The sequence below is a fragment of the Uloborus diversus genome, chromosome 8 (assembly GCF_026930045.1).
Source record: "Uloborus diversus isolate 005 chromosome 8, Udiv.v.3.1, whole genome shotgun sequence".
Lineage (NCBI taxonomy): Eukaryota > Metazoa > Arthropoda > Arachnida > Araneae > Uloboridae > Uloborus > Uloborus diversus.
In genome coordinates, this window is record NC_072738.1 from 106,514,579 (window position 1) to 106,586,667 (window position 72,089).

Consider the following 72,089-nt stretch of genomic DNA (forward strand, 5'->3'; position numbering starts at 1 on the left):
GCTTACGGGCAACAATGAATATTTTTTAAAGTTGGTTCTTTAAGAAAGATATAGAAAGAGTTTTAAAAGCTATTTTCAAGGAAAAAATTAACGGGAAAATCTTTTTAAACAAGTGAAAAAATGGCATATTTTGGAAATTCTTCAAATTTGAATGCTTAAGTCTCGTGATTTCGTTTCTATTATTATATTTTCGTGAATATTATTTTGTTCTTTGTACTTATTGCTATTTTTGTTTTATGGGTTAGGATATAGTTAAATTTTTAATCGCTTCATAAGGATAGACTTCATCATTTAATTATGCATAAGATATGCCGCGTTAATGAGCACTCGAGCAACGCCGGGTAATAAGCTAATATATATATATATATATATTGCACACAAACATCGTCCAGCAGCGAAAATAAAATTTCGTCCGTGTACAGTAATAGCATTGACAGTTGTTGGAAAGTAGCTGTCAATGTAAATACAATCCTCTGCCCGGTAAAGCGACTCAACGGTGAAAGGTGTAATCGAATTCCCCACAACCTATACTAGAGTAATAGCATTTGACATCAGAACGGTTTTTGCACTCAAGAAGTAAATAAGAGGGTGAATCCGTATTCGCTAATTGCTATATGTAGGACATAAACTATATTTAGTAATGTAACTTTTTTTTTCTTTCTCAACGTTATCAGAGTATTTTTGCGAGAAAAAATGATTAAAAAAAACAATGAGAAATTTAGTAACATTTTCAGTGTACATTATTTTTACGTGAATTAAAATAGTATTTAAAACGGTGTGCGTATTTTTATTTTACTTTTTAAAAACTTTTAACATTATTTTTAATATTTTCTACAAATGCGGAAATTTATTTTAAAAATCTTTTTGCCTGCTAGACCTAAGATAAGTAGAATAGATTATAATTTTTTTTTTTTTCAATTTTCCTTCTTTTCAAAGTTATTAAGTGCAAGAAATACCAAAATGATTGAAATTAAAAATTCCATTTCAAATTGGCAACAAAAACACTGCATAACATTCATCAACAATAGAATTGATAAAACCACACGTCTCTTACCCTATTAACCAAATAAATATCCATATGATTTTAAAATCAGACAAAACATGCATTAAAATTCAACATGATCTACTCATTTGACTCAAAAAATATTTCTTGATAGCTAGATCAGGCGACATAATGACTTGGAATGCTGCAATTAATTAAGAATCTATATCGCCTTTTATTTCTCCTGAGGTTAAAAAAGGAATAAAAATAAAAAATAAACTAATGCCAGGTTGCCTTCCGATCTTTAGAGCAGAAACAATTTACCTCCCGAAAATGATGGAGAAGCCCAAGCAGTAATAATAAAATAAAAATCGCAACTCTATTCTTTCTCTTTTAGCTTTAATGTTAAAAAATGCGTTGCCCTTTAAGGTACACGGGTGGTTCTTTTTTTATATGACTCGATGTGCTCTTTGAGAAGAAATTATTACAGCGATTATTATTACAACGCATGTTCTACTTTAATTTGATTATTCTATTCCGAGGATAATAAAATTAAATTAAGAGTGAATGATATCTGGGTACATTAAGAGACAAAACATGGCAGCGGGCCAAAAAAAATGGCCATAAGACAGATAAGTAAATTTTATGAGATAATCGAGGTGCGTTTGTTTTGTTTTAACTTTTGATGAATTAAAAATAAAATGTATTTTGCACCACGAACATGTCGCTGATGATGTTAATAACTCAGTAATGTTTCTTGTGCAGTTTTATCTAAATAATATACTTGTCATTCAGATGATAAATAAAAATTCTTTAATTTCATGAAAAGGAAAAAAAAATGGCTTTGTGCTCAGAAGGAAAGATGTTTTAAATTGTACTCAAATGAGAGAAAATCATAACTGAAAACTTTTCAATAGATAAAAATTCCAAACATATTAACAAGTAAAAAAGACAAAATTATCGAAGTTATAATACTTTAAGCAGTTAGATACAAAATTGTCGTAAGTAAAATGTATGTGGTTTTGAAGTGCATCTGCATTATGATACATTTAGGTTAGCTTTTTATTCTAACTCTAATAAAATTCATGCGGTTCCTAAATTTCATGCGATGTCAATAAAAGTATAGAAAAAGGGGGCAATAAAAGTAGAAAGAAAATTCACATCATTTCGCAACAAAAAATTGGTCTTCTGTTTCAAATAAAAGTGACGTTGGAATGATACATGTTCACGCTAAAGCTCTGGTTTCCTGGGAGCAAAATCGCCGATCTCCGGCGTCGCTCCTCGCCGAGGTGAAAACTTGATTCTTAAGCGCATGCGCGCCCGAGCTAAATCGACGTCGTGAATGGCCACGCCGGAATCACTTAACTTTGATTTCAGCGCCACGGCTAGGAGCAACGTCGAAGATCGGTGATTTCGCTCCTAGGAAACCAGAGCTTTACGCTATATCATTAATACGTCAAAAATAAAAGCAACAGTCAAGTGTTCTTGCGTTCTTGCTAATATAATTTAAAATTATCTACGCGAACATAATTTATTTAAAAGGATACAAATTTGATCTGAATTATCCAGAGTGCCGGATAAACAATAGTTTTACTGTACTTTGTTTATCCGGCCCTCCGGATAATCCAGATCAAATTTGTATCCTTTTAAATAAAAAATATAAATAATTTCTATCCTTTTAAAATTGTATCCTTTTAAATAAAAATATTAAATAAAAATAATATAAAGCAGCGTTTTTTTCTCAACCTTCTTTGACCCACGGACCGCCAACCGCTTTTGAAAATAAATCGCGGACCGTTAATGTTTTTCTTTCTTTTTTCCCCTTTTTTCAAAGATTAAAAAATAACCTTGTATTTTGGGACCGTTAAAAACGTTGGAATTTTTTTACGGACAAGTGAAGTTTTCCCAACATTTTCCTCAAAAAAAAAAAAAAAAAAAAATCGACTCGAGCACCTTTAAATATTTCTTTAAAACATTTCAAATGGATAAGGGCGTCTTTTTTTTACACAACACTACTACTAATAATAAAAAATGAATTTATAAAATATATTAATAAAACTTGACTAACTGTTAAAGAACAGTTTCAAAAAATATCCTAACATATATAATAGCCGATGATTGAGTAACACGCGTGTTTCAACAATGAAACTAGCGCCACGGCATGGTAATTTGATAATGTGTTTTGATAATGTTTAACATACAGGGAAAGGCTTTATCGTGACAAGGCTTAACTCGATCCAGTAACTTAACTGTTTTACTGGTAAGACTGTGTCATTTCAGGGGAATGAAGAAACGAAAAAGGGGTCAACAATGAACGCTACCTACTGGAGTTTGGGGTTAATCCACTGGAGTTAGGGATAAAATTTCAACTATCAAAATATCACCAAACAGGCAATTGCTTCGCTCAAATGTAGAAGCAATTTTCATCCGTCATACCTTGACGGGCGATTTTTTGGTATTAATAATAATAACAATAAATGAATTTATAAAATATATGAATAAAACTTTACTTGTTGCTAAAGAACAGTTACAAAAATGTTTAAACAATTAGAATGTTAATTATGCACAAGTGATATACGTTGCTGAAAACGCATAAGATAAGTACGAAAATCGAATAAAAAATGCACGCAAAAGATACCATTTAGGATAATACTATTATTGTTATAGTGCTTTTTTTTTTTTTTTTTTTGTCTTTTTTGAGTATGTAAATGTTTTTACTGTCCATGAGCAAAAATATCTGAGGACTGGTCAATTTTCTCTGCGGACCGGTGCCGGTCCGCTAGACCACCGGTTGAGAATCGCTGCTATAAAGCTAAATGTATCATGAAGATTTCATTAATGAAGTATAAAACGATGTCCTATAAAAATACTCTAATATTTTGAAAATATTTTGTAAAAAAAAAGGAGGGGGGTTTTCGTTCAATCTATACATATATATATGTGTGTAGAGATTGAACGAAATATATTCCTATCACTTCAGAGCAAGAGAAAAAGAGGTCAACATTATTTCTACTATTCGAACATTCCAAAAGCGCATTTTGTTTCAATTTTTGATACCTGTGACTCACATGATGGAAAGAAGAGGAAAAAGCAAATAGAAAGTTCCGAAAAAGTAGAAAATGGATTAAATAGTTGAGGAGAGCTCCATCTAGATTGCCTTTGACTTTTCGGCTCAGCAAAAAAATAAAACTTGTCTATGTTATCATTCTAGAGATGTTGGAAAAAAGAATTAAAAATAGTTTTCTCGAGAAATAGAAGGGTGCCGCTGCATTTCGAGTGCCTGGAATTGTAAGATAGAATCTTTAAGGATAGGGGAATGATGCGGTTGATTTTGATTTGAAGTTGTCGGCAAGAAAGAGATTTTGTCTAAACTTTTTCTCTTTAACAAACAGCAAAGCGTTGAAAATTATATACAGGGTTAGCGTAAAAAAATACCCGGTTTTAAAAATTTGTATTTCATAAACTATTTTACTAAGCACTTTAAATGATACATAAAAATAAAGATAAATTGTGAATTTTTTTTTTCACTCACTATGTTCGATTTGGGCACCTTTCGTAACACGACACACATCTATAACATACATTTTGGAGTGTTTCACTGTCAATTTTTCCTAATGCTACGGATATGCGATCTTTTAGTTCTTGCAATGTTGTAGGTGATGGTGGTGTATAAACACTGTGTTTAACGAAACTTCATAAAAATATTTTTAAAAAACACACACACATGGGGTTAGATTTGGAGATCTGATCGGTCAACGCATAAAGGGTAAATCATCGTCACCCGCACTGCCAACCCACTTTTGCGGAACGCCAGTGGCGCAGCGAAGTAGTGGGGGCAACCCCCCCCCCCCCCAGGGATCTTGGTTTTAACATTGCTGCCAATCCTAACTCAGGGGATAAGTGATTCAGTGATTCAGTCACGTGTAAGTACTGTGGTGACCAAAAAACCCCTTCCGGAAAGAATTTCGGGCTGTACTAGTGCGGAACGTGCACGTTTTATAGTAGATACGCACATTCAAAAACCTTTGACAGTTTATCTGTATTTTTATGCATCATTTATATTGGTAAGTGTAATAGTTTACAGTTTGTGAAATATAAATTTTTAAAACTAGGATATTCTTTTATCCTAACCCTGTATACTATATACATATAATATTTAATTATAAAATGTTCCATTACTTAAAGCTCACAGAGATAAGAGAAGGAAAATGACATTTCTGAAATTTTCCGGATTCTCTAGCTAAAACAGATTTGATACAAAAACTACATTCATTTCAACTTTATCTTTCACATAAAAGTGCAGCGTGCGCATGTTTTCGGCCGCAAAACTCGAAAAGTAGTAGATGAATTGACTTAAAATATTTACGCAATGTTCCTTTAGTGTGGAAGAGTTTTCATGTGTACGTTTTGTCAATGAAATTCTAAGCATTTGGCGAGGATCAAGAAAAAAAGTTATGTCTCCCATATTACTAATATGTATTTTAGCCTATTGTTAAGCTAAATAGTTTAATTATAAAAAATAATTTAACCTATGTGAAAAGTAAAAGGTTGAATGGAAAATTAACATTTTTTTTATTTATTTTATCCTATTTTGATTTAAGCTTAAAGATAGTTATTATCAACTATCATCCTTTAAAAATAATATAAATAACTAATGGTTAAAAGTTTCCGTTATAAATTGGTTTTCATTCAATAATGTGATTATTGACACTTCGATGATGTGAAGGTAGTCAAAAGTTTGTGGTCATAGAATCAAATGTAGGATAGATCTCACCAAATACGGGGAAACCCAAATGATGTATCTTTACGTACGCCATACTTTGCACATAATTAATTTAACATTCGTGTCCTAACAGAGCAAGAGCCCGTGAGCGCCTGACCTACGTCATAGTATAAAAGCTCAAATTTTTTTCTGCGTAACCACATCACAGCGGGTGAGAAAGGTTCGCTATTATTTAAGCTGAGTCGCGAAGGCTTTTGCAGGAAACAGGTAGCAAAAGCTGTGTCAAAAACTGAGTCATTCATTCTATGTCAAGTGATCTCGTCGTCTTCACCCAACCATCTCTGATTTGAACGAAATTTTATAGAGGTGCAGACATGCTTTTGAAACTCACCTATACAAATTTTCAGCTTCCAAGACCCAAATCCTGAGGATCTAGGATTGATTAAAAAAAGGGGGGGGGAGGGGTCCAAAATGGCAGATCAGCTTTGTGAAACGAATTGCCATGTTCACCACAGTTCTCCCATTACAGGCCATTTTGGAGTTTTTCTATTTATGTACCCTAGATCCTTATGATTTGTGTCTTGTAAGCTGAACATTTGCATATTTTAGTTTCAAAGGCATGTCTATACGTCAATAGATTGTCCTCCAAATCGGAGATGGTTGGATGAGGACCACCAGGTCACGTGACATTAAATGAATCTATGATGTTTAGCTTTTGTAACAATTTTACGCATCTTTGCTAACTGTTTCCTGCCAAAGCCAGCGCAGCTCAGCTAATTAATAGCGAATCTTTCTTACCTGATGCGATGTCCTTACGTAGAAAAATTTTGAGCCTTTATACTATGACGTAGGACTAGCACTCATGGGCTCTTGGACAGACACTAACACAATTTTCATTTTTAAATACATGAACTCTATTTGCTTGAACTCGAAAAAATACATAAGTTGCACGTGTTTATTATTAGAGCCGAACAAATAATAATTTTTAGTTGCATTTTTTTACGAAAAGAATGGTGCAATTTGTTTACCGTAGCACTGTAAAAAAAATCGTAACTGCAAAACAAGCAAGCACCTATGACCTCCGCAGTTGCTGCTCACACCAATGTTTCTAATCACAACACAAGCGTCAACTCTTAGGCAACTACTAGGGGTGTCCCAAAAGTTCGTAAAACCTTGCAAAAATTGAAATTTTACTTGCCAAGAAATAACAAAAACAACAAAAAAATTCCAAAATGCTAAAATTTCCATTTTCGGCAAGTGTTTACGAACTTTTGAGACAACCTAGTAGTTCCGATATTTTCCGTAGATGTCAGATGCAGGTACAGAATATAGATACCCAATATTAAGAGGTAGTGTCATTATGTCCGCGCATCTATTTGTGCATTTGTCTTTATGCTCGAACAACTCGCCTAGATTTTCTGGTTATTGGGGTTGAGACAAAAATAATCAAGTGTGATATATTTCGAGGAAACCTTTTCGCCCAAAACCCCACTATAAGGTATTAAACTAAGGAAGATGTAATAAGAAGAACGGATTTTAAAATATGTGATAAAAGTCTGTTCGCGTATGAATGTCCATTAAGGTGGCCCTTAGCTATAGGGTATTTTTCGAAAGTTAAAATTTTATTGCTCCCAACCTCTTATCTTGTTCCAATGAATAATAAAGCAGGCTGTGTAAAATTTCTCTTCATTTGGACAATTTCTAGGGGTGCCGCAAACGACTTGAAGTTCAGCAAATCCTAGAAATCTCGTGCTTTTTTAACAATATTTAATTTTTCTTTACTAACACAACAGCTTTTAGAGGATAAATACATTTTATTATGACAAACAATTTCTACAGAACCAAAACACAGCGGGAACAAGCGAATGTTCAACATTATTTTTTCCTAAGTGAGGATTTAGTAGCAGTAGGGTATCTTTTGCGATCTTCAGCAACAATTTGTAAAACTGTTTTTCATTTTCATCTTTTGTAAGAATATTGTTGTATTCCTGAATTAGTTTGACCCCTCTTTCTGCAGCATCATTCACAACAATTATTTTATCAAGTTTTTCCTTTCCACTTGTGTAACCAGGGTCATCTTTCCAAGTTGAAGGGTCTTTGTTGAGAAAATCAGAACTTACAGAAAATCGGGTGAGGAAATGTTTTGTAACAGGTGTCACACAAGATGAAAATTCGTTGTTAATAAACTTAGAAAAATTGTTTTGATGTAAAATGTATATCTTTTGTTGGTTTTCTGCTTCTTGCGATTCTTCATCTTTATCTGCTTCCAACATAATTTGTGCCATGTTTCTCTTAACCGAGGTTGGAACATTATCATCAAATAAGGATAGAGCCATAGTTTCAGGAGCTAAGTACCAGAGATGTGTTGAAAATTTTTTGAGAGCAACAATACTGATTTCTGTATCAATATCCTGGTAATCGATCAGTTGACGCATAAATAGGAAATCGTGATATGGAGCTTTAACTGCTTCCGGGGAGAGAAACCAAGATCGAACGTAGACTCGAGCAAGAAAAATACATATTCTTCTTAAAGAGTTCTTCTCCCTTTCAGATAAGGGAAACTGATCCTGAAATAAGTAAATCTTGAGTGCATAAATGGACTTTGACATCCACCTAGCATGACTTACAGCTCCTGGCTTACGAAATGATATTCCACACTTTGGAATCCCCACCAAGAAATATCATACTTAATTCCAACAGTTCTCGGTAATCATCGCGCTGTTGTTTCCGAGCTGAAAGGTGTTGATCAAGAAATTCGAGCATGGTTGCACGAATATCATGAGGTACTTCATTGCTACCAGTGGTATAATTTTTTTGTCGAGTTTTGTCCAAGTTTCTTTAAATCTTTTGAAAAGTGGCATGTCTGGACCAGAAGTTGCACTCATTAGAGAGTCAAAACATCCCTTTAAAACTAACTCAAAAATGTGATGACGACAAGGAAGGTACAGCAGATCACGATCAAACAATTTTTCTAGATTAATACAGGCACCATTTATTCGGCCTGTGTTGCTGGCTGTTGTATCACAGCAAAGTGCTTGAATTTTATGGTTTAATCCCCACTTTTCAACTGCTTCATAAATAGCCATGGCTTGTTCTTCTCCTGATGAGGATGGGATTTCAGGAACTCCCAACATTTGCTCCTTGCCTTGGAAAGTTACTATTATTGCCAGTCTGTCAGTTTTTTCGACTCCTGCAAGTGTTGGGAGCAATTTTCCATCCCAGTGTAAGACAAGCTCTTGGCAATCATTTAAATTAAATTTTTTCTGAATTTCCGCATGTCTTTCTTCTCTAAATTTCTTTCGGAGGCGTTGAAGAGAAGTTCGATTAATGATCAGGTCTTTAGTATCAAGTCCAAATGCTTCTGCAGCAGCTACCAGTATGTAAATTCCATTTCTATCTGTGATTTTACATCTATCAAAAACTTCAGATAGACGAGGAGTAAAAAAATGCAATGTACCTCTAGTTTCTGCGTAAGTCGTACTGTCCGTACTCTCAAGTGTGTCTATATCAGTTTCTGGTAATTGTTTATCAATGACAGAAGAAGGGCTGCTACTGTCGTCAAAACCGTCACTGCTTGGGTTGCTTGAAACTATATCATAAGATGTGTCGACTAATTGTCGTTCCATTTCTTCATAAGTTCGTTTCTTTCGGGCAACTTCTGCTCTGTTTTTCTTTGATTTCCTTTCTTCTTTTTGTGTTAATTTTAGGTCAACACCAACCATGGAGCCCGGTCTTCCTTTTTGGCGCTGAAGAATTAGAAATTTCCTATCTTCTTCAATTTTGATGTCTTCTAAAGCATTTGCATGAGCAATATCGAAGAGATCGTCCATAATTTCTTCAAAAGAATCTCTTCTCATTTTTCCTTTCCCTGAAGTTCTCGAAAAACTTTTCTGCAAATGTTTCCATTCATCATGGAGTTTGACTAACTTGTCAACGCAGTGATCCGTTCTTTTAGTGGGAATTCTTGCCTTTTGCCAAAAAACAGATACTTCTTGAATCACTAATGTTGCACTTTCTTTTTTTGTCATATTTACAACTTTTATATTGTAAAAAAAGACGCTCAAGACTTGTCTATTCGATGGTAGCTTTGCTCCAACAATTTGATTAGAAATGTTGCCAACAAGATCAATGTAGAAATCTTTTCTCAACTTGTTTAATGAGCTACCGGAAGACGTTGATGCCATTTTGCAAGTCGGAGTTGATAATGACACGAAAGTCAGGCGCAAGTTACCAGCAGCACTCTTGGGGGCTAAGGCCCCTAGGGGCTCTATTGTGGGCAGCTGCTCCCACGCTCACCCAAGGTCGTCTCTCACCCCCGCTTGACTTTTGACCTCTGACCAAATGTGGGGTCTTCTTCGGAAGGGGATGGTGGGAAACGGTTAAGGGGGATGGGAGATATACTGGACAGAGAGAGGACTGATGTTCGCCTAAAAGATGTTTCAATTGGAACTCTTATTTTGTACAATTCATCAAATTTTCTTCTAAATAGATGTAGATCATATGTATTGTGACTCTATTTAAAACTTGGGATTAAAAAGCAGCAGTCTTTATCATATCAAAGCAGCAAACTACCGTAAAAATGAAACATGTTCTCGGCTCGACAATTGATTTGTTTCATGTATTGGAATAATAAACGATGGAATGGTAATGATGGTAATGAACAAAGACAAGGTTATACTTAGTTAGAAAATAATCAAACGAAGCACATAATAAAAATAGAGTTAATTTAAGTTTATCCAATCATTTGGGAAAAAAAATAGGATTTGATTAATAATACAAACATTATATTTACTATCATGGTCCTAATCCTGATATATATGATAATACTCAAATTATATTTTTAATTAGTTTAAAAATTACTCATAAAATTAAGTGTGACTACAAAAATAACTCAATTAAAAAGTTGACAGGGAAATTTTCATAAGATTGATGTAGAAACAATTGCAGTAGCAAGAACGCGTCATGAGTAGTGAATGGTGTCTTGGTCAAAAAGCTTTGATACCACAAAAGACGTCAGAGGAAAAAGGGGGAAAGACATAGAAAGTCTCTGAAAAACCAGTTAGAGCAAAATAAATCTGTAAGAAGATATAGGTACGTCAAAAATGTAAATATGCGAGATGCTTTTTTTTTTTAACTTGAAAAGATTTGAAAAATTCCTTTTTTGGAGAAAATTTGATAATTTCATGCTTGTTGCGGCACCCCTTAAACTTTTCCGATTGAGCTAATATTTTGAACACATCATTTTTTTGTCCATTTTAACAAAATAGGGGGTTGGGAGCTAACTTTTTCGAAAGTTGAAAAATAAGGGCCACCCTAATGTCCATCTGTCTGTCCGGGATACTCCAAGTCTGTTGTGAAATGCAACGCAACTGGCTGAACGAGAGCAACAAGCAGAAGGCGGCTCTATTACTCAACTAGTAACGTGTTTAAGTAAAAATTAAATAAAAAACATATTTAATGCGCAGTAGTAGTGAACATTTCTAAAAATTACAATTTCCCACGATGACTATTTCAACTAGATGATCCGCTACTAAGAGCTCATAAAAGAAATAATTTACCCTCCCTGTAAGAGCGAATAAAAACATAACCTAAATAAATTGTAAACAGAAACCCAAACATGAAAAACAACCAAGTGAGGAAAACCAAAACACTATCTATCAATATTTCAATAACATCAATACACATAAACTTCCTCCCGATTAGAAATAAGTTAATGTTCCGACTAGGAAAAGGGAGCTGAGATGTACGGCCATTGTGTCTAGAAGTAAAGAGCTTTTTATTCCCTTTCCCAATCTCGTCGTATAAATATCAGGAACAAAATATTTACACTCTCTGCCATTTGCACCGATACCTTCCGTAATCCTGGCTGTTCCGTTCTGCTACAAAATTTATGCACACGCGAGGCTCCTATTTTTCCTTTACTCGAGGCTGTTCTTTAAATTTATATTTTTCGATTTAAGATTGCGTTTAATGTCCGCCCTCAAAAGGTACCCAGGGAAAACGAAAATCGTTTAACATTCCCCCTCCCTTATTCGGCAGAGGCAGCTCATTTGTCACTTTTCTAGAGAGAAAATAAGAACATTTATTTCTTTTTAAACACTGGACGACTTTCATTTGCACACTTACACGCACAGATATATATTTACCAGTAGGATCACTACAGTGTGGGGGGTGGGGGAGAGAGTTCAGCCTCGGTGGTGCCCAAAGTGAATTTAAAAGATTTTAAAAAACATAAATTTTTTAATTTTGAATTTTTACACCAGTAGGATATCGTAAATTGTACTTAGTCTGTTATATTTCAACGAAAATGAAAAACAATATTGTGGGATTGGCACGGTTACGTATCCGTCTAAGGTAAATTTTGCTTCATATGCATTAACAGTTTCAATAATTTATACTTGTCCTAACTTTAATTTTCGTCATATAACAAAAATAAAAGTATGTTTGTTTATGAAAATTGCATAAATTTCATGCTTACGTAAAAGACTGTTTTTTTTTGGGGGGGGGGGGAGGGCATGACATCCGTACTAGGACCGCCATTGTATATAGATACATTCATATACCAAGTGTGTTTGTGATCCAAAATTTCAGAAAATTCTGAAAATTTTGAAATAACGTATTCAAAAACTGAAAATGTTTTTTAAAAAATTAAGTGTGTGTCCCCCATGATTTCAATGATTTTTGTATGCATATTTGAAGAGTTTTTACGGGGGAGGAAGGGTTCGTTATAAAATAATTTGTAGCGTGACGGTATCCACCAAGAACTACCAAATTACGAAAACGAAACTACTTTTAAAAACTCTTGAGTTTAGCTGGTTTTGACGCTAAATGCCTTACATACTATCGAGTGCCCGACTTCTTTGAATACTATATCAACATTAGCATTCCCAAGTCGTTACATTCTAAATGCATTTTTAGTCCTCCAATATGATTTTATATTGTATCTATCTCTTCTCAGTGTGTGGGCACATTTTTACTTAAATTCAGTTTGTTAAAGAAACAGGTAACGAAATACCTGGTGTTATTCCAAATAATTTTGTAATTACATTGAATTCAAAATATCTTAATTCTATATTTAATGTTGTTGATTGAGAGGTGGAGCTAGTCAGGCTATTGCTATAACCTTTACTTCCACTTACTCAATCAGGGGTTTTCAAATACACAGGGTGAAGTATACTTTTATTTGTGATTTCTTTTCTTTTATTTTATCTGTGAAATGCATTTTTGTAAAAAAGATTACCGTGATTGAAATAAAATGAATTGAATTGAATTGATTGACAATGAGTAAAAAAGGTTTTCCATTATTACGCAATTGCAAAACATGTTCCCCAATATAAGCGTTACAAAAGGGTTTTATTGTGTGGGTAAATATAAACCTATATATATATATATATATATATATATATATATATATATATATATATATATATATATATATATATATATATATATATATATATATACAGGGTGTTCCGTTTTAACCTGCAAGACCTTTATTTTCGCAACCGTTAGTCCAAGATGTATACTTGCAGTTGCAAAAATGTTAAAAATCAGATGCAAAGTTAAGCTATTGACAGTTTGAAGTAAAAATAAAAATAAGTCAAAAAAATACAAAATTTTAACTTTTTATACGGGCCCCATGTTCACTAACTTATATTTAGAGAAATCATCTTCATTGAAATAAAATTCCAACACAAAAAGTTTGAAATTAGTACGACCAATATTCAGAGAGATAAAGCAACGTTTTGTGACTTACACCACATTTCACTCGCCGTCAATAACGTCTTTTATGGGAAAATACAGCAGTTAACATGTGTTTAAAACTATACGTGTGCATAGAGTGTGGTTTTTCAAATTGTTGGAGGTTTTGTTGTGTGTTTTTGCGTATCACGGCATACATTCGCATTTATTTTTGAATAGCAATGAAAAATATTAATACCTTGTTTTCCTCAGTTTGACGACTTGTTAGTCTTCTGAAAAGGCGGTAAGTTCCAATCTCATCTTTCGTATGGTCCCTTGAAACTTTAAACTGGAATGTCTCCCTGAGTTTTGGTTGCACAAATGTCAAGTTTTTTGTGTTAGTAATATCTCTCAATGGAGATTATTTCCCTAAACATAAGTTCGGGGCCTAGGGTCCGTGTAAGAAGTTAAATTTTGTATTTTTTAACTCACTTTTTTTTTTGCTTCAAACTTTCAATATCTTAACTCTGCATCTGATTTTGAACATTTTTGCAATTAGAAGTATTCATCTAGGAATAACGGTTGTGAAAATAAAGTTCTTGCAGGTTAAAATCGAACACCCTGTATATATATATATATATATATATATATATATATATATATATATATATATATATATATATATATATATATATATATATATATATATATATATATATATATATATATATATATATATATATAGAGAGAGAGAGAGAGAGAGAGAGAGAGAGAGAGAGAGAGAGAGAGAGGGGGGGGGGGCTAGAAATGGCATTTAATGAAAGAAAAAACAAGGCATGTTGAAATATGTATAAAAAGGAAAAAATGCTGCTAAGTGAAAGAATACAAGTAACAGAATCGGACTTATCTGGTCGGAGATAAAAGCATCCCATTTTTCTTTTGCACGTGGAAGAAAGAAAACGTCCATGTGTATTCCGCTAAAAGGTTTGAATTTGTGGAAAAGAATACGTGCTTAAATAAACTAATGAGAAATTACTACAGTTTTAGTACAACAATTGTATTGCATAATAAGAAACAGTTTTAAAAGGAATAGATATTAAATGAAGAAAAATACATTGACAAAATTATTTAGCTTCAGAAGCTGGATCTTAAAAAAAAATATCACTCTCTTTCTCTCTCTCTTTTAGCTTTATTTTAGTGCTGCAACAAAGTTTTTTGCTTAACGTTTTGGAAAATACAAAAATGAAAATTTTAATTGCCTAATTTTAAGCTAGTACATGTTAGCCTTAGCCAATTTTGCTTACTGTTAAACATCACTGACCGGAAATCTTACAATGTCAGTGTACTGATTTTGTATTACTTACGCAGCCCATTATCGAGTTCTCGATGGGCTGTGAGTAGAAATTTATGCTTTAATTTTTACTTACTTTTTTAAATATTTGATGTAATTAATTTTGAACATAAATTTTGTAATTTGAAATTAGAGCATCGGACTAGGGGTGCGATATCGATATCAATATTTTGTAAACATCGATGTTTTTAACATCGATATTAAACTTTCGATGCTTTTGGAACATTGATGTTTTGAGTTCGATGTTGATGTTTTTGTATTTTAGTTGAAAATTATAATACAATTTCTCGCAGAGAAGTGACATCGATGTTTCAAAGCATCGATCTTCAAAAAAAAAAAAAAAACATGGCACTATCTATAAATTAACCCAAAAACATTGAACTCGAAAACATCAACATCAATGTCATAGAACTTATACTATATACAAAATGAATTAATGTCTTACAAAAGAAGTACTGAAGCCCTTTAGTTAGTTCTCAAACGCAGATCTCATTTTCACGCGTTTAATGCGAAATTATTCCTATTAAAATGTATTCATGATTTGAGGTTCTGTATTTTCAATAGATTCGTCGGGTACGTATCCTTTTGTATTGCTTAAATAAATATATATAGATATAGATATAATGTACTATTGGCTTTGCTTAAAAATTTCTAAAATATCAGCTATAATTAAACGAACTGACACAATGCCAAAAGAATTCACTGATCCTTTAAGAAATATTTGCTAGGGATTATTATGTATATAAGTCATTGGTTCATATTCAAAAATGTATGTTATGTATTGATAAAAGGATTGATGTTTTTAAACATTGATGTTTGAAAACATCGATGCTTTTTGATCGATGTATTAATACCATCGATGTTTTAATTTCTTACATCGATGTTTCGCTATCGATGTCGCACCTTTACATCGGACTCTTTCTTGGCACATAACAAAACTATCTTTACTGAACTCATTTTTTCAGGTACTGGGTCTAGTTCGTAATGTTTAGTGGGCGAAGTTTAGCGTTTAGCTTTTATGCAGATGTGAGGGGTTTTCCTGGTTATTATTCATGTTTTGGTTTCTACAAGTATTGCATTTAATTTCAAATAAGATGACTTGAAATTTTCTGTTACGTATTGCATTTCAACTGAAAAAATGACTATTATTCTAGGTAGTGATAAAATAGAACTATCACATTTTGAAAAAAATGAAACAAGAGTGTAGTTATTTGATTTTATTTTGATATTTAAAAAATTCTGTATGGGTTTTCCAAGTAAATCAAAATTAGTTTTAATCTGTCAATGTTCTTTTGTATTCATTGTGTATAAAATGAATTTTAAAATTTGGGGTATATTAATAAAGCGCCACGTATGCGGTGTAAATAAATTTATTTTCTTCTCTGAAAAATACATTTTTCAACTCAGCTGCTTCTTTGGAGAAATAGTTAAAGTTAAAAGGAATATGCAATCAAATACTACAAAATTTAATTTAATTTCTTCTAGCAATCCATTTCACGCACTACTAATATATTGTTTAATAAATATACAAACAATGCCTACATTCAGAGACATAGCTATGATTTTTTTCAAGGCTTGAAAAAAACTTTTTAATATTTTTTTGGTAAAGTGAAATTTATTTCGAAAAGGGAAATTTGCGAAAATACTGAAGACCATAGTAATGATAAATGATACTTATTGAACCAAAATTAAAAAAAAACTTTCTAAAAAAGAAATAGAATGTGTCGACAATGTAGAAAAATTCCTAAACGTCACTGATTATTTCCGGGGAACGTTCACGGATTTCGTGGGTTTTCAACCGTTTCTTGTGAAAAGCAAGTACGTTTACAAAAATTTTCTCTGATTCGCTACGCATTTCATGAACACCGACTTCTCACTATTATGAAAAACAATTTTAGCTACCAGGGTGAAAATATATTCAGGATCTCAATCCTTATATATTATTTCGGTAGCCTGTTTTTTGTTTCTACGCCAGATTTTCCACAATTCTTGATGGATTTCTTTGATTTACGCCTTATTTTAAAGCTTATGGTGCTGGCTACTGACGAAAAATAGACCCACGGTCTAAAAATTGTTTTTTTCAGCCGAAAAACCTGTTTTAAAGAACCAGAATGAGGTTTTCGGTTAAACTTATAACTTTAATTTGCGCTATGACCGACAGAGCTGAATAGCTTGATCGGCCGAGCGTTCTCTTCGTAACCAGGAGAATGCGTGTTCGGGCCCACGTCCGGACAATCTGCAACAAAAATTAGAGAAATATCGCGCATTACATGAACACTTAATTAAGGGAATAACAACTATGAAGGAATAGGATAAATGAGAAGGAATCGCTCCTTGCTGATATGAAAACTTGAAGTGACTTTGTGCTAAATTGCTTCGGAATTGTACGTTTTTTTTTTTTTTTTTTTTTTTCTTCTTTCTTCTTAAGCTTTGGCTCTGGTAAGAAAATTAAAGCATAATGTAAGCGAAAGTATAAGTAACAGGTTTAAGATTTTAGACTACAATAGAATTGTTTTTTCTTCTGAAAAAATAATAAATTGTATAGTGAAATATATATTCTTCTAATGAGTTTTTGACTCTTTGTACAATTAAAAAAAGTTTTCGAAAACGCACCTTGCTGTTTCAAAACCTAGATGCTGCCTGTAGTTCTTATGCATTTTTTAAAAGCAAAGTTCTAATGCAGTTTTCCATTTTTTACGTCGCTTTTGGCAAAAAAAAAAAAAGCCTGTGTGTGTGTTCATATTTTAATAAAGCTTAAAAGCACTGGACTTAGTTGTTCGGTTAAATTGATAAGATTTTTTCGGTAGAGCGTTCGGCTATAAACTATCTGAACTTCGGGCAAGTTTGGGCTGTCCGATATATATAATATCAAATTTATATTAGTATTATGCATTACATGTACTCATAACATACAAACGTAATAAAATAAATGCAGTGGGAATGCTACTTGGTGTTTCGACTCCTTTATGCAGGTTACAGTTATCATTCGGATAAGTTGACTGTTAATCGAAGAGTGTTCTTCCTTTTTTTTAAGCTTTGACTACATCCAGACCATTCAGCATAATGTAAGCATAAAAAAGTATTAGATTTACCCAAAGGAAATTCTTTTTGTGCAGAAAAACATTTTCATTGTATGCTGTTTCTAATAGCAGTGTTCGACCTTTTGTACAAATGAAAAAATACTACTCCAAATTAAAACTACGAGTTTCACCCAGTAAACCTTTAATTTTTTATTCGCGCGAATCCTTATATATTATTTCTGTAGCCTGTTTTTGGTTTCTATGCCAGATTTTCCTCAATTCTTGATCGATTTCTTTGATTTACGCCTTATTTTAAAGCTTATGGTGTTGGCTATTGACGAAAAATAGACCCACGGTCTAAAAATTGTTTTTTTTTTTCAGCCGAAAAACCTGTTTTAAAGAACCAGAATGAGGTTTTCGGTTAAACTTATAACTTTAATTTGCGCTATGACCGACAGAGCTGAATAGCTTGATCGGCAGAGCGTTCTCTACGTAACCAGGAGAATGCGTGTTCGGACCCACGTCCGGACAATCTGCAGCAAAAAGTTAGAGAAATATCGCGCATTACATGCACACTTAAGGAAGTGAATTACAACAATGAAGAAACAGAATAAATGAGAAGGAAACGCTCCTTGCGGATACGAAAAATTGAAGTGACATTGTGCTAAATTACTTCTAATTGTACGTTTTTTCTTTTTAAGCTTTGGCTCTGGTAAGAAAATTAAAGCATAATGTAAGCGAAAATATAAGTAACGGGTTTAAGATTTCAGACTACAATAGAATTGTTTTTAGGTCAGAAAAAAAAATAAATCGTATATTGAAATATATATTCTTCTAATGAGTTTTTGACTCCTTGTACAAATAAAAAAATTACTACCTCAATTTAAAGGGTAAAAAATATATGATTTCTTCTTTTTGTAAAAAAGCAAATAGCTTATCACATTTTTACTACATTCGAAAAGCTACGCATAAAAAAGAGCATAGTTCAATTTATTTTGTATTTTAAACGTGCTGCCATCTACGTTATAACAGTTCAAGCAGCCTGCGGTAACAAATTGTAAAAATTTTCAAGAATAAAAAAATGTTTCTTCAATATCTTATCTTATATATTATTCCCTTCTCATTTTAAAACTTATCAGGCTGGCTAATGAAGAAAAATAGACTTACGGTCGAAAAATCAAGTTTTCGAAAACGCCCCTTGCTGTTTCAAAACCTTGATGCTGCCTGTAAAACTTATGCATTTTTTAAAAGCAAAGTTCTAATGCAGTTTTCCATTTTTTACGTCGCTTTCGGCAAAAAAAAAAAGCCTGTGTGTGTGTTCATATTTTAATAAAGCATAAAAGCACTGGACTTAGTTGTTCGGTTAAATTGATAAGTTTTTTTCGGAAGAGCGTTCGGCTATAAAATATCTGAACTTCGGGCAAGTTTGGACTGTCCGATATAACATCAAATTTATATTAGTATTACGCATTACATGTACTCATAACATACAAACGTAATAAAATAAATGCAGTGGGAATGCTGCTTGGTGTTTCGACTCCTTTATGCAGGCTACAGTTATCATTCGGATAAGTTGACTGTTAATCGAAGGGTGTTCTTCCCTTTTTTTTAAGCTTTGACTACATCCAGACCACTCAGCGTAATGTAAGCATAAAAACGTATTAGATTTACCTAAAGGAAATCATTTTTGTGCAGAAAAACATTTTCATTGTATGCTGAAATGTAGATGTTTCTAATAGCAGTGTTCGATCTTTTGTACAAATGAAAAAATACTACGCCAAATTAAAACTACGAGTTTCAATCAGTAAACCTTTAATTTTTTATTCGCGCGAATACGATATAAAGCATTAAAATTATTATCAACTTCATTAGCAAGAAATCATTTTCTACTTCTCTGCTTTCTGCTAAAAAAAAAAAAATACATTTTGTCTACGTTCGAAAAATTACACTTAAAAAACGGACTCAGTTCAACTGGTTTTGGTTTTGAATTTTAAGTGTTCGATCAAAAGAGAAACATGTACGGGCATTTAAGCCGTAACCGTTAAAGCAACCTTCTATGTGAAATAGTTCAATATTCAAAGGTAAAAACACTTATTTTTAATCTAATTTATTACTTCTCTAGAATGTTTGTTTCAATCGCTACGTGAGATCTCCGTCATTCTTTAATCAAATTCCATGCTTTGCGAATAATTTTAAATCGTATCTTGCTGGTTAATGACAAAACATAGAAGCATGATCTTATTATTATTATTATTATTTTTTTTTTTTTGGGGCAAAAAGCTTTTTTGCTGTTTTTAACTACGCATTCCTTCAATGAATAGCTTTCGAAAAGAAAGGGGCAATTGCTAGGTTTGTTGGGGTGTCGGACTGTTAATCAGATTGGCGCCAATTCGAATTTGTGCCAATAAATATCTCTTAAATGTTTCTTTTTTTCCCGTCAGATGCTCACATGGGCAGGACTAGAGCCCCTTGAAAAAGACAGGCTGACTTATCCGACATTTTGGTTCCAAGACAGAATTGGATCCAACCTCGTTTCTAGTATTTATAAATACGTCATAATATTCGCTGGTTGCTAAGTCGTAAAATAATTGATGATAAGTTGAGTAAAATGTCACTTTAGGTAAATTTTGAAAGATAACTTCGTTTACAAATTCAGCTAAAATGTATCGGGAAATGTTTACTGTACTAAACCTCATTTTCATACCTTATTTGTTTTTAATTTGTATTAATTAAATTGTATTCATCCACAGAATAAAATAATCAAACATCAATCGGGCAACACACCTAAAGTTTGGACACCAGTTTTCTGCAATGAGGCTTTTGTACAAATGTTTATTTTTTTCGCCCGATAATTTTGGAACCAAAATGTCGGATAAGTCAGCTCCCCTTATATAGGAGCCTTAGGCAGGACTGTATTTGCCACAACCTGTTTTTTTTACATGCACAATTATTGCTTTTTCATGTGTCATTACTCAGCCACACTTTTAATGATATTTATGTTTGAATTGAAAATATGTACGACCAAAAGGTGAGCGATGATCAAATTATCACAACGTTGTATTTAACGAGATTTTGTTACTGATGTCTTTAAATTACATGCCTTCTCTTCTGCGCTTACTTTATTTTCGGTTCTTCTTCATAATGTTCTTCCTTTGAAATTCTTAAAGAGAGAAAACCCTTATGAAACGATTCGAAGCACAGTGCGGAGTTCCGCACGGGTCGACTAGCTAGGTATATTGCCTTCAGCTCAGTAGCGGCTGTCTAGAGTGCCGTTGCCCAAACAAGTGTAAAAAGCAGGTTCTAGACATTGTAGTTTTTGTAGGCAACTAAACTGCTCGGTTTATGCGTGCAATTTTATCTTAAGCATGATTAAGACCACTATATAAGGGCAGCTGACTTATCTGACATTTTGGTTCCGAAATTGTCGTGGAAACAAATTAGTATTTGTACAAAAGCCTCGTTGCAAAAAATTGGTGCCCAAGCTGTAGATGGGTTGCCTGATTGAAGTTTGATTATTTTATTCTGTAAATGAAGAACATTTAATTAATACAAACTAAAATCAAATGAGGGTGAGAATGAGGTTCATTACAATAAACATTTCTCGATACATTTTTTGTAGAATTTATGAACAAAGGATTTTTTTTTAACTAGATTTAGTTAAAGGTGACATTTTATTTAACTCATCATCAGTTGTTTAACGACATAGTAACCAATGAATATTATAATGTATTTATAAATACTAGAAACACGGTTGTATCCAAAGCTGTCTTGGAACCAAAATATTGGATAAGTCGGCCTGTCTTTTTCAAGGGGTTCTAAGCTTGGCAATATTTAATTTAAATGCTTTCCTGGTAAATCATAAAGATGCCAAGTTGTACTGTAAACATATCTAAGCTTTTTCTAAACTAAAGGTACATGATAATTTTAAAAAACGTGACTGGCTTTTATTCAAAAGGTTTCTTAATTATTCAGAAAGATTTCATACTAATATCAGGAAATTTACTCATTTTTAGGAGGAAACTTTCTTGCTTTTTGCAAGATTTCCTACTGGCAGAAATTAGGCACGCTAGCTGTCCATTAATTTCCATAAATGTTTGTTTGTTTGTTTTTTTTTTTTTCAATTTTTAAGTTTTATAACTTTTGACATTTTGTATTCAAAAAGATAACAGAACATTAAAATGTATTATTTTCAAAATTAAAACCGCATTCATTTTTCAGTTTTTAATATTTGTTTCTTAAATTTTATGTACCAAGCTCGAAAATACGCTTTATTAAGCATTCGAGACTTATTTGAGATTCTTAATGCATGAAATGCATTAAACGAGACGTTAAAACTAACCCTGCCTAGAATATACATTATTCTACAGGTTATGTACAAAATGTAATTTTACATGTAAGTGTGCAACTTTTGACAGCCATTTTGCACTTTTTAAATTGCAGGCACTTTTTTAATTTAAGAATAAACTCTACATATTTCGTGACATGTTATCAATACAAGATTACGAAACTGCAATCAGTGACATGGACAATCATTCCCGATTCAGTGCCATTCTATTGAAGTCTTCCAAGAACAACCACACCTATATCCATTCCAAAAGAGACGCATTCAAAACCAAAACCACATCATAAAACGTGAAAAACAACATAAATCATATTTCAAAACTATTGCTTTATTATAAAGAAAATGGAGCAAAAATTCCCCCAAAGTCTCATTTGATTTTCTTTTGAGACTTAAAATGCCTTCTTAAATCTGATGTATGTAGATCCATTCAACCTCAAGGCATTTTGCAGACATCTAGCATCCTTATACGTCCCAGGAGGTTGTAAAGGGTAAAAATAAACCAAATAACGTTACGCCGAAAAAAGATGCAATATAGGCCAGAGGGTCATATTAGGTCCTAGAATTTTCGGAATATATATACTTGGAACAGAATTCTCAGTGGATTTTGCCTATTTGGTCTCTCAAAAAGAATTTTGTGTGGTGCAACGTTGAAAAACTTTCGATATGAGAAATATTGCGTGCATCAGGTGCATGTGTTGTCACTCAAGTACTGTTTTCTGAACATTATTTTTTTAAAAATATCAACACTTAATTGTTTTTTTGCTATGTGTGTGAGAGAGAGAGAGAGAGAGAAAAAGATATTATTTATTTATTTATTTATTTGATTAACTTATTTTATTATGAAAAAACTCTGATAAGCTCGACAAAATTTAGACACATGTTCGTAAATTAAAAAGCAACATTTTCACCTTTTTTTTTTCGGAGCAGAAACTATAGATGTATATAACTTTATGTACAATTATTAATATATATTTATAGAATATTATAGGTAGATAGATATTGGTTGATAGTATTATAAGAATATCTGAAAACAAGGTCCGAAACTTCTATAATTTGTTTAAAAATGTTATTGGTTATTTCGTAATCACGCATCTGTAAAAATGCTATTATTGTTAGGTTCAATTTAAACGTTGTCAAACAAGAACATTATACTTGTTAGGAATGATCGCCGGTATGAATATTTTACGTTCAAAATTAATCCGTTGGTTTCAAAAACTTCTTACAACATGTTTATGAAACCTCCTTTTCCCCCCTATGCATTCCTAGATCTTCTGCGTCGCCAATCGACGATATGTTGTCTTTTCTGCTTTAGATGTATCCCAGATGCGAAACCTGTTTTAGAGAATTTCTTTTGATTATGATGGGAATTTGCATACGGGGGTTTTGGTAACAAATGAATCACCGAAAAAGTGACTTCGCGACATTTTGTGACAAACTGAACTGTAAAGCATGAATTTTAGTAGACTATTTTCTCCCAGAAAAAAGACGCTCAAGGGCCATTCCACGGAAAATGGTGATTTTGTCCTGCACGTGACGCTTCATATATTTCATTTTAAAAAATTATTTAAAAGGGTTACGATAAAAATTTTATTGCTTAACAAATTACAAACGAATGCGTGCTTACTTAAGCAAAAGATTTTCTCATTTTCTTTTCAAATAAATAGTTTTTAATGAAATGTATGAACCGTTATGTGCGGGACAAAGTAACTACTTTTACGTAGAATGGCCAAATAACATATTTTTTTTCAATGGTTTAAACTACTGTTTTTCAACAAATGAGATATGTTTTCTTCACATTAAAATCTTTGCTCTCAAAATCTACAATTTGTTTTAATGTTAATATATATTAATTGAGAAAAAATATTAACTAATTTGTAATCAAGTTACAGGTGGTTATCTTTGGATGTCCCGCATTTGACGCATGCAAATATATTAAATTGTAACTAACAAAATTGTTCAATAAAAATATAGCTGTGTCAGGAGTATTTTTGTATCAAATGCAAAGATTAAAAATACTGTTTACCCCTGTTTGCTTAAAATATTAAGAGTTATGACAAAATGTTAATGAAGAATAAGCGTCTTTCTGTTCCGCAAGTGACGGTGGAAAGGCCTTCAAAAACTTCTGGATTTCAACAAAGGTAGCAGAGAAAAAGGTGTCAGAAACTTACAGATAGATTGGATTGTATCTGATACAAGGAAACAATACTATATTCTAAAATATAATTTTTAAAAATCCTACCATTGGTCTTTAAAGTAATAAATGTTTTTTTTTTCCATCCTAAAAAGTACGTTCCAACTGCAAGAATTTTAAGTTACTAAAGATTGAAGCAGAATTCTTAAAAATGATTTCTGTACAGTTGATGGAACAACAGAACTGAACAGGCTTCCGATATTTATTTTACAAAAACATACATCGGTTCAACGGAATAAATCAATGCTTATCAATAAATTGAATTCAGCTGAAAGTTGTTTTCTTAAAACTTTTACATGATTATGTAAAGGTGCTCTTAGCGTTGACGAAATTTTTCTTCCATTCAGTTAGAAAAAACCAAAATTGCTAAACAATTAAATTGCTTAGTTTAAGAGCATTAACGTGAAATAATACTTATGGCGTACTCATTTTTAGTTAGTCAAGTCAAATCTGTTTAGTTTGTTTTTTTTTCTTTTCTTTTTTCTTTTAATGGAATTCAATGTATGCATGCACACATTATGTAGGTAGGGAAAATGCTCAAATTGTCTACAACGTAGACAACTTTCAGCTGAATTCAATTTATTGATAAGCATTGATTTATTCCGTTGAACCGATGTATGTTTTTTTTTAAAATAAATATCGGAAGCCTGTTCAGTACTGTTGTTCCATCAACTGTACAGAAATCACGTTTACGCATTGGGAACGTTTACGCAGTGCCCTTTTTTGTGTCTTACTTCTAAACGTGCCCTGGCGCTTTCTTCGCTCCGAACTGTCTCAAAACATTTTAGTATTATGAGGCTATTTAGTTTTGAAAATCACCATCTAATTTTAAATTGAGTTGCAAATTCGTATCTTAGAGCTTACAGTCATGTAGTGATGTCTTCATGCCCGTTCAGCTTTTACTTTACGAACTATTCAGTCTGTAATAAATTTGCTTTATTTTAACGATGGGGAGACATTATGTTCAATACACTAACAGAACCACGTTAGGTGTCAAAATAAAGAAACGTGCCCCGTATCCGAGGCAAGTTTACGCAACCGACTTGGACTCCAAAATATTTTTTTAACGGTTAAAAACACAAACTGAGCAACAACTGAATATACCAATTTTGACTCCACTAACTGCTTCATAAAACCGCAATGTCTAAAACTTCCTAAGTTAAAACATAAAATTTAGAAAATTCATTGAAAAAGATCCTCGTAAACGTGCCCCGGTCTATCCTATATTATGTTTTTACATCCCTACACCTATTGACAGATTTAAATGCATTTCCCTTAAAGATAAACAAACTCTCAAGTCACTCATCTTATACTTTTATTTTTTGAGCAATCATGATTGCTTATTGCTTTCATTTGACTGTTTTGAATTACTATGATTTTATTTTCCACCACACTGTAAAAATGATTCAGAAACGTTCCTGGAAAATAATAGGCAGCTGATGTGCCCAATTTCCTCCAGTAACATATCTTGCAAAAACCGGGAACGTTTTCCGCTAAAAGTCAGTAACCTTTCTGAAATTAACCTTGAAACTTTCTGAAGAAGTGCGAAATCTCCCCTGTTATAGCCAGACATGTCTCTAAACCTTTTTAAAAAAAATAAGTAGGTTTAGTGTTATTGATTAGAACCTTTCTGATTGACCACGAATGCTCCATAAAAATCAGAGCGCGCTCGGCCAAAGCTATGCAAAAGGGAACCAAGCAAATCTCTTGCCTACAATTCCTGCCTTGCAAAGCTGTAGCTATCCATTGACTTTTTCGCTCTCATTGGGAGCTTAGTCAATCTGGATAGGCCGTAAACAATCTTAGGCCGATACACTTAATAAACACGTTCATTCAATCTTTAAACTGGTTGCTAAAAATATTTTCCACAACAGTGAAAAGTCTGCACGCGTGCAACTTGTAGCGATTCAGGAAACTTTTTTTTTTTTTTTTTGAAGATACTTGTTTTTACGGGGAAATAGGTGAAAACGTGTGAAATCCCGAGACGTTCCACGGAAATAACCAGTAAGGTTTCGGAATTTTTTTACAGTGCAGCACCCTCTGCAGCATCATCGTCGAACGGCCGTCTCACGATGCTGCACCTCTAGCGAAAACCGTCTCCAGGTTGCGTCAATATCCTACACTTACACGCATACATACACGCACGTACACATACACAAACACATACACACACATACATACGCCTACACACAAACACATACACACACTCAAATACATTCACATACACAAACACATACATACTCATGCATACATACAGACACTTACACATAAACACACAACTACCAACACACTCATGCCTGCACACAGACACAAACACATATGCCTACACACACATACACATCCTCCCCCCACACACAAACAGTCATACACACAACTACCCACGCACTCATACCTGCACACACACAAACACACATGCCTGCACACACATACACATACCCCCTACACACAAACACACATACGCCCCCACACACACGCCTACATACACACACACGCGTGATTGAGAAAAACATAATTTGAATTCAAGAGGTCAAAATTCAAATTAATTTTTTTTCTTATTTTCGAGCAATTATACAAAAACCGTAACACTCATTACCTTACTCCATCTCTTACCGATATTTCCTACTAAAGAAGAGCCACTGGGTAAATGAAAAAAATGAACCCCATAATCGCCTTAGAGCCCAATAGAAACTGATCCCACCATTACTCATTGCCCTAACCCTAATGTAGCCCCTTTGGCGGAGGAAAAAAAGTCAGTTTTTCTTCATTATTCAAGGCATTGCGGTATAAGAAAATGGTTCCTCCTTCCTTTCGTATCGAAGCAAAAGTGTTACCACTCTGAAGCTTATCAGGAAGAGCCTTTGATGGACTCTTTGCTCTTGCGCATTTACATGAGTTCGGAGCAGTGAATGGAGGCTAAGCGGAGGACTGAAAAGGAATTCTAAGTATCTATATTTTCAAAAAGAATATTCTGGTGGTCTTTTGCAAAAAGAGTTTTTTTTCTTCTTTATGTGTTCCTTTTTTCTTTTTTCTTTTTTTTTTTCTTAATTTTTTTTTTATTTTAAACAATTTTTTATCACGTCGTTGAAAATGCTATACCGTTTAAGGGTAGTGAAAGCATATTAAAAAACAAGGTAATAAATTATATTAATTTGAATTTTTGGGATCTTGGATTCAAATTATGTTTTTCGCAATCACGAGCGTGTGTATGCGTGTGTGTGTTTGTGTAGGCGCATGTGTGTGTTTGTGTAGGCGCATGTGTGTGTGGGTGGGTGTGTAAGTGTATGTATGCATGTGTGTGAGTGAGTGTTGTGTACGCGCGTGTGTGTGTAGGCGTTCGTGTGTGTGTGTGTAGGCGTTCGTGTTTGTGTGTGTGTGTATGTAGGCATGTGTGTTTGTGTCTGTGTGCAGGCATGAGTGTATGTATGAGTGTGTGTGTAGGAGTGTGTGAAGTCGTGTGTTTGTATGTGTGAGCGTGCGTGTGTGTAGGACATGGACGCATCCGACCAGGAGAAGCGGATAGCTCAGGACCCGGGACAGCCGCGCCTGGAGGACGGCGGGCGGTGGTGCTGCAGAAACCCCTGGTCCAAGCTGAAAAAGGAACCGTAACATCAAGGACGGTGAAGTGAGAACAATAAGCAATCGTGATAGCTCAAAGATAATAATTAGTTTGAATTTTGAGACTTTGAATTCAAATTATGTGTTTCGTAATCACCAATTGCGATAGGACCCTACTCGTTGGGTTTCTAGTTTCTACTAATGGCTTTTATCGCAACCGTAATTTGAATTTCAGACGCCAAAACTTAAATGAATGCCAGGGGCTGGATGCCGGATGTTGTGTGCTGGATACTGTTTTGCCTAAAAGTGAATATGTAAAGTCGAGAAGGTCGTTATATAAATAATATAATTCCGATGCACACGGACGCCTTCATTACAAGCATAGAAAAACGAAAATCAAAAAACGTGGACGTCATTTAACAGTCAAGTAAAAGCAATAAACAATTCGTGATTGCTCAGCAAGCCTAGCAGTCTTTAGGTTTTTGAACCCTTGAAATTAAAACGATTAACCAGTTTTAATCAGTCAAATGGGTTGTTTCCATCACTCGAAAGTACTACTACAATTAGTCACTGAAGTTGATAGAAAAAAAGAGCAAAAAAAAAAAAAATACATGGAGCGAGGAAAAACTTTTATTTTCGAAACGTTTAGTTTTTAATTAATTTCTTAAATGTCCGATTTTTCAAACAAGGCGTGGTCTTTGTGACGTCACAAGTGATGAACTTTGGCGCTCATTTCCACTGGCGTGCTGAATGTTTACACTAGCTCTGTACCGCATTTCCAGATTATGACAATTGAGAAGCGAATTAAATATTGCACTCTGCGCTTGCTAGCAGCCATATCGCTTCCAGTACATGTGAGTAAAGAAGCGAATCAAATATTGCACTCTGCTTTAATGGGATCAGTGAACGGCATTTCAGCGCTAGTGATGTCTAGTGTTGAAGCATAATAAATGAAATTGAGTCTGCTCAGCGATTAAAATAATTGTTCAAAAATATTAAATTTTGTAAATTTTTTTTAAATGGTCAATTGCTATGTTTTGAGCATGCTCTTTCAGACAAAAAAAAAAGTTTTAAAATTTTGGAAACGACCCCATTCTCAAACTGTTTCCTTTTTTAAAACTTTCTTCCTTGTTTTTTCACTGAGGCTGAACTGAAAACTGAAAAGGAATTACAAGAATCTATTTTACCTAAAGAATATTCAAGTAGTCTTTTCGAAAAAAGAGTTATCATTTCTTCTTTACGTGTTTTATTTTGAAATTTCTTTATATCATCATCGTAAATTCTGTACCGTTGAACGGTCATTTGACCCTTAAAAAAGTCAAGTCCAGCTACTTCAAGATTTTTAAAACCCTCGAAATTAAACCTTTCAACACTTTTAATCAGCCAATTCTCAAACTGCTCCACTTTTTTAAACTTCCTGTTTCATTGTTTCAAATCAGTGAACGGGAGAAAAACGGAAGACTAAAAACGAATTTTAAGTATCTATATTTCCCCAAAAAGAATGTTCTGGTTTTCTTTTCAAAAAAGAGTATTATTTTTTCTTCGCGTGTGATATTTTTTGCTTATTTGTATCTAAAATATTTTTTATCACATCATTGAAAATGCTATGCCTTTTAAGGGTCATAAAATCTTATTCATACCAAAAATTACTACTTCCAGATTAAAAAAATCTTCTTAGTCCTTTAAATTAAAATGATTCAACACGTTTTATAAATCAATGTTTGAAACTATTCCTAAGAATTTTTCAATTCCCTTTTTATTAATCCTAAGTATACTTTTAAAAATGCAACTTTTCATGTTGGCCGTGGGGTTTTTTTTTTTTTTTTTCATTTTACAGATATTCAAACGATATGTTGGAAAACTTTAAAACTAGTGCTTTAAATTGGAGCAAAAAAATATTTTTATTTCTATAATCTCTATATTTGATTTCCACATGTTAAGCCAGAAGTCACGTGCTCTTTTTTTTGCTTATATACTGCAAATGCACAGGAAACGGCGCGAAAAGAGAAAGTCAAGTAACTGAGATACAGTTCGGAGTTAATTTTTTTCGACCTGTTCACCTACAATATGTGGTCTTGTGATTACACTAGTCAACATCAAAAATGCATCCGGCTCAAAAATAGTTATTTCTGAAGTATTTTGCTTCTCTAAACACGAAGATCATCATAAAAAGTTGAGATTAGCTTTAGTTTTTAAAACACAGAGCCAACTAGGATAGTGAATTCTCACTAATGCTCTTTTTTCCTGGCTCATAGAAACACCCCTCATGGGACTGGCTCTAAACTTCGACCCTAGGTTGGGATAGAAAATCTCACTACATGAAAAGTGAAGTGGACTTCAAGAAATTTAAATTCTGGGAAGAGAAATGTCGAAAATCAGTCTCTAGTAGATCCACCCATTTCTGCTCCCCCCCCCCATGCTCATTCTGCTGGGAATTATGATGAACTTCGTAAAAGCTGTGAACAAAGACAAATTTCCAATATCATAGAGGGAAATTTCCAAGATATATTGAAGCTAAGGTTAATCAGAGAATCTTAAATGGCCCTTCAAATGCGCACAATCATGAATTTTCAATCAATTTTTAAAACATTAATTACAAAGCCTTTATCATATTATAACAACAAAACTTATTTTGACAAACCACAAAATCTTACAATATGGGTATCAAATTTTGAAAATTGCCTGTGTAAATTATATTTTTTCATCTTTAGCGAAATTTATTTTTTGAGTAAAATCAACAACAGTTTAAGACAATGCCCCCTGAATACTAAATGCCTGTAGCTATCTCTCTTTTAACATAGAACAAAACTGAACCCAAATCGAGGAAACGAGGATAAGTACATTGTTGAACGGAGGCTACTGCTACCTATGGAAAGTATTAGAAATTAATAGCGAAGAACACGATTGGTTCATTTCAACATTTAAATTTTAAAACTAACCAATTAACAATTTGATTCGAATTGTTTGGATCCATTTCCATAGCACCGTCTTTTGTCGGATTGCCGCCAGGTATCGCTGCCCTCTATACCGGAAACCAGCGCGACCTTTGACGGAAGTACACTTTTTGAGGCAAATGTGATAGGCATTTAGTATTAAGGGGGCGTTGGTTTAAGAACATATTGTTAAAATATTGCTATAATATAGAATGCGCTGCAATTGTGAAAATATTTTACCATTTCACTTTGCCCCCCAACTCTGTACTAAAATAGTAATTTAAATTGTACATTTCAGGACTGCTCTGGAAAATGAATTAAAAGTTTAACCATAGTCATGTCGAAAATAAGCGTATTGGTGGATAAAAGTTTTGAAAAAATATCAATTGAAGCCGTACTTTTATGCAATGTCGGTACATATCATAGATAAATGCCATGACAGGTACAACCCTTTTAGCCCTATACAGATTCCAAATATTTTACTCATTCCTGTTAGTAGCAAGCTCTAACGCCTTCAAGAAATCAAAGGGGAGACACGCCTAATAAAAGACGAATGATGGGTTTCCTAGTTTCCCAGGGCTAATTTGGCATCCCTCCCACCCCCAAGCAGGTTGGGGGGAGGCGGGGGGCAGGAACGCAGCCTCCGGCATCATTAACGTTATCTGCCGGAGGGATTCAGAAGTGATGACCACCGGCTATTTATTGCCTTTGTATTCTTCAGCTGTGATGTATTGCTTTGGCTTGCCGGCTTTAGTTTGGAGAAAGGAATCGAAAAAGAAATTGCAAATACTCTTTCTTAGGGAACCAGGAAAAGTAACTGGACGAAAGATCTATAAGTATGGTGCTGGAATTATTCAGCTGGTGTACTATGCATTTCTATAAAAAATGCGTCTTATGGTTTGAATGCAAAAATATATCTTTTGTTAAAACCACGGAAGTGAATCCATTGTTCTATGTCAAAACAATGGTAAAAAAAGTTTCATACAATTTGAACAAAGACAACCCGTGCCGACTTGCGTCTGAAAGTGTGAATCAGCACTTATATACTAGACCGAATAGAAAAAAAAAACTTTTTCTCGAAACTCGAAATTTCAGTTGATTAAACTTTGCCCCTATACCCCACATATATCATAAAAACATTTGTCCAAATTAAAGAACATTTACGTGTCCCACACTAAGCCTTAAATTTATAACCAGTAAAATAGAACATTTGACAAAATCTTTCAAAACGAATTTTTAAGCAGAATAACATTATTATAAAGCACATTGCAAAAAATATTACTAGCCGGTGTTTTGGAGCCTCGAGAACATATGTTATCAATGCGAAAAGTTGCAACGTTTGGCATGCACCCAATCAAAAAACGGGTATTTCGGCACATGGTGTAATAAACCGAACCAGCATCAATATTATTTAACATTTTGAACTCGGTTGTTTTCTCTGAAGGAACTAACACCACATTTGGATGTCCTCTCAGAGAGGACATCGTAGTTCTAGCGTAACATTCAGATGTCCCCCTCTGAGGGTACAACATAGTTCTAGCATAATACTCAGATCTCAGATGTCCCTAGGACATCGTAATTCTAACACAAGACACAGGTGTCTGTCTCAGAGGACATCGTAACTCTGACATTGCAGTCAGATATCTCTTCCGAAAGTTCATTAAAGTGGATTAGTGATTCTGGAGAATCAACACACTTCGGTGAAATTTGCTGAGTAACGAAAATTGAGCAAAAAAGGTCTTGAGTACAATGGATTAAGAAATGTGCGGAAGTGAATCCATTGTTTTATGTCAAAACAATTGTAAAAAAAGTTTCATACAATTTGAACAAAGACAACCCATGCCGACTTGCGTCTGAAAGTGTGAACCAGCACTTACATACTAGACCGAATTGAAAATAAAACTTTTTCTCGAAACTCGAAATTTCAGTTGATAAATCTTTGCCCCTATACCCCACATATATCATAAAAACATTTGTTCAAATTAAAGAACATTTACGTATCCCACACAAAAAGCCTAAAATTTATAATTTTCTTCCAAAATTTGATTTTCTTTCTATATATATATATAAATATATATATATACTAGCTGACCCAGCCACGCGCTGCTGTGGTTAGATTAAAATATTTTTTACTCAATATTTTGATAGAATTTAATTAATATTTTTTGTAAAGCTTAAAATAGTCTAGCCAATTTTAAACAAATGAAATTGATAATGTACGTGTTAGGCTGAATTAAGTAATTATTGAATTTAGAAAGTACTTACTAAATTTTCAATGGTTAAAGCACAATACTTACGTTTAGTAAATTTTGCAAGTATGACTTCCACCAAAAATAAGAGCAAAACAACTTGAAAGTGATAGTATATATCGAAACTGATTGTAATGTATCTGAACGTAGAAATTAAACATAAACCAACATACACTTTTAGAATGTGCACTAAATTTTATTCATCTCAATTTATCTATAGTTTATAATCAATAACTTTTTTACAAAATACATTAACAAAATTGAAAACATATAAAAATTAAATTTTTTAAATGAGATAGATAACATTGACTTCGATCTATTATTTTTATTATTTGAAAACTAAAAATTATCTAAGCACTAAGTTGTGCACAATATTCTTGCTCAACCTGTCTTTTTCTTACACGAATAGATATGATAACTTTCCCACTCGTGAGTAGGTTCGTCTCCAGATCTCCAAAGTTTAGTTCAAAAGTTTTTCAATAGGTGGCGCTGCAAATAGTAAACCTCTAAGTCAAAAAATAATTATTGGAATTCACCGATTTTTCCTCCAATTGCGACATGTGGTTGCAGTCGGCGGCAGGCATTTTGAAAATAACGTTGCGAAATTTTATTTTTAAAAAACATTTTTCGAAAAAATGAATTTTTGAAAACAGTCAGTCTCTTTCAGGACACCCTGCAGTTGCCCATAAGAGAAACATGTATGTTTCAAATCCAGTAGACATTGTTTGGTCTTGAGATCTATTTAAGGTCTTTTCAAAAACTAAACAAATTGGAAATTGAATCCTTTCAAATGTGTTTGAAAATTATGACGCTATTAATCGCTTACGTGGCAACACAAAAATTTCTCCTTTAAACTTTTCCATCAAAATCGTTGAAATTTTGATAAAGAAACGTGTACCATTGCATAATCTAGGTGGGTTTGAACTGTGAAAAAGAATACTCTTGGTGAACGAATTTTCAACCGAAAAAGAATTTAAAAAATCAGTTGGAATGTTTACGGCTTTGTTTTCATAGACAACTGTATAGCCTTGTTCAGCATCAACGGTCAGCACAATCTGATTATGATTTTTTTTTTCAGTTGTCAATAATGGCTCATTATTCACAATAATTGTAGGTAAGACAGCGTCATTGCACTGTTTTTTCTTGTTGCAAATCAGTGTCAACTAAGTAGGTGATCATTCGATCAGGTGATATCACACCATAATGACTAAACAACAAATTTGATGAACACTAAAGCTTCATTATACATGTTTGGTGTTTAATCTAGATTTGGATATCGGTGTGTTTGTTTACTCTATGGAGTACCTCTTCAAGCATAAAATTTGTATAGTTTCCCCACAGAAATGATGATTGTGTTGAATATTATGTCGTCAAAATTATCTTAAACAAATGACGAATACTGTTTCTCGTTATGCAAAACCTGCATTAGAAAATTCAACTTCCAATGATTGCGTGCTACCAATAATTACAATTCGCAAAATGTATCGTGATATGTATTAAACACTCGACAATTAAAGATCCGCAAATATTCCCGTCTTTTAGGGAATGTTTAAAGAAAACAAATGCAAAAACAACATTCACTTTGTTTTGGATGCACAGTTTTGTTTTGGATGGAGTTTTTGTCCCAATGTCTTGGCTTTAATTTTTAATTATGCCCGAGATTGATGAATGTTGTGTTCTTTGTTTGCGTGGCTTCCATGATGTTTTTTTTTTTTTTTTGGATCTTATTCAACACTGTAAAAACAATTAAGAAACGTCCTGAAAAATAATGGGAAGCGAATACGCTCAATTTCTGCCAGTAACATATCTTAGAAAAAAATAGGAGCGTATCCAGGACTTTCAAGCACGCACAAAGAATTCTACTTGCTTGTTATTCTTGGAAAAATACGGAATCCAGAGACTCACTTCCTTCGATTGGGAGTTATGTCAATCTGTACGAACCACGACGATGGTAATGAAGTCAGTTCATCACTAAAATTCATTAATCTTTCCTGAAATTATCTTGGAATCTTTGAAGAATTCAGTACGATCCCAGGCTAAAAGCAAGTCGTGTCGCTGGACCTTCAGAAAAAGATTAGGTAAGTTGAATAGAAAGCTTGACACCTCTCTACTTTTCTAAGAAAGCTCCAACATTAATGCTGCAAGCATGGCGAAAGGTAAAACAGACTTGCAAGCAAATATCACGGTCTAATTCGTCTGCGATTCCTGCAAAACTACGGAATCCTGAAGCTCATTCATTCTCACTGTGAGTTTTGTCAATGTAGACTGAACATAATCGAACTGAAGCCGATACACTTAATAAATACGCTCATTTAATCTTTAAACTGGAAATAAAATATTTTTCGCAACAGTGAGAAGTCTGCATTCATGACGTTTGTAGCAATTCAGGAAACGTTTTGAAGCAGATACTTGATTTCCAAATAAAATTGTTGAGGACCTGTGAAATCCCAACGTGTTCCACGGAAGTAATTAGTGACATTTCGGATTTGTTTACAATGCATGTAAAATAACGTGGAACATTGGTAAATAATTTTATATCTAAGAATTGGGCCAAACACATTAACTTTCTGACAATGTAAAAAAAAAAATCAGGATCGTTTTTTGATGGTTCAAGTGCTTTCCGTAGAAAATATCTTCGATACAATATACTCGTTGACCATTTTCAAGATGTACTGCAAGATGCTGTACAGAAGGATCTCTATGGGGAAGCCAGATAGCTTCGTTGCTGTTTTTACGTCCACTCATCGTGATTTTTCGGCAATTTTGTCCATATCTCTTACTTCAAATGCTACCTAATAAGGACCTTTAATAACGTATTTGACGACGTATTTAATGGATTTCACGTGCCTGCAAAACTCGACATTTATATGAGCCTTATACGTTTTTAAAAGCAGTGGTGAGTATGGAATTACCCGCTACTTATCAATTTCAAATTGATTTGTAGAATTTGACATTTAGATTGAAAAGTGTCGCCTCTATACTCCTCCTTCCTGCAGCGATATTGTTGATAACCATCAATATCCATAACCTAGCATCATTTGTAAATTTTAATTAACTTAAAATAAAATTTTTGAGGATGAATCAATACACGTTATTAATGTATAATAAACATTTCATTTGCAATAAGAAATTTTAAAAACCATCCTATCTTTTAAGTTGGACCAAATTACAGATACGTATGAAATTTGATAAAAATCGGTTCAGTAGTTTCGCAGTTTACCCCGAACAAACATCGTGACACGAGATTTATATATATATATATTTAAAAATTAAAGTAAATTTTAAGAAATAATCAAACTGAATATTTAAGTATCCCACATCAGGGCCGTGTCTAAGGGGAGGGTTTTAGGGGTTAAACCCCTCCCATTGGGGGAGAATAATGATAAAAGCAATATGAAGAAAATGATACTTAACTTAGTTATAGTGTTAATGTTTATGTCAGTGCTCTTTTTTTAAGTCATTTTCTTTGATTTTTTTTCAGCAATTTACGAGTGCCCACTCTTCACCAACTGAAATTATATTTTAGAAAACCAGTTGCAAAAGAACCACTGAATAGACTGACAATACAAAACATCATATGGGAATATTTTTTGGTATACAGCATGTAAAAAAAAAAATATTTGTGCGAAATTTTTAACACCTTTTGCAATATGCAGTGTAGTTAACAGGTAAAAAGGCTTGTTTCTGAAGAAACTGTAAAACAGCATTCTATCCACTAGCGCAGCCGGCATTTGGGGAAATAGGGGAGGGGTCACAAACATCCCTACATATATATAATACTATACTTGTTATCTCTTCCTAGGAATAGTAATGCGCTTTAAAATCAATGGCTCTGGCCCCTAAAGTACTCCATTGCTTGATTATAACCATAAAACAGGAATGAATTATTTGGTACAAGAGGTGTTTTCATGCCACTGCGAGAAATGATTTTTAAAAGATCTTTGAAACCCCTCCCTTTGTGAAATCCTGGACACGGGCCTGTCCCACATAGGAGTCAAGGATTTTCCCCAAAGGGCAAATTTGTCTCATTTTAAATAAATATATATATATATATATATATATATATATATATATATATATATATATATATATATATATATATATATATATATATATATATATATACATATATACATATATATATATATATATATATATATATATATATACATATATATATATATATATATACATACATATATATATATATATATATATATATATATATATATATATATATATATATATATATATATACATATACATATATATATATATATATATATATATATATATATATATATATATATATATATATATATATATATATATATATATATATATATATATATATATATATATATATATATATATATATATATATATACAAATAGAAAAATCAATTTATTGAAGACAATTATAAGATTGGAGCTGGATAGCTAAATATTTTTGAATTTGAATAAAAAAATTTCTGGTACATATGGGGCGACGATTTATCAACAGACTGTAAAAACGATTCAGAAACGTTCCTGGAAAATAATAGACAGCTGATGTGCCCAATATCAACCAGTAATATATCGTACAAAAACCAGGAACGTTTTCCGATAAAAAAAAGAGTAACCTTTCTGAAATACTGGGAAATTTCCCCTGTTAAAGCCAATCGTGAACCTTCCACAAAAATTGAAGAGGTTTAATGTATTTGATTAGAACCTTCCTGGCTTACCTAGAAAGCTCCAGAAGCATTAGCGCACCCATGGCCAAAGCTACGCGAATAATTGCAAGCAAGAACCAAACATACACTGTAAAAACGATTCAGAAACGTTCCTGGAAAATAATAGGCAGCTGATGTGCCCAATCTATGGCAGTAACATGCCTTGCAAAACCCAGGAACGTTTTCCGTTAAAACTCAGTAACTTTCCTGAAACATCCAGAATCTTTCCGTTTAAAGCCAGTCGTGCTGTTGGAACTTTAGAGTAATCTTAAGTAGGAATAATATAAAAGCTTGGAACCTTCCTGATTTACCAAGACAGTTCCAAACACAGTATCGCAAACATGGCCAAAGCTAAGCCAGAATTGCTTATAAGCATCAAGCATCTCACCAGATTGCAATTCTTGCAAAGCTACGTAGTCCATACTTATTAGCTCCCTTTGGGAGTTTAGTCAGTATAGACAGACCGTATTCGCACAGAAGCCGGTATACCTTATAAATACTCTCAGTGATTCTTTAAACTGGGAGCTAAAAATATTTTTCACAACAGAGAAAAGTCTGCATTCGAACAACTTGTAGCAATTCAGGAAACTTTTTGACAATGATACTTGATATTTCCAGGAAGTGGGTAAAAACCGTTAAAATCCCGAAACGTTACACGGAATTAGTCAGTAACGTCTCGGAATTTTTTTACAGTGTACTCCTTGCCTGCAATTCCTGCTTCGCGAAGCTGCAGCTATTCCAGTGACTTATTTGCTCCCATTGGGAGCTTAGTCACTTCAGACGGGCCGTACTTCAAATAAAGCCGATACACTTCATAAACACGCTCAGTCAACCTTTAAACTTGTAGCAAACAGGCCCGGATTACCCAATAGGCCAACCTAGGCCCTGGTCTAGGGGCGCAAGTGACAAGGGCGTACATCGCAGAGGGAAAAAATTAAACAGCTTGCTTGGGGAAAAGGCGACGCTTTAGCATATGACGAAGTAAAATTTATCTAGAAAAGATTGTAACCAGCGCAATAGGCATAAAAACAGCAATTGGAGGACGAGGGGGAGGGTGTGGTGCTTGAGTCGAGGTCCTTTTCCAGTTAAAGCATATAATTTTCAATATCTTTGATTTGAACAATAATTCCTTAAAAATATAGCTTTGACCAGAGTCCTTCAAGAACGCGCCAACCTTGTCTCCCAAAAAAATGCACAGGTTCTAGGGCGCAAAAAAAAAAAAAAAAAAAAAAATCGCACGCGTTCTTGGATGAAATGAAAAAGAAAAAAAAAAGAAAAAACCAAGTTGCACATGTTTGAGGGCGCCAAAAGAAAGAAAAAGAAAAACCCAGAGTCGCACAGGCTTGAGGGCAAAAGAAAAACTAAAGGCGCCCAGGTTCGAGGGCGCACCGGCCCTCGGGCCGATGAGGGAATCCAATCCATCATTTTGTCAACAAACAGAAAAGCGCAAAATCTTCACTTGGCACTGGCCGCAGCTTAGCCTCTGGGAATGGCTGGGGAAGGGGGGGGGGGATACGATTTCAATAGAGTTCGGATATGTGAGGTAGGGCGTAATCTCTAAGTTTGACCTAGAGGCGTAAATCGATGTTAATCCGGCTCTGGTAGCAAAAAAACATTTTTTACACCAGTGAAAAGTGCATTCGTGCGTCTTTTAGCAATTCAGGAACCTTTTTTACGAAGATACTTGATTTTGCCGGGAAATAGGTGAAAACCTCTGAAATCCCGAAACGTTCCCGGGAAATAACCAGAAACGTTTCGGAATTTTCTTTACAGTGCATAAAATTTCGAACTTTCAGTAAAGTTTTTTTTTTTCGGTACGTCCTTATTTGGTTACACAGTGCTGGTTCACACTTTTAGACACAAGTCAGCGCGGGTTGCCGTTATTGAAATTATATGAAACTTTTCATACAATTGTTTTGACATAAAAGGAAAAATATAAGAGGTTATACGGCTTAAAAAATCGACTTTCATTTTTTTTGGAAACACCCTAACTTTGATTTTTTGACCCTTAGGATGAAGCTTCCACTGCTAAGGAGTTCTGGTTTCATCTATGTAATTTATCTTTTTTTGTTTTGTAACCATGACTGCTTGTTATTATATTGATATTTAAATTTATCTGGCTTATTTGTTTGGCTGCTTTGCGCATCTTTGGGCTTTTGGTTTATTTTATTCTAATATTTTCCTATAACATGTTTTCAATATATATATATATATATATTGAATTGATATATATATATATATATATATATATATATATATATATATATATATATATATATATATATTGAATTGATATATATATATATATATATATATATATATATATATATATATATATATATATATATATATATATATATATATATATATATATATATATATATATATATATATATATATATATATATATATATATTGATTGTGTGTGTGTGTGTGTGTGCTTGTGTAAAATGACAGAAAAATGTATTTTTTAAATTTTCCTACCACTAACGACATGAGAGCATTCCATACATTTTCCCACTTACGAACTCTTAACCACCTGTTAGAACATCACACTACCTCACTACAGCAATTACATACCAGGCTACGGGCACAAAATTGCCGCCCCAAAACGGACAATTTTCCTCCCAGACTGTTCCCCCTTTCCCCCTACCTCCTCCGCCAAACTCTCTTCCGTACGAGCGTTGCCACACAGAATCCAGCGAATATTATTATCCATTTCTGCCAACCTTTTCTGAAGGCCGAGCCCCCTCTCACACCGCCGTGGCGGGTGTTAATCTAAAACCGTGGATGGTAGGTTCCCATAGCGACCGACCATCCCCAGCAGACTCTCTCTCACACTCTTAAAAACCCGACTGACTTACCCGACATTTTGGTTACTAAGCGTGAGAAAACCAAAAAAGCTTTACAAAGAACTTATGTCCGCCATTCAAATGTGCAAATAGATTATTCAGGTTTCAACATTGATTTTTGATTTCACTTTGCGGTGCTTTGACGTCATTAATGATATTCTCCTTGTGATTTGTAGATAGCCAGTCACGCTGGCTTTGTACCACAGGCTAGTGTTCCACTGCGGCGGGATAAGAAAAATCACGGAAGCAAAATCAATTATTTATCACTTATTTATTTCATTTTATAAACCTATAAATCTTCTCGCATCTCATTTATTATTTTTCGTTTTGTTTTATTTGTTTTTTTTTTAATTATTTTTTATAATCTTTTTTTTCATTATAAATTTTTTCGCATATTATTGATTTACCCCCTTTTACCCCTTTCATCATTCACGTTATTACTACTTATGATTTTTTCCCTTAAGTCGTTAAAGCTTATGCAGACACATCTAAATGTGGACGCTTAATTTTATGCAAACATTGTTTATGGCTATTTTGATGGAGTTGACAGTTTAGTAAGTTCAAATTCAAAAAAAAAAGAATGAATGAAAATTCACACATTTCGGCGTATTTCAAATAAATAAAAGCCGTGATTCTGTTTGTCTTTTTCAGACATAATTTTGTGGTGGGGGTTTTTAAGGTTTGATTCCCTTATTCTAATGCTCCTTTTATTTATTTTGGAAGCGAAAAAAATTCCCATAATCAATTTTTGCATTCTTAAAGTTATTTTGTTTGACTTCCTCAAAATAATTACTCAGTGAACGTTTTAAGAACTTTTTCTTTGAGGCAAAACAATAACAAACAGAAGCAACATCATTCAACAGGCAGCGAATCCGAAGCATTCTTGGAACCAACATGGGGGATCGGTCAACTTGTCTTCCACAATAGCTCTTCTCTACTCCTATCTCGCGAGGACGCTGACGGCAAATTAGGAAAATCGGCTGGTGAAGCCTGTGGGCTTTTGCGTTCCTCTGAAACACTTTAGCTGGCGCAAAGGAGGGGACACTGGGCTTGTAGTATTCCTTAGTACATTACTCCGCTAGATGAACCAGTGGAAGTAACTTTCGGCGATACATTTTTTTCAAATAATTTTTTCTGTTTTAAGAAAGAAAACACGTGATATTCCTGGTGAAAGTTGAAATGGAGAGCAGAAATCAAGTTGAGTTTTATACGTTTTGTTGGCAAGTTTGATTTTTCTGAAGATCTTAAGTTGCAAATTTAAACTGCAACAATTACTATAAATTGCAATGTATTTGAGTTAAAGTTTAAAAAACAACTTATTCTTTGCAATTGTAACAACCCAGGGAGCAGTTTTTTTTTTTTTTTTTTTTTTTTTTAAAGCCTTGTAAATATATGTCTACATTCATGTACTTCTTTTTCTCCTCCTTCAACATGACGTAAGCATGGTTTGAAATTGGTGGACGATAGTCGTATTTTGTACTTAAAATTTCATTTCGATAACCCACCCTGTTTTACATCATGTCATCATTTTTGACGTCAAACTTTGAGTGAAAATAACTAGCCGATGACTATGATAATAATTTAATAATTTTAATGGTTAAGCCGATTGTACAGTACACCCAAACCTGTTTTCATGCGGTGGATAAGGACCGCATAAAAAAAGTCGCATAAATAAAATTGTTCCAAACTTCGCGACTAGCTGGGAAATGTTGTTTTCATAACATAGCATTTAAAAAAAATCATGTGGTGGATATGTACCCGCATAAAATAAGTCTGACGTAGAAAATAACTCACAAACTTACCGTATTACCCCACATTTACCGCCATGCCGGAAAAAGCGAGGTTGACCACCATGCCGAGAAATTCGAATTTTCCAGCATGCCGGATAATTCGAGGTTTATTTTGCAACAAAACAAAAGTAAATTTCCCCATTCAGTTCTTCCACAAAAATGTGTATTGCATAACTATGTCCTTGTTATTTATGATAGGTCTTTATTAACGGATCTATCTATATGCCAATAAAGCAATCAGTTCAGAAGCAATCATGCTACTCGCGATTCGTTCATCTTTTTTTTAAATAAAATATTATAGGTTCCTTTAGAGAAGTAAGTTAAATTTTTATTTATTAATAGCTATGGTAAATTCTTTGGCACTGGTTTAGGGACAGTAACTTACTGCTTAAATGTTTGCTTCGATTTAATTTGGTTTTTATACAATTATTCGTAATTAAACAATATTTTTCTTGTTAAAATAACGAACGACATTTAACTGTCAGTAAATATTTTTTACAAAATAAAACTGTTTTTTAATACTAATAAGATATATATACAACATATGTTCAGTTTTAAGCTGAGCATATATTTTTATAGCATTAATTTGTTTTCCTAACCTCGATTTTACCGGCATGCCGGAAAGGACCTGGCAAGTGTTATTAAAAATCTGGTGACCTCGAAATTTGCGGCACGCCGGATAATTCGAGGTAATACGGTTCAAAATAACTAGGAATTGCTTCTTTAAACGAAATCAAAATAAACCAAGTGATAATGATTTTGCCACATTAGTTTGATAAAATTTCCCGAAGAAGGAAATTTTTGGGAGGGCTCTCTCTGACTTCCCATCGGGGCGCCTCTGCCCTCACTTGAAGATACTACCTCGTTCTTGTTTTATAAACAATTTCGTCGATTCAGCCAAAATTTGATTGAAATTGTCTTGTACGGCACAAAAACAAAAAATAGCACAAAAAAAGACCGCACAAAAACAGGTTTGAATGCATTATATTTCAACGATCGCTAATGAGAATAGTCATAAAAACGCATACATATCTCTAAATGATGTTTCAAATTTCTCGTTAATTTATAAAATAGAAATGAGTTTTTTAATAACTGTTCGGTTACTCATCCATAACTAAACCAGTATAGATGTGATGTTTTAAGATACTATGCAATTAATACATTGCTATAGTAAAATTTAGCAGTTATTTGCTCTGCTTTAGCTACATGAATTGTTTTCAACTTACGCCTAAGTAGAACGCTTAAGCAGCTAGAGCAAAAAAAAAAAATGCCTATGACACGTAACTTTTATATACTAATTTCAACTCCTGAATTAAAAAAAGAAATCTTGTTATTTATTATTAACCGTTTTTATTATTACTGAAAGGCACAATAGGAGCCTACCTAGAAACAAGAAATGAGACAGTGAATAGCAAAGGGATGTAAATGGGTATTTTCAAGTTTTGGATAAAACGCATTTAAAGATAACGTCCTAGGTAGGCTTTCATTGATTTTTTTTCTAAATCATGCTGTACAGCGGCTCATAACTAGTAATATCTCTTGCCCTCTAGCCAGAGGAGAGGTCCATCTACTATTTGTATTAATTATCTCAAAACTTTTAATTTTACCACTTACATTCCTTTGCTTTTCACTGCCTCAAATGTTCTTGTAAAAATGGGCAGTTATTGTCTAGGAAAATAAACATCCGGTTTACAGGTGGAAATGGAAGCATCTATTAGCTCGCAGGGATGTCAGTTTTCAGTTCGAATGTGTGTTAGCTTTTTCCTTTCAATCAACTAAGCAGCATCTTAGTTGACCGCTTTGCCAATTCCATGCCAAATGTGGTCAGACAGTAATGTGTCTAATTTTTGTCAGTAACATATCTGGCAAAAAGCAGGAAAGCATCGCACTGAAAGTTAAAAACTTTCTTGAAATTAACTAGGAATCTTTCTGAAGATTTCAGAAATCCTCATACATACAATAGCGAATGATCAAGCAAAGCTCTGACGTCATCAACAACGAAACTCGCGCCGTTTGATAATGTTTTTTGGTAATGTTTGACATGCAGGGAAATGCTTTATTTTGACAAGGCTGAACTGGATCCGGTAACTTAACTGTTTTACTGGTAAAACAGCCATTTTAGGAGAGTGAAGAAATGAAAAAGCTGTCAACAATGAACGCTATCCACTGGAGTTTAGGGTTAATCCACTGGAGTTAGGGTTAAAATTCCAACTATCAAAGTATCACCTAACAAGCGATTGCTTCTTTCAAATGTAGAAGCAATTTTCACCCATCATATCCTAACGGGCGATATTCTAATCTGTCCAATAAAAGCCAATCACGTCGTTTTTGGAAAAAATTCGGAACCTTCCAAGAATGTTTATAGTAATATAGCTATGCACCCTCCTGATTTGCTAGAAAAGTTCCAAAAGTGTTTTACGAATTACGGCCCAAGCTAATACATAATTGCTAGAAAATACCAACCATTTATCTTCCTATATCTCTTGCAAAACTACAGTATCCAGAGACTGCAGTTCGCCTCCTTTGTGGCTGGTCAATCAGGAAAGAGCGTAGTTTAGGTAAAGGCAAAACGCTTAATAAAACCCCTAATTTTCTAAAAAATGTTTTCCCTAGCAGTTAGCAATCTGCATTCATTCAATTGGTAGCGATTCGGGAAACTTTTTTGCAAAGATATCTGAGTTTAATAGGAAACTGGTGGACACACGTGAAATCTCAGATCGATGACCAGAGTAGTTAGAATAGATCCGAATAGGCTTTCATTTTTCGAATTTTTTACAGGGTACACAGTTAAAACAGATTTCTATGTCGGGTTGGTCTATGTCAGAGTGGTATGTCGCTTGCTTAGCGCGTTATGTAGTTTGCATGCTGTTTCACTAACACATGTCAGCACGGCGATTTCGCAGCTTTAACGAATTAACGCAGCCTTAATTTTTTTCTCTCACCTAAATTATAAAAGAAAACCTAGTGGTTGTCAAAGTTCCGGGATATGCGCCCCCCCTCCCTTTGAACACCGATGTAAAGTTCTCCCCCCCCCCCACACACACAAAATACCACCATCTCAGTCGCATATGTGGTCAATATAAGTAGTTTAATCAGAAAATATGAATTACAAAAAAAGGCTAGTTTGACAGCTGAAGCTGCATTTTAAATGAAAAAAAAGAAAGGTTCCTCAGACATATATTAGTGAAAATTCGACTAAAAACTTTAAAGTCGAAGTGTCACATGACATGAAATGGTTAATTTTTCTTTTTTTTTTTTAAATATTCACATGCCTCCAAAGTTTTTTTTTTTTTTTTTTGCGCTCTCCCTCCCCCCGCTCACCCCCACCCGTTCTAGAACCTACGACAGGGAAAGAAGTGAGAAACGAAAGGGGAGATCTGCAATGAAAACCAGGTCGACTCTATAATAAGTTTAAGACTGCTTTTGGAAACATACTACAGAATTTTTGTGGCGTAACTAGCATGGAGACACCCGGGACGGTAATTTGTTATTTCATACCCCCCTCTTACTCTCCCTGACACAAACAAACAAAAAAAAAAGTTCTAATATTCTATGTAAACATGAAATTCATAATTTTCAGAAACAACTACATTTGTGTTGTTTGCGAAATTTTATGTGGGCTAGTTTACAAAGGACAAACTAAAGACTATGAACCCTTTTTATAAAACTATACCTTAACGCATATGCGCAGGTCGTTGAGAGGTCAAAAAGGTAAGCGAGCGTATAAAATCGATGGCCCCTTAATTATTTCAAACGTTTCTCGAACACAGGGAAAGATAATGAGGTTCGGTTGTTTTTTTTTTTGTTTCATAGGAAGTCACAACTCAATATAAACTTATTTTTGAGTATATTATTACACTCCTTCCCATGTGGGGTGAGGAAGGAGGGTGTTCCAGGGGGGTTTTCCCACAGAACATTTTTAAATTTGCAGTCTTAAAAACGCATTTTAGCTTCACTTTTTTCAAAACTTTTTCAAAAGCAATTCCCCTCTGGGTGTCTCCTCCCCCAGACGGATGACAAACGGGATCAACTGGCCCGGAAGTAATCAGTTACGTTTCGGAATTTTTTTACAGTGTGTTTCAACGAAATCTGTTAAGATTTATTTTATTTTTTTTTTTACGGCAATTAACTTTGAAAAAAGCAGTTTCCACGTCAATGATATGCTTGCTTCCTTGTCCAATATCCTTGTTTTAGTGTAACCTTCATGTTACTTACAATCGAGAACATTAAAACACGCTATCGATTCTTTCTATCGATTTATTTTTAAAGAAAAACCTCCTTCATAGTACAGGCCAATCCATGCAAATATTTTTCTTGCGGAGATAATTGAAGAAATTTTTGTTGCGGTGCACCACGACATCAATAAACTGCTGAAAACAATTGTTTTTTCAAGGATTTTTCTTTTGCATTTTATTTTTCTATGTTTTTGAAGCCCAATTATTTTGACAACAAATTTAATGAACCGTATATTTTATTCTTAGTTAGGACTCACTTGTCGAATTTTCTTAGAAAATGTTCGAGATGAAACCAATCAACTTTTTTTACATTAAGTTGAAACAGATCGTTTTGAAAAATGACGTGTAAGTATCGTACAATTCCTTGTTGTGTTTGTAAATAAATGTAAAAATGTACGCAATTTATGCGTTTTTTATGCATCCATTCATTTTTAGGTTCCTATCAAAAGAAATATCAGTTGGCTAAAAGTTTAAAACTTACGGTAAAAATAAAATCTTTTTTTAACATTGATGTGAAAAAAGGGTAAAAATTTCTTTTATTGCAAAAAGCAAAAAAAAAGGATTAAATTTATCAAATTTGGCGAACATTTTGCAAACTTTTGAAATCCTGACGATTAATGTTGAATTTTCGCATAAACGATCGAACGATGTTAAACTCTTGACAATCTTTCTGCTATCAAAAAAAAAATCGCCAGGCTGTGCCAAGAAAGAAGTTCTAACAGGCGAGGCTCCGAAACCCGTTAAGCAGAATTGAATAAGTTTAGATCTCAAAAAATATGCAAAACTAATATTAGAAAAGAAAATATTTTTATTTTTAGTTCTCAGCATTTTTGTCTCTGAACTTCTTCTAATACTAGTTTTTTTTTTTTTTTTGTTTTTTTTTTTTTTTTTTTTGAACACGATTGAATATTTTTTGTGTTATTTGGAAAGAGTACAAAAGAAAAGTACATTATTTATCTCTAACTTTTTGTTTTTACTTTAGTTTGTACATAGTGACATAAAAAATGCTCAAGCAAGTAGAATTAAAATTACTTCCAAATACGTAATTTAAAACTACTATCATTTCAACATTTGTTCAGAAAAATTATTTCCTAAATAAAGTCTTGAACTATTCAAAGTTCAAGCAAAAACCGATAAGAAGTCAATAAAAACCAAATAGATGCTCCGAATCATGCTGTTTCACTACTATTGAAATTTCACAGAAATTTAGAATCAAACTGTTACAAGTGAAAAAAATGATAATAAAGAGATAATTAGTACAAGTATTTAGAGAAATACTTACCTTTTTTGAGGCGTTTGGTAGTCGTTATCGCAATGGTTGCCGCTATCCGGCATAATTAAAAAAAAAAAAAATGCGTTAAAAATTTCTAATTATTCAAATTTTGCGCAGGTTTTATTCAAAATCTTTCTTTTGTGACTTAATACCCTTTTGCATTCCGTCATTACATCAGGTAAGAGCAAATAGTCAAGAAAAACAATGAAAACGTTTTACTTAAATACTGCCGTTCTAACCAAAATTTGCCTACCTCAGTTTTTCTAAAATCATCATTTCATCTAGGAGAGTTTATGAATCTTATAATATAGCAATCTTAATAATATTACATTTAACTAAGCAACAATGCGTAGCGTAAATATCAATGGTGTTGTTTAATTTAGTCAAAGGTAGTACTTTTTGTCACTGAAATTGAGAGAATAAGCAAAAAAAAAATAATATGGACCCAGAAAATACTTTCATTTTCCAAACAGTTATTTTTTAATTATTTTTTTTTTAAATGTCTGATTTTGAAACAAGGCGTGGTCTTAATGACGTCACAAATGATGCACTTTGCCGCATCTTTCTACCGCGATTCCACGTTATGATAATCAAGAAACGAATTAAAATTCTGCTCTACGCTTGCTATCAACCGTATCGTTGCCAACACAAGTGAGTAAAGATGCGAATTAAATATTTTGCACTGTGAATGGCAACACAGAATTTTATTTCATCATTTATGATGTCATCGGACAGAAGCATAAATATTGAAAGCGCGCCTATTTAAGTATTTTTTTAAAAATATTAAACTTAAACAAATTATTTAAAAAATGGTCAGATCCTATGTTTTTAAGCATGCATTTTCAGAAAAAAAATACTTTTAAAATTTTGGAAACGACCCTATTGTGGAGCGTAAATACGAAGTAGTTACCAAACAGGTGCAAAACAGTTGCTTAGAAGAAAGAGGACTATAGCCAGAAAGCGGTAACTACGCCTAATGGAAGCAGAATAACACAGTCGATTTAGCGATTTAACTTACGCAAAGTGATGCGATTCAACTTGGAGATTTAAATTATGCAATTTAACTTATTCAAAACGAATATTACAATAACTTTCATGCGAGGAGCGTATCTCAGCATCAATTATCATCTTAATCCATCACAGTTCTGACTATTCATTATTACTGTACAATACCATATAACTATAGAATATTGCTACACACTTTAAAAAGATTACAATACAGCAGGGATTCCCAAACATTATAGCCAGCGTACCCCTAGTGTAAACGTACTTGCAGTTAGAAGATAACTGAACTGAAATGAATTTACCATTTTTAAGTATTGGGGAATATAACACTATTTTGAAAAAAGTTAGGTAGATTACAATGCTTAACTTTAATGATTAACTTTAATTCTGGAGTACAAAAATCAAGCTGTACGGTGTACGCACAATGTTTTTTCGAAGCTTGCTGCGAAACCCCTGCTAAGGTTTGCCGAATCCCCAAAAGGTCCACAGACCACAGTTTGGGAAGCCCTGCAATGCTGCATGCTATACGTACAGCAGAGTACTTCACATCTTTCTACCCTACATTACTGGTCATCAGTATTACACTGTAAAAAAATTCCGAAACTTTACTGAGTGTTTCCGTGTAACGTTTCGGGATTTCAATGGTTTTTATCCACTTCTTGGAAATATCAAGCTTCATCGTCAAAAAGTTTCCTGAATTGCTACAAGTTGTCCGAATGCAGACTTCTCTCTGTTGTAAAAAATCTATTTAGCTCCTAGTTTAAAGATTAACTGAGAGTATTTTTAAGGTGTATCATCTTATCCTGAATTACGGCTCGTCCATGCTGATTAAACTCCCAAAGGGAGCGAATAAGTATGGACTACGTAGCTTTGCAAGAATTGCATCAAGTGAGATGCTTGATACTTCCTTGCAACTCTGACTTAGCTTTGGCCATGTTTGCGATACTGCTAATGGAACTATCTTGAAAAATCAGGAAGGTTCCAAGCTCTTATATTATCCCTACCTAAGATTACTTACTAACTTTAAACGGAAAGTTTCTCGATTTTTGAGGAAGATTACTGAATTTTAGCGGAAAACGTTCCTGGTTTTTGCGAGAAATGTTGCTGGCAGAAATTGGGCACATCAGCTGCCTATTATTTTACAGGAATGCTTCTGAATCGTTTTTACAGTGTACGCTGAATAACACTTGTTTTCAAAATGGGGGAAATGGTAATATTTAGGTAGTAGATGGCTTAAAGGGTATGGTATATTTAGGTAGTACTGTCAGGCGTGTATGTAATCGCCTAAAATGATTGCTTATGCGTTTCAAAAAGAAGTATTTTCAAGGTGTTCCGTTTTAACCTGCAAAGCCTCTATTTTCACAACTGTTAGTCCTAGACGCATACTTCCAATTGCAAAATGTTCAAAATCAGATGCAGAGTTAAGATATTGAAAGTTTGAAGCAAAAATAAAAATAAGTAAAGAAAAACACAAAATTTTACTTTTTATTCGAGCCCTTTTAACTTTTTACGAAAACGCTGCGTTTCATATCTTGGTGAATATTGGTCGTACTAATTTCAATTTTTTTGTGTTGGAATTATTTTTCAATGGAGATTATTTCTTTAATTATAAGTTAGGGGATGTAGGGCCCGTATGAAAAGTTAAATTTTGTATTTTTTGACTAATGTTTATTTTTGCTTCAAACTTTCAATATCTTAACTCCGCATCTGATTTTGAACATTTTTGCAATTGGAAGTATTCATTTAAGACTAACGGTTGCAAAAATAGAGGTCTTGCAGGTTAAACCGAAATATCCTGTATACTCTGCTTTGCAACGCGAAATTTTAACTTACGCTAGAGGTTTTGGAACGCATCTCTCGCGTAAGTCAGGACTCCACTGCAGTCAAAATGATGATAGATTATTGCATAAAATCGTATGTATACCACAATGTATAAAATATAGAGGAAAAACTAGAACTAAATCCTTTTAGGTTTCTTTCTGGAAAATGAATTCAAGCTCCATATTAGAATAGTTGGGAAAATCTTCTTCGAGAATTGTTAACTATTTGCCGAACAACATTTATCGATCAACGACAAGTGCTAAAGTGACCCGGTGAAGAGGTTTTCATCCAAATACATACTTAAAAATTCCAGTAAAAGCTCGTATGTCGAGCAAAAGCAATTCCGACTTCATCATACACCTTTTTTTTAATTTTTTTTTTATCAAACATCATTCTGAGAAATGTTTATGAAACTCGATTCTGCTCTAATCACACTTGGGACAGAAATGAAAAATATTTTCTCGAAAATAATATTATTCATTTTTGCTCTCAGAGGCCAAAAGGTTCCAACAGACCGTTTACGGACATACTAAGTGTTCATCTAAAACTGTTCGCCGTTTCCATGGAAACCAACTTCACCATCAGTCTCTGTGATATTCCTCTGGGGACACGGACAGAAACGTGGGCGGGGCGGACACGCTTCAACATTTCTCATTAAAGTTCTCTGTGCTTGAGGCAATCGGCTGTTGTAATGACAGTTGCTGATAAAAAAAAATCTTCATGTGATATAATTCTCACTTTTTTAAGCAAAAAAAAAAGACTTTTTATGCTGAAATCAGAGCCATTTAGAGATCTATTATAAGAACAATGCTCTTCTGAGATTTTAATCTAAGGTAAAATTACTGTTTTGGGTGAAACTCAAAGACAGATTTGTAGAATTTACTGTCAAGAGCAATGACACCCATCATGGTTGATAGCAATTAGCAAGATAATATAAAAGTAACTGAAAAGAAGGCAACAAACGACCAATTTCTCACTGAGCATTTGAGATTGTAAGAACAGCATTAAATTATAATATTAGAACAATGAATTTGAATCCAAAATCGTTCCCTTTCCTTCATGAGATTGGATTTTTTTCCTTAATTTAGTGTTCGTTCTTGTTGTCTTCTCGTCTCGTCTTCAGTTCGTTATCCATGCTTTTCAATCTACTCAAAATTATTTTTAAGTTTATTCTTTTGAATTAAATAAATACTTTTGTGCATAAAAAGTAAAATACAAAGTAACAACGTCAAAAAGCACAAATTGCAGATTACTGCCGACACGTGCTTCAGCGTTAGAAGGAACGACATTTTCAATGCAGAAGAAATGAGCCTATGGATGAAAAGACATCCAACAAAATATCCATGAGCTCATTTCTTTTGCATTCAAAAGGGTGTTCCTTATAACGCCGAAACACGTGTTTGCAGTAATCTGCAATTTGTGCTGTTTGAAGTTGGTATTTCTTATTTTACTTTATCCTTATAGCTTGTTATTCAAAATTTAAAACTTCTGTATTTTTTTCCGCAAAGCTTTTTAAAATTCTAGAAGTTTTATGTCATTTACTTATTCAATAACTTCACTTTTTTTTTTTTGTACTTCTTTCTAGCAACCGTTTGGTACAGTATAGCCTACCAAGGTTCTTTCGCCAAAAAACCTAATAGAACCAACGAACCAACACTGTAAAAAAATTCCGAAACGTTGCTGAGTATTTCCTTGTAACGTTTCACGATTTTAATGGTTTTCATCCACTTCCTGGAAAAATCACGTATCATTGTCAAAAAGTTTCCTGAATTGCTACAAGTTGTACGAACGCAGAGTTCTCACAGTAAGGAAAAATATTTTAACTCCCAGTTTAAAGATTAACTGAACTTATTTATAAAGTGTATCTGTTTCTGTTCGATTGCGGCCCGTCCTAACTGATAAGGCGTCCAAAGAGCGCAAGCAAATCAGTCTAAGGACCACTAAGCTTGGTGAGAATTGCAGGCGAGTGAGATACTTGCCTGAAAGTCTGTCTTAGGTTTGGGCCATGTTTGTAATACTGCTGTTGGAGCTGTCTTGGAAACGCACCTAAAATTCCAGGGATACGACTGGCTTTTTACGGTAAGAGTTCTGAATATTTAAGGAAGCTTTCTCGATAATTTCAGGAAAACTTTCCTGGTTTTTGTGAGATATGTTACTGGAAGAAATTGGGCATATCAGCTGCCTATTATTTTCCAGGAACGTTTCTGAATCGTTTTTACAGTGAATAAATTCGAGGATCTTCTCAGAGCTACTGCGAAAACTGTTATCGCTGAAAACATTATTTTAAAACGAGCTGATGTGTGCATCACATGACTTCCTTTTGCTCCAATTTTATGTCATTTTGAAATTACTGGCAATTTTAATGTGATTCAATAGTTTACTCTCTAAATATCACCAACAGTGGCCAAATTGAAACAGATTTTAAAAAAAATTGCCAAATTTGTCGACAAAACTTGGCGACCAAAAGACTGGCGATATATCGCCAAGTGTCTGCTCGCTAAATTATAACACCACTTGAGTTTACATCGAAATTAACAATGATTTCCCCCAAAAAAGGGGCAAAAGACCCCTTTAGAAACACCCGAATGCAACCGAAAAGGGAGGTGCACAACTATACTCCACTAGGAGTCTACGTACCAAATTTCAACTTTCAACTTTCTAGGACCTACCATTCTTGACTTGTACGACATACATACGCACATACAGACGTCACGAGAAAATTCGTTGTAATTAACTCGGAACTCATCATTATGGATATTTCGCGTGTCTATATGTTCTTAGGCACTTATCCACGTGTAGTCGAGTCGAAAAAAAAAACCTCAATATTCATTCGGGGGTGAGTAAAATGAAAATTAAGGTCGATTGTTGAGTGGAAATTTTTTAGCGAATACAATACTTCTTTTTTGTAAAAGGAAGTAAAAATAATATTGAGCCTTTGAAAATAGGAAGACAACTCAAACGATAAATAACAAAAAGCTATAGTGCGATTTGATAATATGGAAGATAGCTGAAGAAGGCAACATAATGATAAGCAAATTAATTGATACCACCATACATTAATTTTTGATGAATAAGGAATTTTCTGTTTAATAATTCCAGTTTACCTAACCACCACCCAAACACTATTTTGTGTCTTAATTGAATCATACAGTTTAACTCTTCGTCGTGGGGAGAACTATTTTAGCTGGTTTAGGAACAATTCTTCAAAAAAAAAAAAAAAAAAACGCATAGTATCCAGAAATCAAAAGTTGTTTAAAAATATGATTAAAAGCATAAAGTCTTTCGATTGGCAGTTCAGTTACATTGATTCATAATCTTGTTTGTAGAAATATTGTTTGTAGGTTTCGTTCCAAATTCCCTGATATGAAAAGCAACACAAAAGAATACAATGCAACAAACACTCCTAGTTAAGTTAGCAAAATCATTTCTATTCGGATTTGAAGCTAATGTAAAAAACTTTTGCATGATACAATATAGCTTCATGAGGGGAGTGTGTGAATATTGTTTATATTGATTTTCAAAAAGCTTTTGATAAAGTACTGCATGTTGCTCTTCTCAGCAAACTAACTGATATAGAAATAGGGGGAAAAACTTTACTTTCGTTTAGAAATTGGCTGACTGGAAGGAAATAAAGAGTAGTTGTGAGGGGAAATCAATTTAAATGAAGTGATGTTTTAAAAGGAGTTCCTCAGGGTTCAGTTTTAGGGCCTCTCTTGTTTATTACGTTTATAAATGACACCAATGACAATATTTCTGGAAGCACGAAATGTTTTGCTGATGATGCAAAAGTTATGAGGATCGTAGAAAATGAAAAACAGGTAAAACAGCTTCAAGAGGATTTAGATTATATTTAGATTATAAAGGGGGGATAGGTGGGGCATGGCAGTTAATGTAGGGAAATGTCAAGTGCTACACTTAGGTCATGGAAATAAGCGTATGAGTTATCGTTTACAGGTTTCAATCATTAGTCAGGCAGAAAATGTTATTGATTTGGGTATCTTAATAAATCAGGACTTCAAGTTTAGTCAACAGTGCAGCATCGCAAGTTACAAAGTCAACAGAATGCTTGGGTTTAAAAATAGATCTATTTCAAACAAATCCAAGAAGGTTCTTCTGCTTTTATGTAGGAGTTTAGTGAGACCCCATTTGGAGTATGCTGTGCAGTTTTGGTCGCCTTATCTGAGGAAAGATATTTCTGTATTGCAAAAAGGTTCTAAGAAGGGTAGCTAGACTAGTAAGGGGACTTTCAGATTTATGATACCAGGCTTAATAGGCTTAATGTGTATAGCTTGGAGCAAAGGAGGGTCAGAGAGAACATGATTCAGTTGTTTAAATTTATCAAAATGAATGATGTTCATGGATTACATTTTTGCACTGAAAGCAAGACGAAGGGTCATTGTTTTAAGCTATTCAAATCTCAGGCTAACCTGGAAATAAGGAAAAACTACTATTTTAGTATTGTTGGGGGCACTTGAACCAGCTTACTGGAAGAGGTGGTAATGAGCAATGGGGTGAATAGCTTTAAGAGGGCCATTGATTTCTATTGAAGACTAATAAATTGACTAGGACCAGCCTAGCTGGGCCAAGAGCCTGTTGCTGGTCGTCACATTTGTATTTGTATAACTCTTAAATAAGTCAAAGAAAAGTTTAATAAGATGCTTTCAAACTTGTAAAAAAAACCTATTCTATCATATTCCTGCTCTACAATACTGATAATCATTAAAATGTTCTCTAGTTACAATGTTATTTCTGACTACTGGATACTGTTAACGGGTTTCGCCATCTAAGATGGTCAAACTGAAAATTAATTGAAAAAGCACATTCCAGAGGATTGATAGATTTCAGGGAAGCAGAACAAATAGACATAGTGTATTCAAAAACACTGCTTGCTAAAGGCATGATTTTACACTTTTCCAGAATGAAAAACATTTAACGGAAGAAAAATTTATATAAATAAAACAAAGAATGTATTTATATGTGTGTGTGTATGTTCCCTATACAAATCCACAGTTTGCATCGGATCTCGACTAAATTTGGCAGGGAGGCACTTGGGCACCCGAGAAGGAACGTAAGGGGGGGGGGGGGGTTCAAACGCCAAAAAAGAACCGAACCGTTCGAATTTTAATTTTAGTACCCGAAAACGGTATTAATGGCTCTTTTTACCCGAAATAGTTATCCGACCAGTTCGATTTTGGCGTCATTCAAAAGCCCGTGTAAAAACCCATAGAGTTTTTTCACTTTCCTCGATTTTCAAAAAAAAAAAAGAGGCCGTAAAATCATCGTGAAAAAATAAAAAAGCACTTTTAAGCCTAATGGAACTCTATATTCATATCGGAAAACTATCGTTTGCGCGATCTTATTTTAAATTAGCGTTCAGAAGGTCGCCACATTTTTTTTTCTCGGCTGTGACTAAATAAAATTTTGCTTTTTGTTTTGAGGTAAAAATTTCCCCTTTTGATTGTTATTTGGAAATTTACATCCTTTCTTTTTTAGGATTTTAGCTGTATTTATGGAGGATTGCGTTTAATTTTTTTCGGGAATTTTTGAATTGCCGTCTGTAATTGAAGCCCAAATGATGAACATGCGTCACTTGACAAAACTTTTATTTTCGAGATAGACCGTGCGAAGCCGGGCAATGCAGCTAGTGTATAAATAAATAAATGCCAAAAATGAAAAAAAAATCATAGAATTTTCACGGTCAGTCAATTGTTAGATATAAGGTAAAAATATTGTCGTCATCTTTTCTTTATCTTTACTAATAATAAAGCTGAAAATCTCTCTGTCTGTCAGGATCTCTGTGACGCACATATCACCTAGACCGTTCGACCGATTTTCATAAAATTTGGCACAAAGTTAGTTTGTAGCATGGGGATGTGCACCTCGAAGCGATTTTTTGAAAATTCGATGTGGTTCTCCTTCAATTCCAATTTTAAGAACAAAATTATCATAAGATGGACGAGTGAATTACGAAATTATCATAAAGTGGAACCGTAACATGGGCACAAGCCAATTGGCGAGATACGAAATTTTCATAACGTGGAACCGTAACATGGGTAAAAGCCAATTGGCGAGAAAATTCACCACACATTATTTGTAAATATACAGGCGAACCAAAAGACCTTTAAATTTTTCTATTACGGGCAGAGCTGTACGGGTACCACTAGTATCGTAATAAAAGAATTGCTCTGAAATGAGAAATTAGGGGAATACTTATTTTTAAAAAATTATAAAATCCAATACAAATCTCCTTCTTAGTCGATTGAAGTCTTCATTCAAACCAATCCAAACTTCCGTTTCAACCAATACAAGTCTCAATCTTCAGTGAATCCGAATCTCCGTTTCAGCAAATGCAAATCTCCGTTTCAGCCCATCCAAACCTCCGTTTCAGCCAGTTCAAACCTTCATTTCATCCAATGCAAATCTCCATTTTTAACCAATACCACTACTTAGCCACTACAAATCTGCTTTTTATATGCACAAAAAAAAAACGGTGATTAAAAGAAACGATTTTGCATAGAGTATGAATGAAAGATAGAGCAAGAGAAAAAAGCAAAGAAATAACCAAAATCTTTAGAAACGTGAAAGTTTTTCTCACTAGAGAAGTTAAACAAAAGGAAACATCCTGAACTCTTTTCGCAAAAAGTAGAACAAGTAATTATCCTAAAATAAACATTCAGATGCTAGGAGAAAAATAACTTTAAGAAATAAGTAGCAAATGGCTGTAAAGATATTCGGAATTCATTTTGCTAGTGTCCATTCATAGATGCTAGCAACTCAAACTGTGCCGCAAAAGACCCTCTTGCATTCTCTAATCGATTATTCTCCAGGCTACTAGAATCCATAAGCTCTTTAACTAGTCTTTGTAAGTGAATGGTACCCCAGGAGGCGCTTCCTACAGATTAAAGTTTTCTGAGAAAAGCGTTATCTACATAGGCGAGAAAAGAGCACAGATAAACAAACAAGTGGAAAAAGAAAGAACAGTCGAGTGTCAATAAGCAGAAAGAAATATTGCTTCCAAAGCATACACTGACGAGAGAAAAGATAGAGAAACAAATACCAGGCCCAATGAACAGACATCTTTGGTCCAGTAATAAGTCCATTCCTAGTTATTGCTGTTGTCTTGTGCAAACTAGGCGGGCAATTTGGGATGCGCTGCTTCACTGCAGTGTAAGTTGGTGTGAAGTCCGAATTCCACAGTACACACATGCCATAAGGACCCAGTTATAGGGTAGTCAACCATTTACAGCACAACACATTCACACAAAGAAAGGATAAGGCAAGAGAGTGAAAATTCATCCATGAACGAGCCTGGATTCAAACCCAGAATCTCCTTATTAGCAGTCAGAATGGGATTGTTTCCTTCAGTAAAAAGTACTACTTTTAGTCACTGAAATTGATAGAATGAGTTGTAAAAAAATAACATGAACCCAGAAAATAATTTGATTTTCCCAACAGTTATTTTTTAATTAATTTTTTTAAATGTCCGATTTTGAAAAAAAGACGTGGTCTTTATGACGTCACAAATGATGCAATTTGTGGAGCATCTTTCTACCACGTTTCCACGTTATGATAATCAAGAAGCGAATTAAATATTGCGCTCTAAACTTGCTATCAACCATATCGTTGCCAATACACTTGAGTAAAGATGCAAATTAAATATTTTTCTCCGTGAATGGCAACACTGAATGGCATTTCATCATTTGTGATGTCACACGAGAGAAACGTAAACAATGAAAGCGCACCGATTTAAGTTATTTTTTTAAATATTAAACATGAACAAATTATTTATATAATGGTCAGATCCTATATTTTTAAGCATGTTATTTCAGAAAAAATACTTTTAAAATTTTGGAAACGACCCCATTCTCTGAGCACTAGACAAGGCTGTCGGCGTCCGTTCCCAGTGTGATACATTTCTGCTTAAGAAGCCTTAATAATGAGGTACAGCGTAAGACGAGTGCCAGCATTTTTTTCCCCAGTAATATTTATAGAAATGTTGGTTTTCACTTTTGACAGCCAATCTGCAGATTTGATTACAGTTTTTGCGGATTATTTGACAGCAATTTTGCTTGTGTATTTTACAGCAATCTTTGTAGATATCATAGCAGTTTTTGCTGTCGATTGAAGAAACAAGTCGGTATTTCTCTCCGTTTCATCAGAGGAAGTACTGATGAATTAAAGAAACTCTCCTGTTTAGCCTAATTTCCCAGTAAAAGTCAGAGAAAGAAGAAAAAAGCATGAAAGAAGTCTTAATGCATCTTGAAAATATTACAAAAAATAAAAAAAATTCAAAAATAAAAAAATAATAATTAAATAAATATCGAAAAATTAAAAATTGGAAAGTAGGGTATTGAGATGAGGGAAATGTCTGTCGGTCTGTCTGTATGTCCCCCCCCCTTTTTAATAACTTTTGAGTGAATAGTCCGTTTCGAACAATTTTTTTTTCGAAAGATCTCGGCGAGGACACCTCATTCACGTATTTCACTTTTTGATTTGAACTATTTTTTGTTCAATTTTGAACAGTTCAAAAAAACTTAACATAAGCGCCTACGGGGAAATTCAAGGCAATTCCAAAGTGTGAGGCGAATTTGCTTCAAACGAACTTTGTGAGAAAAAGTTTTTGATGAAAAACTTGTATATAAAATATCTTTTTGATTTGAACAATTTTCCGTTCACTTTTGAACAGTTCAAATCCCTTAACATTTGCGCCTACGGGGAAACTGAAACTCAATGTTGATTCCGTACTTGAAGGCGGATTTACTTCAAACAAATTTTGTTGGAAATAGCTTTCGACACACTCCAGACTCCGACTCCAAGAATTTAGGGGCACCTGAATCCGATTCCTGTGCCCGAAAATTAGTCGGATTCCGACTCCCCGACTTCGGCTCTGACTTCGTAGCTGGCAAAAATTTATACATGGAGGAAAAATGATTGACTCCGATTCTTGGATATTCGACTCCGACTAATTTATCCCAAAACAAGATTGACTCCGGCTCCGATTCCACAGATATGGTTTTAACTGTAAAATAATTATTGTTAATATGACTTGTTTTTATTTTCACTCTAAAGTTTTAATTTAGGTGTTCAGTTTTCGGCGGATAAATTAGAAGTCATTTAATTTTCTACATAAAGATATGCGCAGACGATTTTTTTTTTTTTTTTGATATGATGTATTTATATTAATTTTAATTATTATTTTTTTTTTTTGTTTTGAAAGCGGTTAAAATTTTTTTTTATTTACATAAATGGAAAAAAGTGTATTAGCTGCTTTGTTTAAAAGGTGCAGCTATTTAATTTGTTCGTTTATTTATTTATTTATTTTTTTTTTTTTTACGCATCTAGTTTTTTAGATGAGTGAGCATATTTTATTCGTAGAAATGAGATTAAAATATTAAAAAATTATGTTTGAAACAATTTGCGATTTTAGCTACTTTTGAGAATATTGATCAGGTACTAGAAAGTAGTATGGGTATACGGGAAAGTAGGCTCGCTCGTTTAGTTCCAGACGGAACTTCTTGTTTCTTTACACAAGGGAATTTTTTGATAGTTGAAGAAACGTTCGATATTTACAAAAAAAATAAATAAATAAATAAATAAATGAATAAATAAAAATGTGTGGCTCAAACCAACCACATTTTATAGAAATGGCAGTCTTCAGAAACCCGCAGTGCAATGAACTGCGTACGAAATATTAATTCCGTTCCTTTGTCAAGGCATTCCTGACACCAATAGTAAGCTTAAATTATTGAAGCACGTTTTCAGCTACTACCAATTTGAGTGATTCTAATGGCTGATATTTCAAAAATATGTGAACATTATGCTTTCTTTTTCAAAGAAAGCGGTTACTATTCTATTTTACCTGGTATTGATTTAAAAATTACAATTAAAGGTGCCATTTTCTTCTTCAACTCTTATTTTTAACAATTTCAGACATAAAGTTTTAAAAAGGGAAAAGATTTCATATTACGGGATTCAAAATCTCGATTATGTTAATTTTTAAAAAACCTGTTTCAGGATAAATAATACATAATAGGTTTTTCTTTCTTTTTTTTCTTTTTTTGAAACATATTGTAAAATGGAAAAATCAACCTGAATTGGTAAGAATTTGAATTTAAATTTACATTAAGGCAATTCCATAAAACTAGAGACATCATAGTAAAAAAAAAACTTCATTGTATCAATACATTTTTTCTTTTATATGAGGAGAAAAATACTGTATTTTTATAAACCTATGCAAAAAAAGTTATAAGCACATTTTTTGTAAGTTTTATAGGAAAATTTGAACAACACTACTCAGTGCTCATGTGTCGTTGTATGAGCGGCTCTAAAAGTTAATCCTTTTTTTCACTTAGGAAATTAATTGTTACGTCTACAATCTTATTTTTTATTTAAATTTTATTTACACAGGAAGAGATTAGACCAACAAAGAAACTCTTAACTGTTATAATTGTTTTTTAACATTTTTTTTTAAACTAAGCCTCATAGTAATGTAACATCAGTCACAGAATTGTATAAAAGTTTGCATTGCTTAAACAAAAACAAACCCAAGTTAATAAAAAGTCATATTTTCTTTATTTATGATAAATATCTGTAATATTAATCCCTTAAATATTTAGAAATAGTTGAATTTAATTATTAAAAACTTTTTTAAAATATGTAACATCAGTCACAGTAACATCAGTCACATCTCTCTTTTCGGGAATAAACTTCAAACAAAATGCACAAATGCCAAATTTCAGAGCTATCACCATCCGACTTGCAGCCATGTTATAAAGAGTTATATTTGAGATAACACTTTTATTTTTAAAATTTATAAGCTGCAGCAGGTGTTTAGCAACAACACTTTTTTTTTTTTGCAGTAAAGGAGGGAATCACTTCCAGCGAAATTGTTGACTGCAATTGGAGTTCGGGTTCTTGAAGGATAGTACTAATAATTGTATCACGAGAAGTTAGATGCATTGAAATTAAGAACTAAGATTATTTAGTGACGGTCAGGATTCAAGCAGAAAGACATTGGAAATAGCCTGCCAATGTGAATGAAATTTTTTATTCACATGGGAAAGGAATAAAATATTTAGCGCACTAGATGTAATAAATGCAAGAGGACTTTTTATTTTATGAAATATATAAAAAGTATATCTTGCAAAACTTTATAAATGTACTTTTCTTGTCATTTAAATACAATTTTAAACAAAACATGTGCTAATTTCATTTTTAAGGAGAAATAATTTATTGGAATTGCAGCAATTTATTGTAAATGTAACATCAGTCACAAAATCTTTGTATCATCAGTCACGGGTGTTAAATAATTTTTATACTCTCCATTTTTAAGTTTTTCCAATAAAGCAAAGTAAGAGAATTTCAAATTGTGTATAAGTCAATTTTATCAATGTCTCTTCTGCGTAACATCAGTCACGTTTTTTTATTCCCTTTTATTTCACACAAAAAAATTTCCTTAAGTCTGAAATTAAGTGTAGGGGCAGTGATGTACCATATCATGATATTTTAGATCAATTTCAGAAGAAACAAAATTTAATTTTGAGACAGTGCTGAATTTGTAAGTTAAAAATAGAGTCAAATTGTAACGTCAGTCACCGTGGACAGACCCATTACCATCTTCCTATGTGACATGAAACTGTGTTACAGTACATTTCTTAACAGAATTACGGGACAAATCCAAAATCCATATCAAGTTCTCAATTCAAGTTCAAATTCTCGCTGAAATTTTTCAGTGCCCCTATTGCTTGTTTTGTGAGATGTCGGGGACTAGTGCTGCTTTCTTAGGCAATTTCGCCAGCAGCACTCACGAAACATCTCATGGTTTTTCCCTACCCTTGGGGAATACCCCCTGATGAGGCCCAAGGGTATTTTGGGATTTTTTCATTTTTTCAAAAGAATTTTTTCTTTCTTGTTCAATCCTTATATTGCTTTTAAATATATATACATATATATATATATATATATATATATATATATATATATATATATATATATATATATATATATATATATATATATATATTATATATATATATATATATATATTATATATATATATATAATATATATATATATATATATATATATAATATATATATATATATATATAATATATATATATATATATATATATATATATATATATATATATATATATATATATATATATATATATATATATATATATATATATATATATATACACATTTATGTGTGTGTATGTGTGTCAAATTAGTATAATTACTACAAATAATTATGTAAAATATTTTATAACACATAACAGGGTGTTCCGTTTGAACCTGCAAGACCTTTATTTTCGCAACCATTAGTTCTAGATGTATACTTCTAATTGCAAAAATCTTCAAAATCAGATGCAGAGATAAGATATTGAAGTAAAAAATAAAAATAAGTAAAAAAATACAAAATTTAACTTCTTATATGGACCTCAGGCTTCCTAACTTATGTTTAGGGAAATAATCTCCATTGAAAACTATTACTGACACAAAAAATTTAACCCTTGTACGACCAAAACTCAAGGAGATGTTACAGTTCAAAGTTTTAAGGGACCACACACAAGATGAGATTGGAACCCTTTCAGAAGAATGACAGGTCGTCATAGTAAGAAAAAACAAGGTGGAGTGAAACCTGTGTAAGTTGACCACTTGCGGTGCACTACTTTAGCGATCAACTTACAGAGGTTGAACTATATGATAAGATCTAATTATGTGCCTGAAAATAGCGGTCAACTTAGGTGGTCAACTTACAAGAGTGGTCAACTTAACAGAATTTACTGTATTTATAATTTTCATTGCTATTCGAAAATAAATGCAAATGTTTTGCCGTGATACGCAAAACGCACTACAAAACTTTGTATAATTTGAAAAACCACACTCTATGTACACATATAATTTTAAACACTTGTTAACCGCTATATTTTTCCCCAAAAGGTGTTATAGACGGCGAGTAAAAAGTGGTGTAAGTCACAAAACGCTGCGTTTCATATCTCGGTGGATATTGATCGTACTAATGTCAAACTTTTGTATTGGAATTATTTTTCAATGAAGATTATTTCCCTAAACATAAGTTAGGGGACCTGGTGCCAGTATAAAAAATTAAATTTTGTATTTTTTCGACTTATTTTTATTTTTACTTCAAACTTTCAACATCTTAACTCTGCGTCTGATTTAAATACCAGTTAGTGTTACATGTTTTTCTTATCGTTATTGTCTGTTGTAAATACTTTATGTAACGGCGCAGTTAGCTTCACGAGTCAATTTTCAATGCTTCGTTAGTGGAGCTGAAATTGTTTTTCAGATGAAAACAGTGAAGTTAATCTTAAATAAGTGCCAAATTTTGTCCAACGTAAAATTCTTATCATAGAGCATTTAATGAAAGCACCAGGAAACCATTTTTTACAATTAAAAAGATCTATAATTTTCAGATACGATAGCAACGTATCTAGCGAAAAAAAAATGATTACATTTAAAATTATTTGCATTGTTATTTTTTGAAGAGGGATATAGGGGAAGTAGGAAGAAAATAATGATGAAAAACTGGGTCGCGAACGAAGAAAAGGTTGAGAACCGCCGAAATAAGCATTTTATACTCTTCATTATCATCGCTTATTAAACGCTAAAAGTACCTAACTTCTATACGTTCCTCGTGATCCAGAAAAGCATAGTACAACCTCCTTTTTCCGGACTAACCGGGACCAATGGTAATTTGGAAAATCGAAAATCCGGTAAATTGTGATACATAGCAAACGAAATCCTTAAACATTTAAACTTACCATTTATTACGATAAAAAACTATGTTTTTAAAAACTGACGCAGAATTGTTTGTATGATATTAAAAAAAAACAATAATAATTTTTATAATCCGAAGATCCGGATAGACAAAGTTATACTTTAGTGGGTTTTTCTTTTGTTTTTGTGATTATGTTGTAAAAAAAAAATTGGTTTTCCTTTTCTATGAATCTTCTGGAAATTTCCAAAACAAAATGAAAAAAAAATCTAGCGTAAACCTTACTATAAATCCACCAATTCTTACTCAGAATGACAGAATTAGGCAGACATAGAAAGAAAAAATCAAATCATTTGGCTTATTTCCTTTAAGTAAAGTATTTTTAGCATTACTTCTTCAAAAAACATTTATTAGTACTAAAATAACTCAGATTTTAAATGAATCAATTAACCAAAATTTTGACGCACAAAAATTGCAGATTACTGCAGACACGTGTTTCGGTGTTGCAAGGAATACCTTTTTCAATGCAAAGAAGGGTGAGCTTCTGGATGAAAAGTCATTCTCGGATGACTTTTCATCCAAAAGCTCACACTTCTTTATATTGTAACAGGTGTTCCTTGTAACACAGAAACAAGTGTCTGCAGCAATTTGTAATTTTTGTGCATCCAAATGTTGGGTAATTGATTCATTTATTTTTCAACCACTAAGGTATTTTTTCGTTATAATTCATATTTTATTATAACGCATGGCATGAAACTATGTATCAAGTCAAAAAAAAATACATAACTTATGAAAAAATGTAGCTAACTGCACGTGCTTCAATAGAGCATGCTTTATTTACACTTATCTACATCTACCACGCAGATGTAGCCCGTAAAAACATCTACCTAATACAGGGGACTCCACCGTTCGTTCCAGCTCGGAAAACTCGATGCATAAAAGAAGATGAGAACATGTTCCATGGCAGGCAATGATTTTTCGCTGTTTCGTAGATTAGGTGAAGCCCCTGGAAAGCTTCTGGCAATATGTACGATTAAATTCCACCGTTAGTGAAGCGGTTTTTATGCCCGGGCGCAGCGGAAAGTGTGTCAGAATGACTACACATACAAGAAATAAATCTACGAAAAAGCCAGAAGTTAAAGAAAGTAGGAGCACTAAATTTCTTTTGTTTTATGGAGAAAGCTTTTTCGCTATGAAAAGTATTTCGTTACAAATGTGAATATGCATATGTGTAGATTATGTGTATATATATATATATGTATATATATAGGCAAGAGTAGCCTAAAATTGCATGTCTAAAACTTCACATTTCGGAGAATTTCCGGGAATAGCTCCCGACATTCTATTGAGAACAAAGAGAGACTGATATGGACTTCAATTTTGAAAGGAAAAAAATTGGAATTAAAACAAACTTTCTTTTCCCTCTCCTCTAAGATTACCGAAAGTTGCAAAATCTAACTTTTTGACATCAATTTTGAAAATATCGCTTAGAAGATATCAAGAGCCCCCTCTGCCGATTCTTTTCTCCTTCCTATTTAGACCAACAATTTCGAAAAATTTCCAGGGGAGTTTACCTGATTCCTACCTTTCCTCGAGTTTATCATATGTTATCAGTATTGAAGTCTAAAGATGTGTCTTTTAATACTTGTAACCATTAGTATTCTTCTTTCTAGGCACATAAAAAATGTGTCTGTGTTAGCTTTTTTTTTACGTTTCACAATTCTTTCTTTAGAACTTTAAAACTTGATTTAGAAACTTGAAGGAAAATGTGAACTAGCGGTAGTTTAATGTCTTTGCTCGACCTCGGAAGAATCGAGATTCGGCACTGTTTAATTTAACTTTTTTTAATTCACAGAGGTGGGCTAAAATACTCCTTTGCCGACTGGGTCAAAGTCAGTCAGTCCGCCCCTGTATATATATATATATATATATATATATATATATATATATATATATATATATATATATATATATATATATATATATATATATATATATATCTTAGAGTGCGTCTTATTTTTGAAGCTGTCATTTTTTCATGAGGCACCCTGTCATTTTGTTCCTTTTGATGAAAAAAAAATTCACAAATCTTAAAAGTAAAAATTTAATAAAATTTAGAGGTTGCTACCATTGCAGCAAAATTTGAAATCTTACTTTTTTTTTGCATCTATTATTATAATATTTATTTATGTTATCTTTTTGTCATTAATTTTAATTAGTAATAAACTAGATTGTTATTGTTACTGACTTTGAAATTATTTCATATTTTATTAAATCATGTTAATTAACTGTAGCTTCAATCAACTCTCAACCTCTTAACTAACTGTTGGTTAGCAACTCAAAGAAACACAAGTTGTCAGTTAAGAACCCAAAAAAAATAATAATTAAAAGAGTTCTATTTCAATAATCAAAAACAAAGTTATTGAAATCCATCATTAGATTATTTGCTTGACATCGCTCTTGCTGATGATACTTTACGCAAGTTTCATTTCCAGGCGAGAAATTATTTCTGAACTAGGTCTCTATTTAAAAAGGCAACAGAACTTGTGTGAAAAGAAGAAATTTTGAAAGAAATAAAATCATGAAGAATCTAAATCAACTGTAGTGAAAACAGTTTTTTTAGCCTCTGTTGTAACTGAATGTACTTTGACTGATGCTGAAGAACAAGAATTTGCAATCAAATTTATCTAAATTTGGTCTTTTGTTGTTGAAAAGCATTTTCACTTACAATAAGGAAACTGTTGCTTCAAGTAATTTTATTTGACATCTACATGTCATTTCTGAAGAGACACAATCCAAATTGGTCTCTTTCTTAAAGAAACCTATAAGAACTACTCCTCCAATGAAACACTGAACAGCAGATGTTATAGAACTAAAACCAAAGGGAAAAAAATAGAGGATTTCATTACTAACATTCAGATTTTTCACCATAAAGGTCTTTTCATCAAGTTTTTTTTTGAAGAGATATTATCAAATAGTTTGGATAATGAGTAGCAATCAGAAAAAGGCTTGTATATTTCACATTACTAGAAATAAATGGGGAAAAATTACAGTATTGGTGAATGTAAAAAACTGAAATAATATGAATAGTGTAGTGGAACTTTTGCATGATTTTTGTTTGGCATTATAACACAGCATAGCTACCCACGAAATGCTTATTATTTTTTTGTATGTATAGGAAATAAGTATTTCGGTTATGTGTTTACCCTAACCAACCCAATTTCATGTTAATGTCAAATATTGCAATAGAAAATTTGGAATATTTTTTTACTCTATTTTTTTCACAATGAACGTAATTTTAATCGCTGGTAGCAACCTCTAAATTTTGTTCAAATTCTATGAAACTTTTAAGTGGATGTTTTTTCATCAAAAGGAAGCAATTAAAGGGGTGCCCCATAAGAAATTCAAATTTTTTTCAAAAAGTGCATTATAAGACGCACCCTAATATATATATATATATATATATATATATATATATATATATATATATATATATATATATATATATATATATATTATATATATATATATATATATATATATATATATATATATATATATATATATATATATATATATATATATATATATATATATATATATATATATATATATATATATATATATATATATATATATATATATATATATATATATATATATGAGTGTGTGTGTGCTTAGTATTCATTTCGCATGACATAGATCACTTTGAAACGCTATTACACTGCATACTTTTTTAAGACATTAACTACATAGTTTACCCGGAACTGTTAACTATTACAAAGTAATTAAAGAATTTGGACAAAACGGATTAAACCCTTCTCAAAGTATGGCGTTCAACTAAAAAAGGATTGTACTCTATCTATTATTTTCAACTGTAAAGGATTGTGTTGAAAATAATAGATTAAGATAACTTTATATTTGCTTTTGAAATATCAAGCTTACAATATATGCAATTTAAAGTCAAGATTCGGCTACTTTTATGGTAAAAAATTCAACACAGAATATGATATCAAATAAATAAGAAAACATTAAAATAAAATTCTACAGCTTCACTCTTTGTTTCTCACACCAAATTGAATTAATGCAGCAATTTTTTTCATAAAAAAACTGTATACTATTTCACTCCTATCAAAAAATTAATATCAATGTAATTCTATAACTTGAAATATTACTATACTAATTTATCATGCATTGTATTATTAACGTGGTCAAATGGCCTCAGAATCAGTGAACTATTTCAAAAACGGACATATCAAAACTCTCATGAATTCAAGCAGCACTTTTCAACTCTAGACTTTGGAACCGATACACTTAAAAAATTCCGAAACGTTGCTGAATATTTCCGTCTAACGTTTCTGAATTTCAATGGTTTTTGTTCACTTTCTGGAAATATCAAGTACCATTGTCAAAAAGTTTCCTGAATTGCTACAAGTTGCACAAATGGAGATTTCTCTCTGTTTTAAAAAATAATTTTAGCTCCCACTTTAAAGATTAACTGAGCGTATTCATAAGGTGTGTCGGCTTCAGTTCGATTACAGCTCGTCCACGCTGATTTAACTCCCAAAGTGAGCGAATAAGTACGGACTACGTAGCTTAGCAAGAATTGCAAACAAGTGAAATGTTTGATACGTGCTTGCCATACTGTGTTTGGAATTGTCGTGATAAATCAGGAAGATGCAAAGCTGTTATATTATCCCTACCTGAGATTACTCTTAAGTTCCAGAGACACGACTGTCTTTAAACGGGAAGATTACTGAATTTTAGCGGAAAAGTTCCTGGTTTTTACGAGATATGTTATTGGCAGAAATTGGGCTTATCATCTGCCTATTATTTTCCAGGAACATTTCTGAATCTTTTTTACAGTGTATGGGTTTTTTCACGGGCTTTCGAATGACCCCGAAATCGAACTGGTCGGATAACTATTTCGGGTAGAAATAGCCGTTTAACGCCGCTTTCCAGTCCTAAAGATTTAATTAATACAAATTTTAAAAAGTAAGGTGTGAAAGATTCACTTTAAATGACATTTTACTCTACTTATCTTCAATTGTTTTAACGACAAAGCAACCAGCGAATATTATATCGTATTTAAAAATACTAGAAACAAGGTTGGATCCGACGTTGTCTTGGAGCCAAAATGTCGGATAGTCGGGCTGTCCCTTTCTAGGGGTTCTATTCGCTCCTTTTGGGAGCTTAATTAGTCTGGATAACCCTTTATCGACCTGATGCCAATATATTTAATAAACACACTTAGTCAATCTTTAAACTGGGAGCTAATTATATTTTTCACAACAGTGAGAAGTCTGCATTTGTGTAACTTGAAACAATTTCAGGAAACTTTTTGACAATGATACTTGATATTTCCAAGAAGTGGATAAAAACCATTGAAATCTCGAAACGTACCACGGAAATACTCAGTAACGTTTCGGATTTTTTTTACAGTGATTGGATTCCCGCTCTTTTCACAATGGCAAATTATTACAGGTATTTTTTTTTTTCTTTTTAGGCTTACGTTCAAATGTCTCGATACGGAATACGATTCTAATCTTCATACAATGCACTAATAAACAGAAAATCGCATCTTTTAGACTCATGTTAGTCTGGCTCTGAGATACAGATATTAGACCGCAACATTACATGATAATGTTACAGTACTATTACAGTCAAACCCGCTTTTAACGAGCGCGAAGGGACCGCGAAATTCGCTCGTTATAACCGAGTGCTCGTAAAAAACGGTTTCATGAAAAAAATAATAAAAATTTATACAACTTGCTTTGTTATTTTTATATTTACATGCGTTACCATGGAAGTTGGTGGTTTGATTTGAAATTTTTTATTGTCTTTCTTGTTATTGTTTTCGAAGAACGTGGGGTCAGAAAAACATCGTCAATTGCATTCGTGGGTTCAAAATAGTTTGATGTTTTTCTGCACTTTTGAAGCCAAGTATGTCGAGGGCAATTTAACTTCAAATTCTGTACATTTGTCGTTATCGTGGTCGCTTTCATTTTTTTTCTCTCTCTCCGGACTTATAGCTACAATATCCTCCCGGAAGTATATCTCGCAAACGATAATATTCTCTTCAACAAATTATATAATTTTCAAATGATGCTCTATTTCACCGAATTTCAAAAAAAAAAGGTAATGTCATCAATTCTGCCGTGTGCAGGTAAAAGGCCGTAACTGCAATTTTTTTTCCTTTTTTTGCATTTTTGGCATCTATTGTACGTTATCTTTATTATACAAGCTCGCTTATTTGGTGTCCGCTGAAAAAGAGGCACGAAAAAAAAACGTCGAATTTCAACGCTTTCCTTCTTTTAGTATTGATTCCACCACACATTTCTTCAAATATCTCAAAAACTTATTTATGCAGATACTGCCGTTAACCTTCACACGGCAGACTTTGTTCTCGTGATTTATGTATTATCTCTAACTTTCGGTTGAATTCAAAATGCTAATAGAATTTTTCCAAAAATAGAATAACTTTTTCTCAGGACAAAATTAACAGACATTTTATGAATAACAAAAATATTGCTCGCTTTAAGCAAGCCTATAAGCGAGTCTGACTGTTCGTTACTGCGTAATATATCCTCAATAAGGTCCCCCGCCTCACACTTAATAAACAATTTCGAAAATGGAGATTTAAACTGTCAAAAATTCAAACAGCCTTTACTCCAGAATGAACATTTAAGAAGTGTAAATTTTTTCCAAGTCGAACATAATTACGAACCATCAAATATTTTGAATTCTAAAGGGCCGGAGTTATTCACACGCAACTCAACTTTACATCCCATTTGAGTGCTTTATGCATCGCAGACGATTTCAAAAGGAACATCAGCAAAACGGGCAGAGTTTTGTCACGATTCTTGCGAACCGACGAATTCCTCGTGTTCCATGGTTCATCGATCGCCAAATGGCGAAGCAAATGGCTCAGACCGAAAGCCCTCTTCCCAAGTTTTCCCAAAAGCATCGCAAAACGCAACAAAGGCATTTCCAAACGCCCCGTCCCCCCTCTCCCCCTGTATCCACGGCTTTTATTTATAAAAAGGGGGAAATAAAAAGAGAGCAGTTATAAATTAGTGGAAGGAGCTGTGTGAAGTGGTCCCGTTTCTTCTTCGGTGCTAATAGCCCCGGCTGGTGTCGTGTCTAATGATGCGGAGCAGAACAGAAAATTAGGAAAGGATTAGAGGGTTGAATTTCTTTGGAGAGCTTGTCGGAGGGAAGAGTCTTCCAGATTGAATCGCTGCCGGAGGTGGGAACTGTTGCTCAAATATCACTCGCTTTTCATGAATCACAGACGACATTAATAGGATAAGAAAAAAGTGTTTTATAAGTGGTTTTCATGCTGGTTGTATCTTATTACGAAAGTTTTCTTTGTAATCTTTACTAATAATGAAGCTGAAAGTCTGTATCTCTGTATGGATGTCCGGATCTGTGTGACTCGCATAGCGTCTAGACCGTTCGGCCGATTTTCATGAAATTCAGTACAAAGTTAGTTTGTAGCATAGAGGTGTGCAATTCGAATCGATGTATCGTAAATTCGATTTTGTTCTTTTTCTATTCCAATTTTAAGTACATTTTTACGGGCAAATTATCGTAATATGGACGTGAAAATTACCTTAACATGGGCGAGCAA